We start from the raw sequence: 72,089 nt of genomic DNA, 5'->3' as shown, positions 1-72,089 counted from the left end.
ACAGGTTAAAGCTCTAAAAATGCATGCAGTGTTTTAATGTAAAAAATACTGTATAGTATTTACCAGATGTAATCATCTAATTAACATGAACTTTAATTAAAATAGAAAAACCTTTCCTTTGTTTCCTACAATTAAAATTAAATGCAAACAACAAAACATACAGACATATTTTACAACTTTCAGCTTAATATATATCAAGTTTAATTCATAACACCCTATTAATTTATTATAAAGAGTTACCAACACATTTATAAATGTGAACAAGCCAATCTAGGATAATAAGCATGAATACATTAAATGACCAGATGAAAGTAACATCTTGTTGCATTGATAGTCTATTGACATAATGAAACACATCAGCCATATAGAATGATAACGTGCACTATATAAACTGAAATATTGGCTCATTTACAATAAATTTCAATTTTTAACTCTTTTGGAAAATGGTCATTTATATCGATACAAAGGAAATGAAATAGGAAAACGTGACTGCAACTGTGTTTGGAAATTGGTTGTATTTGTATTGTTTGAGCATGTGCTCTAAATTACTTTCCGTTTGTAAACTAATTTAATTTGGTGTTTGACTTACAGAATTTTTATATACTTTTATATTGCGTTATCAATCACAGAATCAAGATTTTCATGAAATTTGTTGTGCTGAATGAATAGACTAAAATGTCCTCAGTATAGACTAGAAACTTCTATTTGTACGTGGCACCAGCATCAATTGCATTGCTTATACTTGGCAGGGTCTGCTGAATAATTGATTGCCCTTTGCTTCTGCACAATGATATCATTATTCACTTCATGCATTGTTCCTACAAGTGTCACTGCGGCTATTAAACCAGCCACAAAGCTAACTGGACTGCAGTTAGGCCTAGTCCTAGTGTTTTATCTAAACTGCAGAGTAAAACCACAGATGTTAGGTTGTTGGGGAGATAAATAAGAATGCAATTTAGGGCTGAAATTTCTTGAAACAATACAGAAAACTCTAGTTTCTTAAAAAAAAACATTCAGGGTTGATTCAGGATTGTCCTCCACACAAAACATGCATGCACAATTAAATAAGTCCCAGTGATTCTTTCTCAAACTCATTATATTACCCGTCTTCAGTATTTCTGCATTCTATCTTATTACGGAAAAATAATTATAGTTGTGTTGACCGCACATTTTAACATTGTGAAACATATTGAGACTGAGCACACCAAAACAGTTGGGACAATGCATTCAGAATGCATAGTGGATTCCCAAGAGAGCTTTTACAGTATGTGGCCCTTCCAATATTATTGATCAAGGCTAACCATTTATTGCAGCTCAGAATATTTCTTCATATTAATGCATAATGAATCAAAACCTGTCACTATTTACTTCTTTAATTGCTTCTGTCTATCCATGAAAGTGATTGACACTACACATTAGCTACAGTACACATTATTCTGTTTTTCAAGAAAATTAAGAAAGATACACATACAGCATATACTACTGTATATGCAGGTTATGCATATATAATAAACATATTTAAACTTTCACTACATAAGCTGCTGATAGCGGTCTCTTTGCCCTAACAAGGCACTCCCAGAACTTGCGAGCTCAATTTGAAAGAAAGAAGAAACATTATAAACTTTGGCAACTGTTGAAATTCAGAAGTATGCAAATTGTAATTCCTACATCCATTTACTGGATCAAATTGGCGAAGTTCTAATTTAACCTCTGTCAACATGCACATCATTTGAATTTTCTACTGTAGTGTGACTTCATTTTATGGTTAGAGAACAGGCACTTAATTCCTCTGCTACAATGGTGGCTTTGGATTTCAGCAAAATCAATAACAGCAACTAACGTTATGAGAGATCACATTGTATGCAGCACTGTCAGCCTCAACTATTTATAGTGTCTGATGCTCTGTGAACCGTGAAATTAATAAATAGCATGGTTCGTAATTGCCTAGAAACCAAATGCTGTGCAAACTGAAGTATGAAATCAGCACCATCAAATATGGTTTCTAATAAGTTGTCATATTATTGTCATTGACCTCCTGCAATTAAAAATCCTCAAATGGAGAGGGTAGGTAATGCATGTACTTAAAATGTTTTATTTTATTTTTATTCAATGCAGAGCCCTGTCAAACAGGTGTTTTAACCTTAAAAGTCACTGGAAGCTACTGTTACTTTAGAATAATACTGCCCACTCCACACAAGCTTTTTTTAATTCCCAGTTCATTATAACTAAATTTACTGTACCATATATATTTTTTAATTATCTAAAGCCCACATGCACAATTGCACTTAAATGTAATGGTACATAAAGTGGTATTACAGAATACTGAATGTTATTGAATTTTACATTACAATTTTACTGTACAAGAATCTATAGGATGTTTGTCCAACATTTGTAGAATGAGAATCTCTTTGCATTATTTATTGAAAAGCTTTGACAAGTTTTTTTAAAAATTTACGGCATTCAAAATGTTTGTGAAATGCTACTGTATATTATATTGGAAATACACGGCTGCATTGGGACAAGTATAATTTAATACCAGCCTAAAAAGTAAAAAGGAAAGAAAAATATCCCAAAATATTTTTTCCTTATAATTTGAGAGCATGGGACTAACCTCTGTGTGTTCCATAGCATTCAGCACAAAATACTCCCATACATGCAGGCCAATTCTTCACAGAAGTAAATAAAATACAGATATACAGTAAGAAAGTCCAAATTAAACATATTCTTGTCTATGTTGAGGTTGTATGTGGAGTTTGGTGAGTGTTCCAGTTTCCACCAGAAGAGATACAGGATAAAAGGGAGTCAGGTTTGGTTAAGTACTCTGAATGGGCACCCTAGGATTACCCCCACTAAGTTAGTCAGTTGATCAGCCTCTATCCTTTTATCTGATCATGATCAGAGAGATCTTAATGCTTCCATCCCTAACACCTTGTTCTATTTTGACAGGCAGATACTACAGAGAATGATCAAGTCCGAAACTGCAGATAACTGCATGTGCGCAACTATATTTGAAACTTTGCATTTCTCTGAAGTATCCTAATAAAAGAATGATTGCGATATCAGGGTACAACACGCACATTGTAAGTCTTACATCACAGGTTCATTAATAAAATAATACAATTTAAATAAAACATGCCAAACAAGCCACAAGAGAGTTGCTATTTAACTTACAGTATAATACTCAAACTTATACTAATGAGTCCTTCTGAAGGACTGCTGAAAGCCTGTCTTGGTATGACATTCATGTTTGAAGAAAGGGTTAAACTAGCTTTGCTTTTGGAGCTCCAGTAAAATCCAGGAGGCAGAAATAGTTTTAAGATGGTTTAGATATTTTAACAAATGTTCCCATTTCACACACAAGGTGGCCAAACAGTTAGGATGGGCTCACAGACATTCCATTAAAATCAATACAGAGAAGAGTTTGAAAATGTATTCAGGCTGTTTGAGTGGGCTGTGTTCTTCCAGATGGGAGGTGGAGCTGTGGCAGGTGGCTTGTATCCCTTGATCTCATCACTCAGTCCCAAAAAAATAGAAAGACAAAAAAGGCAAACACTGGAGGACATAAACTCACACAAGTATGATGTATAAGTGGGTCAAGTTTAGCACACAAAAAAGTTATTTCTGTACTTTCATATATGTAGCTAAACAGATCAGTGTCTAGAGCCAGTAATCAATAAAAACATATAAAGGAAAAGGCTGAGACTGAATTCATGCTTGTTCTTAAGGTATCTCTGTTAAATTTCACATGTAGACTAACCAGAAATGCACTGTAGCCTTATACTAACTTGACATGTGTTTCAGTTTGACACCCTCTGTAAATGCTAACACTTTCCAAGTACAATAGTTTTACCATTAGAATGACAGAAAACACCATTTCTAACTGAAAATTAACCACCATGTTTTTTCTAGTAGCCATTCTACACATGAGGAGTTGTGTAACATAATAATTCGCAAATGTCACTCGGTGATGAGACTTAGCATAGTTTAACATACTGTACTTAAAAAACATATCTATATGGATAGTTCAATAATTTAATTAAATGAAACAAGTCTGCTTAAGACTGAGCCATTTTTTTCCTAAAGACATTATTTTAGAGGTGTGATAGTAGCTCTTGGTTAGATTGAATTTACTCAAATAACAAGCAGAAAACCTCCAACTGGAGAGCAATTGCAGGTAAATGATTGGGAGAGAAAGGCTGAGTGTTACGCTTTAATAAAGAGGTCAAAAGATCATACCGTTAGAAAATAAGCAGTGAGGGAAACAACTTGGCAAAAAGTCAAGCAGGTGTGTATTTTATTTTTATTTGTAGAGGGAGTTACATACATGAAATACAGTAAGTCGCATAATAATCATAATCAACTGAAGACTGAAATGCAATTTAAGCTGACGCAAAATTATTAAGAGTATCTAGATTTTAGTAAACAAAGGCATTTCACATTATGAAAGAAAATAATGTGGGTTGTTTTCCAAGACTCCTTACTGTATACATAAATATTCCAAAACCACATACTGTACAGTACATACAGTATGGTAAGAAATAGTGAAGAACTTGGATATTAGATATTATATTTTATTAAGACGAAGCATTATATAAGCAGAAGGGGTGGGTGGTTTGTGTCATTGTATGGCACATGCTTGTTGTGCAGGTTGAGATTCATTGCTGGTTCAAGCCTAGACTATTTAATTGTGACCACAATTCCCCAGACAGCAGTGCACAAGTGCATAGGAGTAGCTGGGTTTGCATACAGTCGGCTTGAGATAACCAGGTGATCTTCAGCTTGCTTTTCAACAGAGACTTCTATGACTTACCTGGCATCTGTGAACTTGCAGTGCTGCCAATGAAAGATGCAAAGCATCTCCAATAAATGTCAACTCTTCTGTAATACACAATGGAGCTTGCAGCATGTCAAATAGTACTTGTATCTAGCTAGAAATGAAATAGTTGTAGCATAAATGTTTGATGTCAAGGACCGAATCTTGAATTTAAGGATAGATTAGTAAAGAACCAAGGTGAATTAGGACTTAAAATCTTTAAGGGATTAAAAAGATAAATATACAGATTCATATTTTTGTATTTCTGAGTAGACATCTGACAATCTCTTATTCTTTCCATCGTGCAGTCAGATCAAAGGGCATTTGGACTTTTTTTTTGCACAGCAAAGATATAGGAGAATCTTCAAAGGATTTGTTCTATTTAAAATGTAGGTCTTTCATTCCAATACCTGGAAATAGTATTCATAATGTTTTCACCGTTCCTCTCTTGGATTTTAGCAAAACATAAAGCAGAAATGTCCATTAAAAGTATAACATTGAAATATATTGAATGTCACCAATATATTCAGGCTTTTAATTTTTAAAATTACATTTTACCAGTAATGGTCGTAAAGGTTTAATGGTTGTTCCATGAAAAAAGCAGTGTTATCTAGTGTTGCTTTAAATACAAAGTACTGTACATGGTTTTGTTTAAGAACCCCAGAGATAAACTACAGACTGCCATGTTGGTCCATCAGATGTACTTTATGGTTATACTGTAAAACCTGCCTCATCAAGTTCCTATGTCTTGTTTTCCACTTAGCAAAAAACGTCAGACGTGAAAGTACATTTCACAAAAAATCAATGGAAACTTGCTGTTCAGTCTCCAGACACAAGATCACAAATGTTGTATTCTTGATACAAAGCAGCCTCTGCTGGCTTTCTTTAGTAACAGCATGCAGTATAGGGCTTTTTTTCAGGTGAAGTTTTAAAGCCTCTGATAAAAGTAAAAGATTAAAATAATTCTCAATACATTTTAATGTAACTGAAAGGTATCACACTTTTTTTAACCTAAAAGGCACAGATTACATTTCATATACATATCAGATACATGTTGTGATCAGTTTGATACTAAAAACTATGACATTACATAATGTCTTTTGCAGTTACTACTCCTACATTCAGTGGATTTATGTATTCGTGTTTTGCTGATTTTTTTTGTTAAAATGTAATATTTGTGTCTATTTGTACATGTTTATATTTATATAAAGTATTTTCCTTTTTTTCTTCTTACAAGCCTTACAAAAATAATTGTGCTGATCAATACACAAAGGTAAAATATTAAACTTTAATTTTCAGCGCTCGTTAACTTCTAATGTATCATTAAATAAACCACAGCACACAAAACAGTGAGAAAGGCCCATTCAGCTGGTTTTCTCTGACTGTTGTCCTTTTGGACAGCAATTTGCCAAGCCTCAAGAAACCGTTGCTCTCTACAGATCTCCCACCCCACTTAAGAAGAACACTGCAAGTCAGATCTGCTTCTAGAACCAGCTTAAACCTCCTGTGGGTTAATCGTCTCATTTTTTGTATGTACTTGAACATGTCAACAACTGCTTCACTCCACCAAATGTTATCCTTCACACAAGTCATACAAGGGCAATTTCATCTAGTGCAACATTGTGGAACATCAGCTTTTACCTTTTCCACACAGATTAGGTTTTCCCACTGTAAAATTTGATCAAACTGCTGAAAGAAAGTTTGGACTTTCTCATATACTGTACTGTACAGTATATAAAATGTTCCTATTGCCATGACAGCTTAAACTTGTATCATATGATTGTGAATTGCAGACGTGCAATTTGAAGACCGTCTACAGCATCAAAGTTAAAACACTGTGGGAAGCATCCATCCATTAGACAGAACCTATGAAGGGTCCTATGGAGACTCACAGTAAGCTGAAACCTATCCCAGTAGATACAAGGCAGGAATATGCACTGAATAGTGCACCAGTCCGTAACTGGGCACCATAGGAAATAGACAAAGACAAATCTGTCTCTAGATTATAGTTCGTTGAGGTTGCATTAGCAAATATAGTCCTTCCACCTGAGGAATATTATTTTTTTACAAGATTCATTAACGGTAGTCTATTTTTGGCAAAATTACCTCTTCTCATTTGAGATTTTGTTAATGGAAACTTTTAACAGACTCAGTACAAACCATACACCCCTACTTTTAATGGAAGTTGGGAGTCTGACATTGTTGTGTGAAGAATATCTCAAAAGCTACATCTTCCTTCCGTACAACAGTTCATCATTTACTTGACAACCCCCTCTGGAAATGCACTTACTGTAAGAAATTAATGTATTTGAGTTAATATAATGTAGAGGTGTGAAAATGCCCTTTGGGTCTGCCTTCCCAATGATATTACAGTGAGCAAGCATGATTTTGGAAAAGTTGCTAAAGAAACTTCCTCACGTCTTCCTTTACAAATGAAAAAGCCACACAGACCTCAATTTACACTAGATGCATATTTCGTTTAACATAAAAATCTATGAAAAGCAAAGAAATTATGGAAAAAAGCTTTACAATTTAAAAAAGCTTTAAATTAAATTTCCTAAGTGTACTTATAATTTTCCAGTATTTTTAAAGCTAAAACCACAATAAGTAGTTCACAAAAGTTCAGACATGTTTTATTAATTTACCAAATACAAAATACCCACAACCTTTGACCCCTTAAAACATGTCTCAGTAATTCATTAATGAATAACTTATGCTCACCGGTACTCCACATACATGACCACCACTTTATCACTTTTGATTTCTATGGTAAGTATTTCATTACACATTTCACTTATTATACAATATACTGTCTCAGGAATTGTCTTAGGAAATTACCAACATATTTCAAATTAGAATTGTCTCACAGAACCTTCCTCACACCAGCCCTAAACAATTCTAAACATATTTTTTTCTTCTATTTAGTACTATTGCACTAGCATGACATACAACAGTGATGTGAGTAGGGAGAAAGTCAAACACCACTGTGCTTTAATACAGTGCTGACAGAAAGAATGATTTGCTCAATTATGCATTCAGCTGCTAAGTGTAGCAGTTTTGTATATTTAAACTTCAACATGCTGGTATCCAAAATAACAAGAAAGATGTCTTCTGTACAAATAAATCACGTCACTGGGTGTTTTTTTCTTCACAAACCAACATTTGTCAAAAAAAACAAACAACAGTGTGTAGTTCTTTGGCCTCATTAAAGCGCAACAATTATTAAAGCAACAGCTAGGCCACGTACATTGAAAGCACACACCTTGTCTGAAATTTACACCTTGATTCATCAAGGTTGTTATGAAAACTAAATCATAGCATATGCAATACCAGAAAATTTTTAAATTCTGTGCCACCACTGCTCTGTAAATACAGTCATTCCTCAGTTTACAACACCCAGTTTCTCAACAGTGAAGCTAGTAAATATACTGTATACCCATTTTTCACCTTATGAACAACATATTTTGACACAATGAATGAAACCCCTTCATAGGCAGTGATCTTACCATACATAGCGGAATACAAGCTGGGGCTGTGATTCTTGGAATACCAGCCCAGCTTCATCAAGCTTGGTCAAGCTGTGCATGCGCTCATATTACACATTATAATATTCAATTACATTTTATAATAGAATTATTTTATTTTAATATCACACATTATCTGTACAATCAATATCCATCACGGGTGTGAAACTTTTGGAAAAGTTTTGGGGTGGTGCGGAGAAAGCAAAGAAAACATGAAAAGCAATAATTTTACTGTTTTTCAAAAATCTGAATAACTAATCATACAGTAGTTACTATGATTTAACGAATTGTTTGGTTTGTTTTATTTGTTTTTCAGGTTTGTTAGAATGTCAATGGGTTACAGTATTTTGAGGCTAAAACAAAGCTAATACTAATTAGTATATACTAATATGTCCTGTACTAATGTACTGTATGGACAGTGCTCCTGGTTGATCATATACTGCACAAGTCAGAAGATTTAACATAGGATCCTATGGAAATTGTTTTTTTTTAACTTACAATTTTTCAGATCACTTAAGTTTTCAATATGAGTTAAGTTCATAGAGGAGTAGCTGTATTTATGCAATTTAGTTCTCAATACCATTTACAGAACTTTACCATCTGTAACAAAGGTACAGTAAGTCCGATCAGTTCCTAGTTCAGTTTTCCATCACCTCTTTTAAAAATTACAGTGAAATTTTCCAGTCTGGGAGTATAGCTCTAATCCTTAGTATAAACCTAAAGCTTAGCTAGATGTCAATGAATAACATACCTCTGTTCCTTATGTAATACTAAGAAAACACCATTACTTTTAGCCCAAGCCCCTGCTGTAACCCACTACTGATGGAGCTCCTTCTATTATAAAAATAACTTGCTTGAATTATTCATTTAGCATTCATTTCAGCATAGCAAATATTTTTATACTATTCTATTGATAATCACCTACTAGTTCATAAACTACTTTCTATTTTTTACAAGTCTGAATGTTCACTTCCTTTAGATTTGTTTTCCCTGATTTCTCCTTTAAACAATTTTGGGTCCTTTTTTTTTACTTTAATCCCTTCTGATGAATTTGCTTTCAGGCTTTAACATTATGTATTTGATCTGTAACCATTCTTCCTCTATTGGTTCTTAATCCGTCTGATAATAGTTCATCGCTTGTAGGCTCTGCTTCACTCATTCATAGTCTTTTTTCAACTGTGTTTTAAATGTCCTAATTCTAAATTCATTTTTTAGCTCAAAAGTTATCTTATTATAATCTCAATTTCCCAGTAGATCTATAACATCAACTCCCTTGAAAATTATACAGTATCTAGGTTGTTTGGAAAAGGTGGGTCAATAAAAGGCTCTGACAAAGGTGCCTTCACAAATGAGATACAGAGGCAATGCATTTAATCTTCTCTATTCCCCATTCCCTGACAGTATCCCAGTTTGTTTGTGGAAAAGTTTAATCCCCCACTAATATACAGCTAATATACATTCAACCTTTGCTATGGATCTTCCTGATCTTGGTATACCACATGCTACTTGTACAGTACCTGTGCCAGGATTACTGTATCTACTCTGTAGAATACACCTATTGTTAAGCTCTTTCTTGACTGTGTGTACTGTACTTTCTTGCTTCAGTTACTGTATATAGCTTGCTGTTTTATATATATATAAAATCCCACCTCTTCGGTCCTACATGTACATGACTTTCTTGAAAAAAATTGTAACTATTAATGTTCTACTAACCCTCATCCTCATCCTCCCCTTGCCATTTTTCATTTATTCCTATTATGTCATAGTTAGCAAATATATATATATAAATATCTTCATTTTTTCCTTATGCATCAGGTATTTAAGCATATGCATTTTAGAATGTCCTTTAGTAAGCTCCATAGTTCACTATTTTAAATACTCCACAGCTGTTCTCCTCTCAGAATTTCTTAATTCCCAGTACCCCTGGCTCCGGTTTAATATGCTACAGGTCCCATTTATTCCAGAAGGATCCCAAATGCCCCATACACTCAAACCCCTCATCTCGCACTAGTCATTTTGCCATGTTGTAAATCTCCATATTTCATCTCTCTTCCCTGGACTTACATGTGGCACCAGTAGAATTTCTAATAAGATCACCAGAGACATTTGGCTGCCATGCTTACAAGCTAAATCCTTCAATTTGTCTTGCAGAATCATCATCCTACCTTTTCCTATGTCATTTGTTCCAACAAGGACCATGACAAAATGTCCACTCACTCAGGGAGGCCTGCAACCTGAACACCAGGCTGCCAACTCACCATACAACACTCTTGATCATTTGTCCTCACTAAAGTCTAAAACTGTCCAATGCATTTTATCATTTGTCGATATGACTCCTTTTACTTTTAACGTCTTAAAAAAGCGCATGCATGGCATGCCCAAACCTTTTATAAAATTATACTTACTGCAACAACTGAAATAATGTTAACAAATATGCTTTTATGCAAATATGTTCTGTAAATTCACGCTGCTCCTGCTTGGGGAAACACACCTTATATTTCACAAATAGAAATTCATATGTAGATGATCTACATTGGAAATGTCAAACATTTAGCCACATTGCTATAATAGAGCTAGCTACTATAATTTTCTAAAATTTTAAAATCAAGAAATCTGCTGGAAAATACACATGGTAACTAGGATGTAATGGAACATTACTATAATATATTACTATTTTATATATATATACAGTATATGCAGTACTATTTAACTACGATGCTCCCCACATAAGATCACCCAGGCCTCCCATTCTGAAACACCTTTGATGCATTCCTTCCCTGTATCAGGAATGCAGTCTCTGAATAATTCATTTAAATCAATCCATACATCTGTCACAAGTCAATACAAAACCATTTTTGTCTGGCTAAATTGGGAATTTGCATAAATGTATAGCACATACAAAGCAGATCTTATAATATCTATCCACAGGAGTAGTTTAAGAAACAATCAGATCCCTGAATTTATAAAGGAACAGTGCACAAATTCAACATCAGAAGTAGTCTGATAAGATAGGAAATATTTAAAGTTAGAACATTTACAGAGCATTAACAGAATGGACAATTTTGTAGCCATTTAACAAGAACATGTACAGTAGACAATCTTTTAAAACTTTTCTTAAAAATTACTATTTGCATAAATAAAAACCTGTAAACAAACACTGAAATGTAATACTTTCTGTAATTAAGAGGAAAACAGGTGCTGTAAGAAGATTTCTGCTTAATGTCATTAATTTGATGTGGATTTTAACTTAAACACTACCAACAAGTCTTTGGTTGAACCTAAGTCTTCATGTGCTTGTTAATACAGTTTCTTCAGAGATTATTTTAGTATTAAGTATCTCTAAAATGAAAATGTGGTGACTTTGTCATTAGCATAATTTCCCTCTAGCAAATACCAACAGCCACTTTCAGATCATCAGCAAATACATAGCTAGGCATTCATTTTTCCCCCTTTTTTAAGAGAAGAATTATTCATATACAGTACATTCATACAGGTGAAATATAATTTAAATTCCACCAGGAGAAAAATTAACTGAGGAAATTGTCATACCTAATTAATCAGTATGGAAGAATTGGATGAAGCATGCATTATAGCAATAATGGCTTCCAAGTATCACAGATTTGGATGCACATAGCTTTGTTTTGCTTGACTTTACAAATATTTACTATAACATGCAGTCAGAAAAGCATTACCGATATATGCATAAACAGAGATACAGAAAGTGTCAGTGTAATTTAAAGAAACAGCTTGTACATTTTATATTCTCCCTTTATTTGTTTTTGAAATCACTATAGAATTGAGCGGTCCTGTGTCTCCTGATGCTGATATACAATATCATATTTTAACAGAGAAAAGAACTCAGAAAGGTAGGGAAATGTTACTATATACAGAGATATGTTGGCAGAGTAGGTTTCTTGCACTTTAATGGCAATTTAAAAAAAATACTGCACAGGTCCTTCTACACTTTGTGACATCTTGAGATGTGATACCCATTGTTAGTTCAATCCTTCTGTTTTTCCATGCTTTAAGTGGGGGAAAACCTGTCAAAAACCCTAAACTAAATAATTACTGATGGATTATTTCAGGATCTGAGTCTTCATCTTCATCTTGTTTTCCACTTTTTCCTGAATCTAATATGTTCATATCTGTATCTGCATTGTGTTTTATAGCTCTGTGGCTAAGAAGATACAGTATTCAGAAGAAGAGGTGTAGTACAAAATCACTGCATCAATTGTGTGCTAGTTAGAATACAGAGTTCTTACTAAATACCCTATAGAAGTGAAACACTTTTTCAAGTCATCAAGGTCACCTGGAATTTGTATCTCAAAGTTACAAAATGACCCACAGTGTGTGTCAGATCTTCTGAACTCTACAATCTGATGTAACATCTATTGTTTGGGGATGTCCACTGCTTTAACTGACCAGTTACACTGGCCCCACAAAATACGAATTTCACTCTCAATTTAAATTAACATTTTCAACACAAATGTGTGTTGTTCAACACCATGTAATATACCTTAAAATGCAATTAAATTTAAGAATATTGATTTCCTTGTAAGATGCAGTATAAATAACATCATACACAAAGAATTGAAACGATACAGGGGCAGTGATTTATGGGTTCAGCTGTGCATACATGAGCATAAATCATTCAGTGGTTGGATCTCATTGACTTATGAGTCTCCTGTGCTTGAAAAATAATTGCTGTCTCTATGTCATCCACTTGTCCAGCACACACTGTACCAAAAGTAGCATACATTTAGCAAGCTTAGTAGAAGGTTTTTTGTTGAGTGTGTTCAATTTTATGGTCTCCAAAAACTGGCTGGAAGTATTAGTACTACTATCATTTCACTGAAGTTTTATTTTTAAAAGATTTGCATCAGTGTGGGGGAAATGGAGTTTTCAAAAATTGTTTTCAATATCTACTGCACACATCCTTGTTTATTCCTCCTTAGGCACTGGAGCTATCTTACTAACAAACAGTACTTTTGCTTTCTCTTCAGTTTTCTGAACATACAGACTGCTTTGGAAAACAATTCAAATTCTATTTAACATTTAACCATTTTTTTTAATATTGTAGTATACCAACACATGCACAACTTATGTTAATTAGGAATGTAAATTTGAAAACTAAAAGCAGTCCAGACCTGTTGACTGCTGTATCATCTGAATTTGAAGGCACTTGGAAGCTTAGAAACAGGAAACATGTTATACTGTGTGTATTGTCTTTTTTCTGCTTCCTTACCTTATATTGAGCTGTGAAGTGGGTTTATAAAACATCGGTTCAGATCCATGATAACCATTGCATACAATTAGGTTGTAGCTTCCAAAAATCTATGAAATTCAGGTGTTTTCCAATTACTTTTACTCAGGCTTCCTGTGGTTTTACAAAACAGTAACATTTTGTAGCTTTTTTCAGAGTATTGTATTCAAATTTACCTTCTCAGAAGTCTGAGAAAATATCCAATCAGCACACATTCTGTTTTGCAAGAAGATGGGAATTTAGGTTTCTTTGCTTCACAGAACATCTACTGAATTAAGCATATTACAATTTACTATTTAGATTTAATGTTCACAAATGCAATCAACATGAAAATGTTCAGAATTTAAAAAGAATCATGCATTGCTTCAATGTTTTGTGGTATTTGTTGTATCAGTATTAATAGCTTTTGTTCTTTTTGGTCTGTCTAAATATTACAGTCCAGTGACTGTACTGTATTCCACCACATATACTGCTTATTTTTCACAATATTGCTAGAAACAGTAATTAAAGTGAAGTACACACTACATACTACAGTATAGTTGTTTCACAAAAGTAGACAAACAATCACCTGGAATAGAATAATCTGTGTTATGGAAGCACATTTATTTATTTTAATCCAAAGTACCAAAAGAAATATTACTTGGCTGGAATAATAACTAATTAGAGGTTTCCAACATTTTTGAATGTTTGCTACAGTATCGCACTTCAGGGCTAACATTGTTGACCATAAACGTACACTCACACCTCCCTGTAAAAGACCTGTTCCTTTTACATTGTGACACCAAAGAATAAAGACTAAATATTAAATTAAATATTTGCCAGATATTCTTAATAAAGATTATCTTGTTCCTCAGTCTTTTAAGACACTCATCTGCAGCCATATTTCACTTTTATGAGGTGAGTCAGTAATATTCAAGCTCTTAACCCAATCCAAAAAAGGCTGCACTTGACTGCTGGAGATTCACAGGTAAGTGACAGAGTCTTGACACAATCTAGAGATATACTGTAGTACAATATACTGTATAATATTAATACTGACAAGGCATCTCTACTGGCATAACTAAAAACCATGGTTCAAAATGCGATATAAGCAAACAATACAGTACGTGCAGTTCTTTAAGGAATAAATCAATATACACATACTGTACATTTAGACATCTCACATCTTTGTACTGTAAAGCTTTGTCAAACATTTATGTTACGTCTTTTTAAAAGAGCAGCATAAGTACTGAAGCAATTGATCATTGTCTAAACACTATTATAACTGTCTTAATGAATGAATATGTGTAATTTAAGTATGTTTTATAGGCAAGAAGATTTTGTCAGAGTAACAATAAACACACTGACATGTTAAAGGTTCAGACTAAGTAATGAGCAGACCATCACTATTCAAGAAAACAAAGCATAAAGAAGCTGGCGTAAGACCTACAGCACTGTTCAACAAAACCACCTGAGACGTGACACGTAACATTGAGAACTAAAATGAAACTTGGTTTCCAAGGGTGGAAAAAATGCCCCCTCAACATGTGTTGATGCCATTATATCATCATGATGCCATCAATATACTGTACAGCACAATGACAAAGACGAATACTGCGTTTAAAGCAATCTTTGAAGACTCAAAGAAACAATTGGAATTTGGAGGTTAACACAACCCAGTTCCATTTGCCTAAATAAGGAAGAAGTCAATCAGACTCAGCTTTGTGTACTTCATACAGCATTTTGGATGGCATAACCAGTTTGAGACATTGACATGAATCATGGTGTCATGTTTGGAACACATCTTAATCAAGATGTTTATGCATTAGCTGCTGCACTCTCGCCAAATTGAGGTGACATTAATGGTCGGATACCTGCACTCTTCTAAACATTCAATGTCATTTCTAAGACTGCCTGTATACAGTATTTATGTAAAAACAGATTAAAGTACTTTTTAACAACATTGAAGTTGACATGTTATATAATCAATTTTGCCAAGGCATTATTTTAAAATACTATTATATGAGACCTAGCAAGTAAACTAATTTCATATGGATTACATTACTTCTGAATTCAAAGTGTCACAGAGTAAAACCTTATTAATTTACTTTAGAAAAAATATCACAGAACAAAAGGCCAATAAAATTTGTTTACCACTATATTTTGGAAAAAAAATGTTTAGAAACAAGGACACTAACATTCTATTTAATTTCCTTCATCCAACCATTCTAAGATTATTTACTCTGCAACCTTAGAGTTGTAAAACCTAATAATTTTTCCTCATACCTTTGAAAACATCAACTGTACAAAACTACAACAATTGGTACTGAAAAACAAAACACTCAACCCATGGGTAATATGTTGTATAAATACAATTCATGTGAGTTCATATACAGTAAATGTGTTTTTCAGGTAAAGAAACAGAGTTTCAATAACTACATAACAATAGGTTGTACTTTCTCTAAGCATGAAAGTCATAGACAGAAACATCAATATTGCTCTAAATTCAGTTCTGAGATTGTTCAAAAAGAAAATACAGTGTAGCTTAATATTACATTACAAAGGCCCAGAAAATCTTGAAACAACAGAAAATAAAATTAATCTATACCATTATGAATTTAATGAATGAATTATGAAAGTCAAATAATATCAATGCAGTTGCCTTATGTTTTGTAGAGGCATTGAGGAGTTAACCACTTAAACCTTAACCACTTAACTGGGTATTTTCTTTTTCAAAAATAAAAAGTAATACAGCTTTTTTGAATCCTGAAATGGAGTCCCTGGAAACACCCAAATGACTTGATTTTCATGACAGTAACTCACTGAAAAGGGTGAGACACACTCCATTGCATTAGCAGTCATGTCTAGCAAATGACAAACTGGAATTCTGATAGATCCATAATAAATTACAACAACTATCTGATGTCAAACAGATCCATTCTGTATTTCAGAGGTATGAAAATTTCAGGACACCATAGCTACTGCACACAATCTCCGGTTGTTAGATTCTAATTAATATTAATCAATATTATAAAACTAGAAATAAAGCCTCAGAGTAGCCATTTATAAGATAATTATTTTGAATACCAGCATGAAGAGTGCCATTTTGAATCCAGGCTATTCTGTTTGTCAACTGTTGCTTATGACTGACTGTAAAGGTTGAGCAGAATGGAGTCAGAGGTGGAACCAGAAATTTACTTAATTCCCTTATCCCATCTTGACCTCATCTCTCATCTTTTTGCACTTTCAAGCTCTGGCTGACATCAGATCTCTTCCTTTAAGCACAGGAAAAAAAAACAAGATAAAAAAACACCTTCATAATGATTTCATAGGATGCAAGTGTGGTTTTCATTGATCCCATGCCAGTGCACATATGGTAACAATTGTCTATAACAGATCAAGAAATAAGCAAATCTAAAAACGAAAAGAATTTCCCTTTCATATTGACTCAGTACACAATAACATCAAAAACGTACCATCCACTTATTATTCACTTTTATTATAATTAATAACCTTTTTCCTGTGGTAAAGAGAACAACATACTACTGAAGGCATGCATTAAAGATTGCCGTGTCTGCTTTCTTGATGTAAGAGAATAAAAGTTTGGCTGAAAAGAGAGAGATGTGTGTAGAAGCCTTTTTTCAGTTTAGAGTACAGGAGGTACTCTATTTCTTTAAAATAATCAGCATTAACAAGACCATTCCAAGTGACCTTTATGTAAATCAATCTTTCTTTCAAGCAAAAAAAAAACTTGTTAGAGAACTATCGACAATGATTCAGACAAACAGCATATACTGTAGTTATGCAATATACCAATATCAGCTTCAGAAATCACATTAACTGAATACAAAATTAGACGTATACTTTTCTTTAAAAAGTTGTCTGCCCAGCATCGTTTAAATTGTTATGCTTGGGGTTCTCTCTGTCTAAATCAAATAAAACAGCTGGACTAGAGAATTAATGACAAGGATTTCAATCAATAATGTGCAGCTAATTTTTAAAAAGATTCGGACAGTTTAATCAATACCTTATGATAGTACAGCGAGACATACAGGTATTTCATATTTCAAGTTGTTTCTATCAAAACCAAATAATATTAATAAATAATAAGACTGTTTTAATAACATTTTGGATCAATAATTTAGAACTTTGTATTATGCAAATACACTTACAAAAAATGTGTAAATTGTAGGTGCCATCAGATATAGTGTTCATTTACACGTGATGATTCGCATTTAAAGATATTTTGAAATGCCTATATCCTTTCTGTCTACTGTATATCAAGTACTTACATGTATGAATGAAAATAATTTATATCAATATGGAATAGCTATGTAATGAGCCAACAGGTAGTTCAGAAAACATACTGTACTACAAACTTTGAGTTTTTTCCGTATTGTAAAGGGCTAGTCTGCTTATGTAGGTCATTTTTATTTTGTTAAACATTTAAAATTATGAAGATGACTTTCTTTCCATCTAGTACCCAACTGACTTGATACTTTTTTATACTGTAATGAGTTGTTTTACATTAAGAATATTTATGCAATAACATTCCTTGGAACATACTGTACAAATGAATGATTTAAAATTAATGTTTGATGTTTCCTGAGCAGAGGTTCTATGTTCAATTTCCCTTGCTTGAATCAATATTAATATCATAGTCCTGGATATCAATAAGTGTTTTTTTTTCTTTTCCACGAGTGACCATGAAAGAGATATCTAGCTAACCAAGTGCATCTAAAACAGCATTTCAAAGGGATCTGATACCCTGAAGCATTTGGCTGAATCAATTAGGAATTCTATACACATATAGAGTTTACCTAGCTTTCTCTTTGATGGATAAGGAAAGTGCTCTGCTGCATTTATACAGCAGCGATCTGGCTGGTACTCTATTTGGCATATGGATCTCGGGGGTAAATTTCTTTGAAAACGTGTTTATGTTGGGTGGAAACTATTCCAAAAAAAGCATGCTCAATAATGTGCCATATACAATTAACAGCTTGTTAAAAACAAAAAGCCTTTTGTTTTTCTTTTACTTTATCACCACAGTTGCAAAAATAGGAATCAAGTTGGTCACTAATAGCTGCCCATATTGGCTGTAATACATAGAAAAGAATAGCAAGAGGAAGGAAAATTAGACAAGTTAACAGTGAATTTTGAAACAGTTTCTAAACATTGACATTTTTTCTCCACAATAGCTGATTCTAATGAAACTGTTCCATATTTAAGAAGAAACTAAATAAAAAAGTATAACGAAAAAAGTTTCTTCATAATATTGGAAGAACCATGCTTTGAATAGCTTAAAAGAACCTTTTGCACAGTTCAGATTTTTTGCAGACTTTGAGTGGAAATAAATAACAAATTACCTTTCACTCAAAAGTCAATAAGTTCAGATAATATACAATTCTTTTGATCCTTTGCACTGACAATGTTTTATGTTTGAAGGCCACTGCAGATTTTTTTTCAAAATGTTTTCAGTTTTTGTCACTGAAATCATGCTTTGTTATCTGAAGCTCAAGAACTTGCAGGTAAGGAAGGCCTCGAAAAAGCAGCTGCAGAAAGGTGACAAATATTTGAAAGCAATGTAAAAATGTTAACCACGTAGGAGTACTACAAGGACTGCAGAGAAAAGTGTAGACACCTGTCAACTCACTGAGATGTTGTACATGACAAGCTTACTACATGTTGTAACAAGTCAAAACCAAAGGCAATGCCAGTTTCTGATATTCCCCCTATATTAAAGAATATTCATACAAATTCTCAAACTGTTACATTCTTGAATAGATTATTGAGCATTGAATTAGAAGAAATCTATTATTGTATCTTCAATTGCATACAATTTAAAACTACAAATTAAATGAAAACAAACATGAATAATTATTACTTTGTAAATTAAGCTATAAATTAATTGTTCTTCTGTAATTAAGAAACATCTACATGCACCAATAAAGCTTACTGCACCTTGGTTGAAATTAAATTGCCTTAATCTTACAGGTGCAAGAAAAACAAAGCGAATTCATGCATCACCACAGACCAGCAATCTGAAATCCTGCTCATGAAGAGAAACCTGCCTTTCATTTCCATTGCAGACAAGCTCTGTATTACTTAACAGTAATAAACAGATTCTGTTTAATAACGGGTGATGGAAAAACAAAATACTTCCACACTGCTGATTTTGAGTTTGACAAGTCTAGAATTACAGCACTAGGAGAAGGATAGTAGAAGCCAGGTATCATAGAATATTCATTCCAACAAAATGAAAATGTTACACTTGTTTCTTTTACAGCCACCTCCTCTTAACCTACTGTAAAAATTCAGTTTTAACACAAAACAGAACACAGCTATTCCTATAAACATCAGTAAACTGGAAACTGATCTGATTTTGTAGAGCTCATTCTTAATATTTGTGGCACAAAAGTAATCTTTATGTAACCTAATATGTGTTCAATCTGTATTCACACAGAGCACCAGAAACTGATGGTCTGTTTAGGCACTGACACATTATAAGTGGAAGAAACATGGGCATTGATAATGTCACCATAGACCAAGAGTCAGGGTAGCAGTCTTCTTGTTTCTGTTTCTGCCAATCTCTCAATTATTCCTCTGGACCAGCTATTTGGCATAACTGCTATTCTCTCTGAATCTACTCTACTAACCACTTATCTACTAACCTACAAGTTACCTACAAATCTTCAGTGTCAAAGGTCAGAGGCCCTATCAAATGTTTTCCAAACAATTTTCAAAGCCTTTAAGGTACTTTTTTTTTAAAAGTCCAAAGAATGAGTCCAAAGAATTAAAAAAAATGCCTAAGGGGTTGGACAGGTAATCCATTTATTAAACTTATCTTAGGAGAAAAAAGGCTCAATTTCCCTTAATGAGAGAATCTTTCCAGTTTATGCAGGCGTTTCTTCACCAACAGTATTTTTAGAGGCAGGGCAAGCTCATAGCACACTTTTATGGACTCTGAACACAGGCATTGATTGAAAAAAACTGTGCCTAGTGAAACCACGAAACTACACATTTGGCCCCCTTTTTTTCCATGGTCAACTAAAATGTTGTTCATCTCACACCCTTAAAAGGCCAATAAAAGACATCCTCTATGAGCTTGACCCATACTTTGTCACAGTTAAAAGATGCAATAAAGGGTTGTTCTGTATTTTATCTGCCTAACTTGGGTAACCAGAGGCATTATAGGTCAACAGTCCTGAATGTATTCCCACCTTTCTATACTGTACACTGACAGAGGGAAAGGACTAAATACGTAAAGGTGTGTTCTAGGGCAATGACAAACAAGGACAAAGTAAACGATCTACTTGGGATAAAAAAGGAAAAATGCATTATATAATATTCTTTATGAAAATTTTATGAGCTTTTGTCACAAAAATACTTTATTTTAAATAAAATGGAAAATAAACAATAGTGTGAGAGCAATTTATTGTGTTTCAGTAAGAATCACTTGCTCTACGCAAGACACTTATAAAGTCGCAGAGTAGAATTTACTGTATCTACATGTAAATGAATAGCTGTGGCCATCTGTCCAGAACATAACTCCCCATATTGTTTTAGTTATCAGATGGAAGAAAACAAGCGATACAATGCTGGTTTTATAAAATCAATCACCTATTCATGATTCAACTGAATTTACATTAGACCCCCAGGGATATATGCAATGCTAAAAATTCATTTTCTAATGAGGTAACATACTGTACTATAGTTTGGTTTCAGCCTCAATGGTTTCAGCTTCATACAGTTGGCTGTTTTCAAAATTTTACAAAAAACGGTCCCACAAATATGAAAACTTTGGATTTAGCAAAGTTGATTGTAACTAACACCACACAAGGTTTACCAAATTGTTGACAATGTACCACTGAATTTAGAAAATCTTACTCTCGTGAACTGAAGACAAACCATTTGCTTATTTTTTATGTTATTTTCTCATACACCAAAACATGCTAGGTCACAAAACTCAGAAGAAATGGAATCTGAAAAGAAAGCATTATTCAGCTGGGGAAGAGGAAGCAATTCTATTTTTTTACATGTATACTAAGGGTGTCTCATGAAAAAAACAGTTACAATGGAATGTTTTTGATGAGAATTAATAAAGTTTAATTGTTAACTAGATTTAATAGTTTTAAAAATATGAACCACTTGCAGACCTTTGATTCAATAGTAATAAATTGAGAATTTTATTTTAAATTAGTTTTTTTTTCACATCTCTTCATGTAATCCTATAGTACAAGACAAAAGACTTAAAGCTAATTAAACCAAGTGACAGACTGGGAACAATGTATATGACTGAAGAACCTGTTGCTTTCCAGCTACAAAAGTCACTTCATTATGCTTAATTAAAACGTTTACCAAACGTTATCAAACAAACAAATGTTAATGTCCCTTCAAATGAAATGTTGGCACACATTCTAAGCTGAGAAGCTTCCTAGCTTTTTTAGAAGAAATTAAGTTATATTTTGTTATGTTTTGTTATCCCCATTATGCCATGAAACCCCAAATTAAATCCTTCTTTATTATCTTCTTTGTTTTATTTGAATAGCATTAATTAGTCCTGATGTTTCTGTAATGATAAAGAAATTCTCATTAACACTGATGAAAGCTTTTTGTTGTTCCTATATTCAAAGGAGGCATTATTGTATGTTAATTATTGTCATATTTTAAACTGGAAAAATGACTATGGTTTATGAAGTGCTTTAAGTGTGTCTGTCTATACAATATGCTTCATTTACACTTGCATTTTTTAAATTACTAATACTATAAATATTATGTTATAAAAAGCTTTCTTTATAATGGTATTACATTATTTGAATTAATGGTCAATTCATAAATTCAGATGCATGAAAAAGGCAGTCTGGTTTAATTCATGGGCAATATTAACTAAGGCTCCCAACTTTGTTAAGCCCAAATCCAGGACAGGGAACCATCGGAACCAGAGTTTGTGCTACAGCCCTGCTGCACGTACTGTTGAATGAGGATGACTCCTCATAGTAGTAGTGGGTAATTTAGATATTACATTTTTAAAAAAGCTATTTTTACAATTTTTTAAGTATTCAAGTCCAGTCAATTCCAAATGGATAAAGTTGGCCCATGAGATGGTAGAGCCACTCCCTTCCTTGACCAGTATTTTTAGGATATGTCACCATAGGCCTCTTCTTAAACTTGAATTCTGATCCCTGCTTTCTAAAAAGGATGACTTCTGACTAGTAAAATAATGGGAAAATTGTCCGAGGACATATCTTTTTTTTCTATGCGAATGCTGTGACAATGCAGATGTTGTTGTTGTTGGCAGTTACAGTATGTCACCCTGCAACCCACTGAAGCTCAGCAGGTGTGAGCCTGGCCAGTACCTGCATGGGAGACCTCCTGGGAAAGCTAAGGCTGCTGCTGGAAGAGGTGTTAATGAGACCAGTAGGGGGTGCACCCCTGCAGTCTGTGTGGGTCATAATGCCCCACTACACGGGATACTGTACTGTAAAAATGGCTGTTATTTGGATGAGACATAAAACCTGATTCTCTGTGCTCATTAATAAAGCCAAAGCAATTCTTGAAAAGATTAGGGGTATTACCCGGTGTCCTGGCCAAATTTTCTCCTGGCCTTTATCAGTAATGGCCTCTTAATAATCCCCATCTATGAAATGTCTTCAATACTCTGTTCTTCTCCCCACTGATAACTGATGTGTACTGGATGATGATGAGCATGCTGTACATCATTCAGGTGTGTGCTACACATTGGTGGTGGTGGAGGGAAACCCCCATCACCTGTAAAGCACTTTGAGTGGAATATCCAGAAAGTGGGAGGATATTATTACTCTGCACTTTTTTTGAGAAGAGACATATTTTTCAGTTCTCATTCTCTTGTGAAAAGCTATTTTAGATTCACAAATCCATTCTCTAGGTCTGCTAGTTTGGGTCAGTGCCTTCTGTTAATTGGGATGTGCAGTTGGCTTGGCAAGTACTGCGTGAATTTTTTATAGGCAGGTAAAAATGGCAGAAAATGAAATTTCAAGTACCAGACCTTTGAAAAAAGGTGTGTTCATTCACACCACATATGCACTATATTTTGTTAGCTTCCACTGACAGCCAGCCAGTTAACATCCTCCAGTTACTTTCATATACTGTAAACGCATGTACTTTATTTGAAGTAGAAACAGCTTTCCCTGTTTCATAACCTCTATTGCTGTATCACACTGATAATCCCCCAAAACTCTGACAGCTCTGTGTGCTTGCTCCTATTTATTCTCAGTGAAACAATCGCTGCAGTCAGATGTAAGGATAAATGTGGCCATTTTACTGGTCTCATACAGTAAATGTTTCTGCAGTTTACAAATAAACTGACGTTTACATATTTGCATTACTGTGAAAATATTAAGCCTGCATTTTGGGCTATGTATATTTATCATTGTAAAAACACAGTAATATTGGTGTCAAGATTTTATATAATGTAAATTTAAGAATCAACAGGTTATTTAGCCAAAACGGTGCTCATAAGCTTAAACAACAAGATCTTTTAACATCTAAAAAATCTAGTATTTGAAATATACAGTACACAGTACCACCAAAAAAGGACTTCAGACCATGAGTAGCTGAAGGATACACAACAGCAGAAATCATACAGTAAGTATTTGAGGAGTTGTAAATCACAAAAGTATCATACAAATTTAATGAGTTCAAGATCTGCTCAGGTGTGGCACAGCAGAAAAACACAAGGGTATGCATCTATAATTAACAAACTACCCACCATGAATGTTTTGGAGCCAAGAAAACCCCTGTCTCCTTCTTACCTTTATACTTTCTTCCTAATTGATCCTCAAGCTGCCAGATTTATTTTCTGCTTGGCTGTTTAGGAACTTAATTTAACGCACAGGCAAATACACCTTTGTTGTCAGTGTTTCTGTTTACTGATACATGTAAAGGTATAAATAAATTACAGTGCTGACTATTTGCGACTCATTGATGGAATTTCTGTCAGTTTCATTTTACAGTACATCTAGTAGTTCAGGAACTTATCATGAATGGAAAATATGTGTATGACAAGTGGAGTGAAGCTATAATTAAATGTGACACTTTTTACATTATTATGTATCTTTGCACATACTGCAAATCTAAAATGATTAGAATATTAATTTATATATTTTACAATGCACAGCTGTGTTCATTTTAGTGCTTCAAAGGCAAACTAAATGAGCATTTTTCAATACTTCTAGACGTACCATAATCATTTTTCCCTTAACACTGTATTGGTAAGGAAAAGGGACATAATATATCCAGTCTAATGAAAAATACACTTTCTGCAGGTTCATATACAGCACATCAACAAGCTAAACACAGGATAATGATGTGCCCAAGTGCAACTCTTTGACAATTTTTGAATAAAAATATTATATGGAGTTGGTGGATTGGGAAAGAATAAAAATGGTCTATAAAAGTATTATAAATAATATTACTTTTCTTTTTCTATTTTTTCAACTTGTCGCCACAGTGTTTTACTACATTGCATAAAATGCACTGCACAAAGAGGATACCATGGTTCTATATGAAAAGGATTTCTTTAATTTTTTTGTGGAATGTATCATATTGCCTAGTGCAGTAAACCACAGTGAAGACATGTTGAAAAAAAACATGGTAAACTAAAGCAAATTTATGCCGAATCCTCCAAAGTAAGGTTATACCAAAATAAAATTACAAGGAAACTTACTTAGGCAAACATTCCACTCCATTTACCATGGTTTGGTAAATTCTCTAATTAGACATGCAATTGTCCCATATTACTTTGTTTTAGCTTAAGCTGTATAAACTGTGACTGAAAGAAGCTGAAAGGCATAATGTAAAAAACACATACTATTTGATTTTCATCTTTTTAATTAAATTATACATCCCTCCTGTACTCAGTTCTAGAAAAATAACAAAAATATTTATGATAATACACAGATGTAAATAAAACACAGGGATCAATTTTATTATCTTTTGAGCTACTGTGATAGAAAGCTAAGAATGAGTGGTTTTCTCATTAAGTTAGAAAACCTTTAATTATATTCCCTCTTCCTGAGCTATTCTCACCAAGGAAGGCTATAGAAAAGGTTTACAATCAAGACCACATTTTATATTATGCATTTATATTTCTTAACCAGGCCTATGTGAATTCTTAATGGTTTAAAAATACAATTAACATTTTTTAATTGTATTTACCACTCAGATTTACTGTTTTATAAGAGATCCACTTTGACACAGAAACCAGGAACATTTTCTTTCTCTATCTGGTTAAAAGAAATTGAACATAATCTTCAAAGCTATAATTTACAACAAGTTATGAAATGTCAAAAAGTGGATCTACAACTGGCATTAAATAGCTCAAATAGTATCTGGATGTTTAAAGGAAATCTTCAAGTGGAAAATTCCTGTTATCCATTGTATATTGTCAATAGACCAAGAAATCACCAAATAGTTTAAATCCACCTACATTTTTTTCTCAGTTCACTCTTGTCACATTTTTTAAAAAGCAGCAGAACTCAGTTTTTCTTTATTTAATAAAACATTTTTTTATTTTTATTATTAGTTTGGTATCCAAGAAAAATTAATCTAGGTGAAATTAACCTTAATTTTAGTTAACTTTTCTTACACAATGACATTAGGAGAAATGCATCTGTAGCATTTTATATTTCTTTAACATCACTCCACTTTGGAATAAGATAGTTTATGACTGATCTTTAATAGAGCTTGCAGTAAATAGGGTTGAGGCTGGAACTTCTGTGAGTTTTTGGAAAGGCAAAAGTGAGGGTGTCACATACTGTAGTTATAAAATCTCCAGTCAAGTCAGGATAAGTCTCTCCCTCAAACTCACTGAGCAACTGATCATTACCGAACTTGTTATGCTGCTAATTATACCCTTATTAATGAATGTAATTAAACAATTTCTGACTAATTAGATTTTCAGTCAACCATATGGTGTTGCCAGAGGCAAGTGTCACAGACAGAAGCCCTAGTGACTCCCTTCAGATTGTGAGCAAGAGACCATCCCATTATCCACTGCAGTCTTCTTGAGATTTTATTGCTGCCAGCACCTCAGTTCATTTTCAATGATTTCCCTATTGCACATAGTATTTGCTTGAAGAGGCTAGCAGTACAATACTGTTCCAGGAAATGTCAAACATATGTATCACTATCTACTCTCATTACTATAATATACAGTTACACTGACATCATGTGTTTAACAGGAGTCACCCTACGGTTGAAATATGCTTTTTTCCAAGCCAAAATGTTTATAATTATATATATTCAATGAGCATCATCAACATAAAGTTAAAAAAATAAAAAAAACTGATCATTTATCCCTTTGATCAAATTTAAAATCAATAACTACAAACCAAATAGGTATTGGCCAACAACTTACAGTATACATAAGATTTAAATATAAATGTACAACATCTGTCTTATTGACATAAAACTGTAGCTACCCTCAATTATTAACAAGTGGAATTGTAATCATTTAAAACTTCATTAAAGCTCATAAAAATGCAGAAGGCATTTCAAAGCTGCTAAATGAATTAAATGATCAACCGCCCATTTATTGAGCAAGTCTTTCATAGCAACACAAATTACTCTCCAGAGGAAAAAAAGGCTTTCTAATAGTATTTATAAGTGGAACAGGACAGTAATTCAATTGACTCTGAACTAGTAGGAGGAACATAATATGATTTTCAAGCAAGGATGCTGTCACAGACTTGAATTCCTCTTTATTTTGAACTGTAAACACAAGGCTCTTCTAAAATTAGACCTAACAGTCAATGACTTAGAATTGACAGTGCTATACAGAACATTATAAAAGTCAGGGAGCATCAGTGGTGAGTAGCAGTCCTTCTTCCAAAAGTTCATATTATTCTTGTTATTAATCTAAGAAATACACAAAATACATTATGTATTTTCTCAGAGTAACATTAACTAGATTACAGGACTGTCATGCATGATATTATAACACCAAATAACCGAGCCAAGGATAGCTTTACCTCTAGTGTACAGAAACAGGAAACAATATACAATACAAAGGAGAAAAGAACATTACAAAATAAGCAAACGTACTGTATGAGAGTAGAGTAGAGTAGAATAGTTTATTGCCATACTGTATGTACACGTACTGTATATTGGAATTCTTAATCGTGCTGATCTCTTGGGACATACACAGTACAACAGACAACACCACACAATGTAGACAATAGGAACAATAAATATGTTGTGGAAAAATAAATAAATATGCTCTATAGAAGTGAGACCAAAAAATGGTTGACTATGTAAAAGAAGTGTAGTGCAGATGTGTATTAAGGCACGACAGTTAGCTGTTGAGGATGCTTACTGCAGTGGGATAGAAGCTGTTCTTTAGTCTAGCGGTCCTTGCTTCAAGTGTGTTATCACTTGCCAGAGGGGACGGGGGAGTTTGTAGCTGGGATGGTTGGGATCCTGAATTATGGATTGGGCTTTATTGCGACAGCGGGTGGTGTGGAGCTCACCAAGTGATGGTAACTCACATCCTATAATCCTCTGTGCTGTTGCCACAACCCATTGTAGTGCATCTTTTTCATGCGCAGTAGTATTGCTGTACTACACAGTGATGCCACTAGTGAGGACAATTTATATGGTGCTGAGGTGAAAGTTCATAAGGAAGTTCATGAGTGAAATATATATTAAAGACATTTAAAATGATTAAGGACAAAGGACAAAATGCAAATAATTATTCATTTTCTCAAGGCTCTGCCTTCTGTGATGGACGGTGGGAAAGATCCAGACATGAGAACCCTACAGTAGTTCTTTGGGATCCATCTGGAAGGGCTGTACAGTATATACTGTACAGTACGCGCTTTAGGCTGAATTCATTATCATTTGATCAAAACAGACACGGTTACATTTCTGAATGTGGAATTTTTCAACAGATGCATTCAAAGAGCAGGAATGACCAGCAATTACAGTACGAGGGTGGCAAAGATGCACAGAAAATATTTTGCATCCCAGAAATCAGAATTTATGCCTGACATTTTTAAAACTGAGTAAAATGAACCTCTGATGTCAGGAAGCCTTGTTGTCCTTGTTATAGTTCTACATTTGCCAGTCTGTTATTTACTCATGCACTTGACTCCATGAAGAATATATTGCTGAAACAAAATGAAGCAGTGCAGTAAGAGGAACCACCTGCCTGTTACTTATTTTCACTGTGAATGTGAGAGTAGCTCATATGAAGAGGCGTGTGGAATTTATTTGTGCTCAAGGGAATCAATGAGCACAAGGACAAAGGGACGTTGTGGCACGCCAAGCGGCCCCTCATCTGGTATGCAGAGAAGGAAACTCCAAACACACCTAGCTCAGAGACTGCAGGGTTGATTACCCCAGCTTTAAGTAATAAAAATCTGCAGGGAAATCAAGGGAGAGTATTACAGGGAAAAAAAGCACCCTGTTTTATTTTCATTATGTTTAAAAATCTATCTGTTGGTAGAATACTGCAAGTCAAAAGCATGAAAGAAAAAAAAACATGTCCATGTTCAGTTATAACAAATACTGTATTTACTATAGCATGTGAAGTCTCTCTTTAATACCTTGGGTGTGAGCTCCCAAAGGTACCATTTTTACTAGTCCTACACTGTTTTGGTGTTAACCTGAAAAAAATGCTTAACTTCACCCAGAGTCATTAAAAACTAAGGTCTCTTAGTACGTTTTCCTGCATTTTTTCCTTCCATAATCCCAGAGTTAAACAAATAAAACAGGCACGTTGAAACCTTCAGTTAGCATAACTATGTTTCATATCATCTCACAGTTCATCACTTCATCTTTACCCAAATATATCACAGTGTGGAATATATATTGTACTCTCACCATCCTGCCACACTCTGTTCTACAGTATTTCTACTTTGCCACCTCTCGTCTAACTCTCCTGCCACACCATTATACCAAACTGAAAACTGAAAAGAGATTCAATCTTACATGACACATGTAAGCTGATACATGAGCGAGAACCACTCTCAATGGCCAACAAAACTGTTGAACATCATAAATAATCCTACTGCATGAAGTATTTCCATAATTAAAAACATAACCACATAAATTGCAGGCTTCAGTTTCACTAGAAATGCTTACCTGTAATTATCTGTTGCTATGTTACCCTTGCCAGTTTTTCATAAGGTTACTCTTTAGAAAAGAAGAGAGAAATATTCTAAATCTCTGAACTGGAACCACTGCCAGTTTTCTATGTGAAACAGATGATGAGGATTAAATAATTGAACTGTAATATTCTAGCATGCCTTCCATGATCAAAATGGAGCTTTATGTAAAAATTTTGAGCCATAAGTGCGGAGTCAAGATTTGCTTTGTAAATCCCCCTTGAGCACAAAGGTGAGATATAGTATGTTTAATGAAAGGAAGATCATGGAGGAATCGACACATTACCAGTTGAAAGAAAACAAATGTACTTGAAAACTGTAGCTAATAAGGCACAGATAAATTAAAAATGAACCAAAGCAATAAAGCACAACAGCAGAGCACTTTTTTGGAATGACAAGTGGGTAGCTTTTTCCTTAGACAGTTGGATTTATATCTTCCTGAATCTTTACAACAAGCATTATCATTTGTCTAATAGTATATGGGTCTTGATACTTATCACTGCTAAAATTATCTGGGGATTACAGAATGCTTTCTGAAAGTAATGAGCTTGACCTTACTAAGAACTCCCAATATGAAATGTATTTTTGCAATCACACAACATGACCAAGAAGAACAATAAATATGCATTTTTTCTTTTCATCCTTCTTCCTTCTTTCATCCAGTCCTTTGCTTTGTTATTATACAGTACATTAATTCTACTTTCTAAATTGAATACAGGAGTAAAACAACTAAATCCCTATTGCATTGTCTTGTTTAATTTTTCTTTTTTGTAATTAAAACCACTGAAATTCTATGAACAATTCTTGTATTCTCACAATGCAGTGTTTATATTTTTCATCACAAATACTCTATTAGCAGCAATAAATAAAGGATATGCTATTAGAATATACTCTAGCTGGTATGAACCAACCAGTCACCTGAGCTGGAACTGTGCCCCAAGTAACACTCTCAAAGTGATGGAGCACAACTGGTCAGGCTCCACTAGGATTGGCTGGGCTGTTTTAAAACTAGGGTATCTCCAACTCTTCGTGCATTAGCAACCCCTCTGGCTTACTGTGTCCCTGTTAGTGCATCTGCCTCCCTCCATCCAATTCCTAATGCTCCTGCAGGCACTGAAAGACTTGCTTCATAAGATATAGCAGATGGTAAAAGTGCATATTCCTCTCTCCTGTGCTGGTACAAGAGAAAGTGAATTTGAGATGATTAACAACACACAATCATCAATTAGGAAAGGTATAATAAGAAAAATAATGATTCCGGTTTTTTTTTCTTACGACTAATACCAGCTACCAAATGCAGTGTTACCATGGAAGCAGGTTTGGAAACAGCAGGTCATATTGTTTTGCAATGCTTGGTAACAATGTGTTTGCTACTCTAAGGAAAGCTACAATATGCAATTTTGCTGCCACAAATATATTAAAACTTTCAATTGCTGTTACCGTAATAGAGAAGCTATTTTGCAAGGGAACCTTTTTTAGAATATCTAGGCCACTGCACCTGGTTCCATGGTTACAACATAATAAAAATATGGATCTCTCAGTTAAAATGTCATCGTTAAATTATGTACTGTACATACAGTACTGTCTCGAGACGCGGGAGGGATCGGCGCAAATAGCCAAATACGCATATAACCAAATCCACTCCTACAGCACACCGTCGCATAAATACTACTTTATGCACTGTATGGTTAAAAGACATACTGCAAGTAACTCTCTGTTTTACGACAATTAAAGTACCAATGCATTGGCTTTAAGTTAATTTAAATAAAATCAATCAACAAAAAGAAATTACAGTAATTACAAACTAATTGTAATACATTAAAATAAACATGAATCCCGCCTCTGCGCCCAGCCTGATCTTTCTCTCCCCTTCCTCTGTGATTATTACGCTCCACTGTAAAGAGAGGGGGAAAAAACTGACAGTGAGCCTGTATAGTTGTCTCCAGCTTTTGCCCTGTTATGTCCCCACAGCGCCTACACAACCGGGAGTGTCCGCTAAATCATAAGAACAAGACCACGGTGAGATGCGGAGGTTGTGTAGTGCGTACTTGTGCAGGCTCACTCACTAGCTACTGTAGATTCGTCCCGTGACCCCAACTGTTGCGCAGCTAATTTGAAAGTTGGGGTTAAGAACCTATACAGTAGTTCAGTTTCATTCCGATATAGTCTTGTTTCACCCAAGACCCCCTCATCCAGACCGAATGACAAATAAGCAAATGCGCGAATGTAACTGTAAATTCGAAGACATCTAGACCCTACAGTACGTAAACTCACGATAGTTTGTGATGCTAAATGCTTTGTCACTTTGTAACTCTAAAATGTATGACTAAATTAAACACAAAACGAAGGTAATGGTTTGTAAATTCAGTTCTAAAGCTATGAAAAGAACCTTATTTTTGGAGTCTTAACAAATGTTTTCTACATTTCTGTTTTGTTATTATTCTCTACTCAAATTTCTATCACTTACTGTAGCAATCACAGTTGCACACATTGTAGGCATTCTGAAACACATTGACAGTGCATTGTTGCTTATATTTTCCAATGCAATCCTAATCATTCTCTCAAGCACTGCTATGATGCTTATGCTGCATCACAACCCTTTCAGTAACAGCCCATCCTGGGAAGCTGAGGGTACAAACTGGGATGTACCCTGAATGGGATGGCAGTTTATTGCAAGGCACAAACTTGCACACACTCACACCAGGGCCAGTTTTACAGAACACTAATTAACCTACCAGTATGTCTTAGGACTGTGGGATCACCCGGTGGAAACCCTCATAAAGACAGGGAGACCCTCCAAACATATAGCATATAGCATCTCGGGAACTGCACCCAGAACCCCAGTGCTGTGAGGCAGCAATGTTAACCATTGTTTCTGTATTTTTTCCTTTTAAGATCATCTTCATGTTTTCAATCAGTTTATGCTTATTAGGGTTAAGAAAAATTAACCACTCATCTTCCTGTGTTGTATTACATAAAGTTAAAGAATGTCTGTAAAGCAGAGGTTTATACTGTATGTTTCTTCTTCTTGAATTTCACTTAAATGCGACCGCATGATTTTGAAAGCCATTGTGTATACACGTTTCTACAGTTTTTATGCTTCAGTAGCTGTGTGAGATGGTTTGATTATATTGTTTTTCTTATTAAGCAATTAGCCAGAGACTTATCTTTCAGTAGTGGAAAACAATTCTTCCTAAGAAAAATCAGATACATTAGAACTGACCAGTCATGCCTACAGACAACTAACACAGAAACATGGTCAGTAATTAATGTGAATTGGGTAGATAACATGAAAAGCTGAAAAGCTAAAGGAACTGTTCATGATCTCCATCTCTCATTCCAATTTTTGTGACTTTACACATTTATTGATTACTAGTCTGAACCTGACTTGCTGCCATATGTATTGATCCAAGTATAAACCATAGGATGTAAAGAATAAGAACAATAAACCAACTATACATAATTAATAAACTGCAAATTGCTTTAATAATCAACAAACAACAAAAAGTCTAGAAAAAAAACAGAGATTACAAATGAGAGGAGGTCCTTTGGCTCATACAGCTTATTTATGTTTTAGTAGCTAGTTGATCCAAGTGCCTTGTTTGTGGATTTTTTTAAAGAAGCCAGGGTAACAGTTTCAGCAACACTGCTGGGTAACTTGTTTCTGACTCTGAAACCCCTTAATGCAAAAATGTGCCTTGCTCTCAGTTAAGAAATGGATTATACTTTCTTTCCATTTGTGTCTCACTTTTGTTTCTAAGGAAGCCAATACGGTTACCATGTCGATGCCTCTAATTATGTGGAATACCTGAATAAGAGCCCTTCATTGTCTTTTGAGCACTTTAAGAGAAGTGATACGTTTTTTCTATTACTGTATGTTGACTAAGAAGTAGTCTTAAATATCCTTTGTACTGTAGCTTGTACAGTGTTTACTCATCCTTCTTTTGGTAATTTGATCATTGACAGCAGACTTGACTAATCTGCTAACAATACCAGAATCTACATATGATTGAAATGAGGTATCTAAAATAAACTTAATCAAAAGCCTGCAGAAAATCTAAAGGTGACATACAGAATCTTTCTGACAATTAGTTAAAATAAACATCACAAAATCTGTATTGCTCTCAAAATTGTTATTGTTGCTTCTGTTGTTGTTCTTACTGATGCTTAGTTGTAGTTACTGTTGTAGTTGTAGCACTGGTGCCCTACACTGTCATTTGTTTGTAAGGCACTCCAATTAAAGACCTCAGAGAAACGTACAACTGAAAATGGAACAGTATGAAGTGACTGCAAAAATGCACTTAACAAATATTTAAATGTTAAGAGTCTTTTAAAACCAGTGGCAGAGCAAACATGTTTATACTTACTGTACATTTCTAACTTTGACAGCAGGTTTCTGGTCTCTGTATCATAACGGATTGATCATGAACCGTGGATGCAACAGATACTGTACTGTATATCATCAAACCTAGTGTTTGTGTGTGTGAATTTTGGTCAGTGTTGTGTGCACAGAATTATAATGTTCAGTCATGGCCTTCTCAAGAGGGAAACATTAAAAACAGTGATGGCTAAAAAGGTAAGCTGCTACCAAGTTCAAGCAAAAAGTGTTCTACTGACAGCAGGTTAGAGCATATCACAGCACAACTCTGACATTTTTGCACTAAATTGCATGTCTCAATGGTTGGTTTAATTCTTTGTACAAAAACACTTGTGAGTAAACGGTTTTTCATTATTTCTATAGAATAACAAAATACTGCAGATTTCTGTGGATACAGATTAAACATTCAGTTTTTGCTATTTCTGAAAGTCTATTACTTATACATCACAAGCAGAAAGATGATGTAGCCATAGGGAAAAACGATCTAAAAAATAACTCCACACAGCTGTTGTAACATTAATGTTTTTTAAAATATTTTATTAAGTAACCGTTACTGAACAGCAACACTTATAAGATCCAGACCAAGACTGAAACATGGCAGCAACTTCACTAATGCAGACAAAAATACAAAAATGCAAACAAAAATGGGACATCATATAAGTAAATTATGGTACTTACAGTATATTTACAGTAATTTGCATTTTTGCTGCAATGTCGTACTGACTACACAAAGTATATATGTTGCTGCTTACAGTCCAATTTAACTCTTGATAATATTTCATTGCTGGCTGTAGCATAATTCTTTGTGATTGCAACAAATATTAAAAAGAACTGTAATGTATTTAATTTTCACAACACATACTATATACTGTATTAAAGGTAATTAAAATGATTTTTAATTTACTGAATGTGTTTTTTGAGGGTAAAAGTAAAAAAACAAGAATTCATTTAACACAAACAACTAGAACTTCAAAATGCTTCTGATTCTCATTAGACTGCTCCAGATAGCAAAAACCTCCCAAGGCATTGTTGTAAAAATCTTTAAATGCATCAACCTAATTAACAGTGAAGAAAATGCCATAATTAACATCTTACATATTTAGTACAAAAGAACATTGACCTTAACACACATCTCACATGCATCTGCCATCAGAACCAATTTCTTGAGTTTAACTGTTTTAATCTGTGTACTCAAAGACAGGAAATGAGATCATTCATCTATTGTCAAAAAGACACTTCCAGGTTGGAGTCAAGGCAACACAGAGCCTAGCCCTAAGCATGCAGCCCAAGATGGTGCTACAAAATGGATTGGATCATGTCCATTGCAGGGAACACACACAAAACAATATAGAGACAACTCTTTGGTAAGCAGGAGATATCAAGACCAAAAACAAAACATATGTGAACATGAGGAGAAGACACAAAATGTATATAGATGGAGCATTACTATATTATGGATTCTAATTTAAAACTAAACACCTGTCAAACACTTGTCCTGTAATGCCACATATTTTGGAAACAAAGTAATGCAGACTACAGTACATTTCAAACAGAATTTTCCAAATACAGACTAGTCAGGGAAAACATTTTAACCAAATAAATTAAATCTTCCCCTCAGTTGTACTTAAATATCTTTTGCTTGCCCATTTAGTATTTTAATTCAATAGCAGTAACGCTAGTTCACACAATTTACAAACATACCTATTTCCATGTAGTCGGTAGTACATATGTGCTCTTTGACACATGCTTGATGAATGGTCTTACCGTAGGTCACGCCCGATGAATAATATCTTGGCTTTAGAATTCATAGTAAATGGACTAAGAAGTAATAATAAAGATAAATTGCTTGGGTTCATATGCTTCATGCTTGTGCAGGCAATAATTTAGTGTTCCACGCCATATGCTGAAATTTCATTGTCATTTTAATGAATAAACAGCTCTGATTATGGGAAAATTATGTTAATAAAGTTTTCCGAATTACACTCACAGCTATCCTTTTTCCAACCTCAGGCGTAGATGGCATAACCCTTGCCTCAATGGGAAAGTGAGATGTGTTTCACAAAATGCCTATCTCCCCTTTTATTCTGATGTAATTGGGTTCAGTGAAACATGGGTGACAGAGACAGAAAAGATGGAAGAAGTAGAAATGGAGTGCTCTAAATTGCAAAAACTAAACCTACTCTATATGAATAAATGGTTTGAGAATATAAATGGACCAGTCTTATAAAAAACGGCATAGTGTTAGGAGTATGTTACAGTTAAATTCAAATAGCAGGCTAAGTCAGATTTGATTTAATTAAATTAGTCTTGATATTAGTGCTTATTGAAGTCACAAATCTATATGCAAAGGAATAAATTATTATTATGGGAGATTTCAATTCTCCTTACATAGTTTGGGAACATCCATCAGACATCTTGGGTGCTGAAACAGAATTGGCAGACACGGCTAACAAATTAGTTCAAGTAGGTAGCTGCATCAGCATACATAGGCTACAAAGGAATCCATAAAAGTTTAGTCCACGCTAAAAAGAGAAGAAAAGAAACACAATGTTTCGGCTGTGGAGCCTTGTTCTGCTGTGAAGAAGAGGATCCCGAAGAAGGTTCCACAGCCGAAATGTTGCATTTCTTTTCTTCTCTTTTCAGCATGGAATAAACCTTTATTTGTTCCATGGCTAACAAATGCTTTCTTATTCAGTTTCTCGGAGCATCTATTCACATAGCGTTGCAAATAAATTAAGGTAGAGTGAGGAAAACAGAGGGGAGAGAACCATTAGGCAATTAAGATTAAGATTATATTGTATGACTTGAAGTACTGTAGGTGTTTTGAACTGGACTGGTACAGATTAAAAAATGTCTACAATTTCAAATAGGTGACTATAAATAATCAGTAAGGTTTTAATACAGCAGTGTGGAATAAGATACTGTAGATATGGAATTAGTAGAAAAATATACTGTATGGCAACTACATAAAGATATTTACATTAATGCAGCAATAAATTAATCCCATGAGTGAGGAAAACAGAGGGGAGAGAACCATTAGGCAATTAAGATTAAGATTATATTGTATGACTTGAAGTACTGTAGGTGTTTTGAACTGGACTGGTACAGATTAAAAAATGTCTACAATTTCAAATAGGTGACTATAAATAATCAGTAAGGTTTTAATACAGCAGTGTGGAATAAGATACTGTAGATATGGAATTAGTAGAAAAATATACTGTATGGCAACTACATAAAGATATTTACATTAATGCAGCAATAAATTAATCCCATGAATAAGTAAATTAATACAAAAGCACTTTGTAAAATTATAAAAAATAATAGCATTCAGTTAAAGAAGGGGATTATGATACTTTGCAAGCATAGATAAAATGACATTAGAAAGGCCAAGAGAAAATGTCAGTGTGGAGGTTAAATTAAACACTATAATTTGCTTTCAGTATTTTCAGCTAAAGAAAAAGGATTAACTAAGAATTCTTGGAGGTAAAATTGGGAAACATGTAGATATAGAAAGGAAAATGGCTAATACAGTAAATAAAAATTTTACTCAGGTGTTCCAAGAAAGAAATAGACAACATGCCTCAGGGTAAGCAAAGACAAAGTTCTACAGTATATTAAATAGGACTAGCATCATGGAGACAGAAGCATTGAAGGTATTACAAGCATTTAAGATAAACAAATCTCCGGGGCCTGATGATATTATATGAATTCTACTTAAGGAAACAAGACATGATATTCATATACTATTAATAAAATTCTTCCAACAGTCACTCAGAAAATGGGTAATACCTACTGACTGGAAAATTGCTAAAATAGTACCCATCCATAAAAAGGCAACAAAGCGGAATCAGGTAATTATTGACCAATAAGTCTTACTTTTATTACATATCAGGTTATGGAAACGATAGTTTGAGTTAAATTCAACAAGGATTAAGAAAAGTTAGGTCTTGCTTAACTAACGTGTCCTAGTTTATTGAACAAGCAGCAGCTGTAATGAATTCAAACAGAGAATATGGTATGACCAATTTAAATGACCAGAAGCTTTTGTCTACAAGGTTCCTCATAAAACTGTAATTATTAAATTACAATCAGCAGGCATTCAAAGTAAAGCATGTATTTTGACTGATACAGGGTTAATAGAAAACACAGAAAAAGGATAAGGAATAAATGCTCAGACCAGGGTGGCAAAATTAGTGTGGGTGTGAATGTGTTTCAGGGTGTATTCTGCCTTCTTATTGTTGCTTGTCAGGATAGGCTCCACCCCCCCCCCCCCTTCCCCTGACACCCTGGTTATAAAATGAATTGAACACAGAACACAGTTTGAGATTAAAGGGAAATACATTTGAAACTAAGCACAGGAGACATTGCTTCTCAGGGTTGTGAGAGTCAAGCTGTTCCAGCCCACTAGCCATGTTGTAGAATCTGGCTTTTTAAAAAATATCTGTATGAGGTCCTAGGATCAACTAGCTACAAGCAACCAAAACAAAATAAATTCAGAAAGGGCCTCCTCTCATTTGTAAACCTTCTTATGCTCTTATTCCTCTAAATTTGAGTTGCGCTGCGACCAATGAGTCTTTCAGCTGCTGCAGGCGTTATTAATTTACATATGTGAATAATACAAAGAATTTTAAAAATCTTAAAGTAAAAATAATCCCTTTATTTTGGTTAACAATACAAGGAAAAGGTTTTACAAGGCATACAGTATGAGTTACAATGAGCTGTGATACAGTGCGTTATTACTTACTCGATGATCCAGAGATAAACTAATTATGTTAAAGATTTCCACTTCACACTAGAAATTTAAAAAACTGAATTAAATAATTTCCCATTACAGCACAGTACTGCACATTTTAAAACTGTTTCTGTTAAAGTGTTGTTACTAGTCTTACTAGTCCAAGGCTCTATTAAAATAAATAATATATATATATATATTATAAGGCCCTGTAAAATGCATTTGTCTGTTTACTGTAGCTACTGTATAGGGTATAGTCCATCATGCACAATGTCAGAAATATAATTGTTTTTAACTACTGAATCAATATTGGAGGATAAATCTTGCACAATTAAACTGAAACTACACTTTATTCATACTTTATATAAAGGAAAAACAGAAAGTTGTTATCTTACTAACCTGAGAAACATCTTCACTTTCACTCTCAAGATTTTTTAGCTGTAAAATGTATCCTCTTTGACTTGAACACTTCTGAACAAAGACAACCAAGTATGATGTACTGTATGGATTAAGTTACAAAAATTCAAATTTGGCAATTAATGAAATGTGGCAAACGGTATTTTTCATGTTCAATAACAGATAAAAAAAAACGAGGTGCTTCAAAAAATTCACAAGTAAATCGTATAGTATTCATGATCTCCAAGGCTTTCACATATCTCATCATAAAGAGACATCTTGTTGTCTGTTTTATTTACAAGTATCAAACAGCACCTTCTTTCCCAGTTATTTTATCTGCTACTGTTAAAATCTAAATTCTGTCAAAAAAATAATAACCCAAGTTTTGCCCTGAGGATAATCTAACATCTTTTTGTAACCCCACCAAACCCTACCTACAGGCAGAACTGCTTTTCATCTAAGTCTTTACTTTGAACTTAATGAGAGAAGCAAGAAATGAAGCTGGAAGCAGACAAAAAGTGTAAATACTGGATAAATCATAAAAACAGCTATTAAGATGTTTGGCTTAAAGTGAGATTGATGAGCAACTTCCTGATACAGGCCTTTCATGACAACCCATACCAAAAATAAGCAATTAAAAAAATCCCAGGGGAAAACATACTGTAGCCATGTTAAGTGTGGAAACTTCTGTAAGAGAAGTTGGATATTAAATAGAACAACAAATTTGTTTCTAGATATTACAGAAACATAGTAAGCCAATAGCTCTAAAGATATGAAAATGAAATTATCAAGTGATTATTCAAAACAAATGAGAAAAAAGAATAAAACAGCATTTCACTAAACTTTTTGACGGACTTGGCAAGACAGCAGTTTGACAATAATGACAGAAGGGCTACAGAAGGAAAAAAAATCATCATATCGCAAATTCATTTATGAATGGTTTAAATTACCCTAATCACTCCCCTCCCCAACAGCCTTTGCTACACTGTGGCTGTTTAGTTATTTAAAAAAGTGTTTGGGGAAATAAGTCCTGTGAATCTTAATACTGGAATAATTGCATGCATACCATTTAGGCATTTTTACAATGAGCTCCTAAACATTTGTTCTCATTAGGATGCAAATCATCTGATTTGATAATCCCACAAGAGAGTAAGTCTACTTTTGATTTAAAAAGCACAATACTATTAAAATTTACACGAAAGAACACCAAATACGAAGGCTGTGCCTCTTTGGAACAACATTTAACAAGGTGGAGTGAAGCCATAATGCTAAAATTGTTTGAAAAATACACACATTTTTCTAAGTGAAGGTATTTAATTGAAATTTAACAATAATGAATGCCCTGGGAATGTATCAGGGCAGCTGAAGACAATTTGTTCTTTTTGCTAAAAGAAACTGTAGCCGACTTAATGCAACTGAGTAATGTATACAATGTAATTACTTAGCATATACAGTATAAAGAAGAATGAAAATGAATGGATTATACGTGCATACTGTACTGTGTATGCACACATGCAGAAACATGAGGTACACAATTATGTGGATAACTGTACAGTTCATTCTTTTTGAGAAAAACAGATTTTTATGTCACCATTATTTCTTTGAATGGAAGTTTAAATCATGGAGTTACATTATTGTAACTGCATGAATTAAAAGTTCTTTCCAGCTAACAGATTACTTTATTTCTTATTTTTACACCTTCTTACAGTACCATGTTATTCTCTCCAAAGTGAGGACTCAGTTTATGAAGGTAAGCATCTCAATGGTGTCTATCAAGCTCATGCAAAAAAACACAAGTAAAACACAAGTGCTTCTGTTAGCTCTTCCACTGGTCATTGAGCAATGAACCAAGCCTGCTAAGATTATTTTGACAAGCTCAATACCATCAGACAAAGAAACTTTTAAAGGTGAGACAGCTGAATTACATCCTGTTCAAGGGGGTGTTACATGTTTCGGGCTGTGGTCCTGACAGAATAAGTTGGAAACTCAAAGAAAAGAAAAACTAGGTCACTTTGTCATCACTCTTCCCCTTCAGAAAGCAATGTTCATGTGAGGAAGCAGAGTATTTCAAGCTTGATCAGGATCTCAGGAATGAAATAAATGACAGGCAAATCCATTATTCAAACCAACTGTTTACTTCAGCCGTGGCAAAAGCTGCTTTCAATAGCTGTTGTGTGGTCTAAAAGCAGACTTTACCGACTTAGGTGACCTCTACACAAAAAAAAGATTTAACTCTTTGTCTGCAGAAATTAATCAAAATAGTGGGTTGGTTCTCCAATTCTATTTCAAGCATCAAAATCAACTTGTAGTGCTGATTTTCATCACCAAATCACAAGCCTGCCCTTCTTAAAACATTTAACGCGAATCCTAACTACTTGTGTGTTTTGGGTATTGTTGAAGATACTACTTTAAATTCTTGTACAGACTTGTCAAGACCCTTGTCTCTAAAAAAATTACAAGTAAATTATTTATTCAGAATTATTTATTCATAATGAAACCCGTTCCAACAAAACATCCATTGTAGTTGTAGTCTCAATGCACTCTATCTTTTGTGTACCATTTAAATAACAGGAAAATGTGGGTATACATACTAATTTATATTTATTTGTGAGCTGCTCAAGACGATTCTGTAAGTCAAACTGAAGCAAACAGAAGTTAAGAAAGTGCCACTGAAAAAAGATTACATATGTTAGATTTATGATAATATAATTTTTTTCAAGCAATGTTAAAAAAATAAATTGCATGCTAAGGTTTATGCTCAATATCTTAAAAAAATAAAACAGGTAGGTGTTCATTGAAACATATTTTCTTATATAAGCTGGGCTTCCTGATCTAAAATTAAAACCTACAAAAAAGGTTTTGCATTCAACTGTCCTGTACACACAGAAAAAAAAATGATACAGTATATTATGTTCACTGAAATTGTGATATTAAAATGAAAAAACACAATGACAATAAGCCGACATTTTAATGACAAACTAGTAGTTAAACATAATTATAAGTACTGGTTTAATAGGAGGTTGTGCTTTTGATTGGCTCTAGAACTACAGTTGTACAGAGATTAGACTGACAATTTTGTTGAGCCACAAATTGCCAGTTTGAGCCTGGGCCATTTACAGTATGAGCTGATGGTGATTGGGATTAACCACTGTAAAAGGTTGTTTCTAATTGGCTAAGCTTCACCAGGGTTGACTGAGCTCTTAGGACATTCCTTAACAAAGGAGTGGTAACAGAAAAACCATGGTCACCAGAAGTCTGAGATTCAGTCCTACCTGTAGGTACAGTGAGCAAAAGACCAGCCTCGACTGAACAAAGCCTACAGGAGGGAGTGTAAACATGGAAGAGTTCAGAGATGTACTGTATGATGGAGCTAGATTATTTAAAGCCTTAAAAGTCAATAACTATTTTTAACTGAATACATGGCTTTATACTATAGGCAACCAATGTGTAAGAATGATATGCTGCCAAGGTCTGGTGTGAATTGGAAGTTTAACTGCAGAGTTTTGGACATATTGAAACTTACTATGAAGAGTGCTAGGGAGCCCATACAGTAAAGAGTTACAGAAATCAAGCCTCGATGTTATAAAATACATGAATCAGGATCTCGTCTGGATATTGATAGAAATTGCCTACTGTTTATAGAAGTAGCAAGTAATTAGAATGTGTTGAAACCTCAATTAATAACGACAGTACATTTTCCAACTCCAAACTCACCATGCCTTACTCAATAGTGTTCCATAACATTAAACATCCGGTTCAGTAAATTCCTGCAATCTAATCTAAAGTTTGACAGCACTTATGGATACAGGACTGCCTCTGCTGATGCACTTCATTGTTGCAATCTGTACAGAAATCATTAATGTACCTCAGGTGCATAACGAGAAGGCCATTTTCTGAGTTAATTAGGATTTCGATGAAGGCCTTGTTTATGATACTTAAAGTAAACCCAACCTTTGAAAGTGTTAAAACACCACAAATATCATTAGCAGTTTGAAATACCATGAATGTGAACAGCATCCAACTTACTTATGTGTAAAATTAACAATCTTTTAGTCTGTGTTCCGCAGGACAATCTGACATCTGTGACTTCAACTTGCTCCCAGCATGGTGTCTGCTTATCACCACCTCAGTTTTGTTTTCTGTTCCCTTATCCCCCATAACTTCTTTCCTATCAGGGCTTAACCTTCATGGCTCATTCACTAAGGCAGTTTTCCCTCAAAAAATGTTAAATTTCAAACCCTGAAGAGTGTATTTCTTTTATGTCAACTTGTTTAAAACTTAAGTGAAATTACAAGTTAAATAATGAACAGTAAAATGATACATTATGTGCTATACGAATAAAAAAGACTAGCACACGATGTTAAAACTCACTTTTACAGTTTATGGGTCTTCTTATTTGTTGCCTTAGATGAGATTACAAGCTTTCTTTATTAACCTCCCCACAAAGCTAGTTACTGTGCTCTCAGAAACTACAATCATTACAGGACTGAAGTGCACACCTGCGACTCTTAATTTATTTTTGTTGTAATTATTTTGCTTATCCCTTTCCAAAGCTCTCAACACCTCCCAAATATAACCCACAAGTCATCCTGACAAGAGAACAACATCAAAATACGTATACAGACAACCAAATACATTATATTTTAGGAAATAAATGAAACATCTGTTTATTAAAATCTTACCCACAAAATTACAGGAACCTGCCCCCTATGGCATCCTGAAGGCTTCGGATAATTTGTAATGGAAGTGTTCATTTTTGCAGTGATCTTATTCAAACACAAATCGCCCCCAAATGTCATCCTCTGCTTAATGTAATCCTGCAGGTCTCAATGGTTGTCTTCATCAGTGATTGGAGTTGGCAGGAATTTTAGGGTTATCTGATTGAAATATCATCCTGAGCAATTTTTCAAACTGGGCACAGTTGTTGCACCTGTGTTCCAAATGACACTGGGCCTAATCAGGGCACTGAGTAATTAATGGCATTATAACAAGGGAGCAGAATTCACAGCATGGGATTTGCTTCTACAAAGCAATCATCTAGCCAACAAAGTCATTTGAAAACAAATAGCTTTATCCCCATGTCTAATTCTGGAAATAACACAGTACCATTTCATACATTTATTTGCATGTATTTTGATTTCATAATAAAGCACCCTAAATCACATACTGTAGCATGCAACAAAGGTGAGAAAGAAAGAACAATTTAATGGCATGTGAAAGATCTGTTTTAGTTCATTTCTGCTGTAATAAATGGCAAATGTTAGTGTACTACTGAGTCATTATATTTGCTTTAAAAACATCTAAATTTAAAGTAAATATTAATGATAAAAACTGAGTTATTACTAATAGAGTTGCTGGCATCTGTAGTACCCACATAGCATTAGGATGATGAACATGATGCTGACGGTTGACATTTATCAATGATTCTATAAACAGAAGGAAGGTTATTCCAGTACTGGAACAACATAGAGCCATCTCCACTTGAAAATGTCTGCAACTAATACCTACCATAATCTATTTTTTCATCCCTGTATATCAGCTGCAAGAAAATTACATAAACATCTCCAGTCTTCTGTCTTTTACAGTATGTAATTTTTCATCATTGGCTCACTATAAGGTTATAAAAACGCATATCCTTGAAGGCTTTAATTTCTAAGATCAAAGATTCCAGTTTCCTTAACCTGTTCATAATTACCCAATTTCAGAATTGTTATTAATTTAATCTTCTCTTCAGTTCTGCTACAATATATTACACCATTGCTACTAAAGAAATATTATATAGATTTTACCTGTTATTTTAGCTAATAGATTATACAAGTAAAGCCGAAAGACTACACTACATTTAATTTTACCTTGAGGAAGGAATTGCCTGCTTAGTGTGTTTTAATTTGTTGGAATAGCAAATTAATGAAATGCGATACTTGGTTGAAAAAGTACAAATTAAACCAGTGTATAATTGATTGTTTAAGCAATGTAATATGAAGATGGTTAGGATTGCAACATTAACTCTTTTACGCTAAATGATCCTTGATAAAATTCTATTAAATACTATATTCCACTTGGTAGCAGTTGTTGTACTATTTTTTTTATGAACTGTTAATAATTTACTCATGCAAAGCTTTCAGTCTATTTATCTGAAATCTATGAAAGTAAAACAGTATCCAAACTACAAAACAAACTACATTTATGTCAGAAAAACGTGACCCTACTTGGCAATTAAAAAGACAATCAAATTTGTTTACTTTACCTATAAAGCAATCTTAACTGTAATATGGTCATGTGACTAACTTTTTTAAGGTATCCCTTGTGAAAGAGCAGAAGACAGGGACATTCAACAAAGTCAGGAGCTGAAACAAATGATGAAATGTGCTTTGCTACGCACACCCTCCCATCCCCCTCCTAAAACAAAAAGACTAAATCAAGTGTTTATTGAGAAAAAATAAACAGATAAAACATCTGAAAAGCTTGATTGCTTTTGCTGTTGTTGTTTTAATTATTCACGTGAGGTCAATTAAAAAGCCAAATCAAATACTAAAATGTGATGCAGTGTATCTGTCCATTGAGATCTTAGCACAAAACAACCTAGGCCATGAGGGCATATACAGTAAGCTATAGGAACAGTTGGTAGGGCACAGAATTTGGTTTGAATATGGAACTGCCTCCTGAGCACCTCAGATATCACATTTTAATGACATTATTCATCCAGAAAGCTGAGCTCCTGAAAGCGCTCCCATTGACATCAGTTGCCATGGTATTGTGTGGTACAAGCAATGATTTTGGCCTCGTTTACTTCCAAGCATAACCCACAAACAAAATGTGAGCATTGAAAACAACCAAGAAATTTCTTTTCATGCTTTTGCTGTGTTTGGTTGTTATTTTAAGCTGGCAATTGATTTTTCTCTCCCTCTCTTTTTATTTGAAGTAGTCAGGTGTTTGTTCTTTTCCATTTCTTGCTTACCCATTGTCACATTCAGTTGAAGAAAGGAAAAACAGTCAATGCGCCAGGCCAGACAAAGTCAGCAAGCTGAACATATTTTTTAATCAGTGAAAAAGCATTACCAGCACAGCTCATGTGGCACACATACTGTACAGTATAGTGCCTTTCAAATGTACTGATACTTCCTTTAAAATAGGAAAAATAACATCAAATAACAGAAGGATTCAAATATTGTAAAATGTTTTGTGGCTGAAATATTCTAAAAAACAAAGGGATTACAGTTATTCACATCCTATTATTAGCATTTTATACACTAAACCACTCTCTGGTAGATACAGTATTACACTCTGGTAGATTATACTCACTCCTATAGTGTTCTGGAAACAACTCATTTTTTATTTACTTTACATATTTTTCTACAAATATACATATTTTGATATGAAACATTATTTGATAAAAGAACACTTGGACAAGCCTCACATCATTTAAATATATATTGTGAATATTATAGCAAAGACAATGATCGGGCCTTTATTGGAAATCTTGTACCAAAATTTTAGTTTCACTATAGAAAACATCCTTCCTCACAAAATATCAAGAAGAATGACATTTTAAACATTATATACTATATATTCTGATTCACAATTCATTCACTTATTACTGGCTTGACCTTGTATGCTTTTTTGAAGAACAAATTTCATACCACAATGAAAGGTTCGTACAATCTTATTTGTTCTGCTTTGAGACCCCTTGCACATTTTATCAAAAGGAATTAAAATTTTAAATTGCTGTCCTGAAATGTACAACATCCACACAAGCTTCCTACAGTAGCCCCATTTTTATTCACAGTAGAGATGGTACAGAATACTGAGCAGTCTGAACGAGTTAATATTTTTGTTCTTTCCATACATACAGCTGAAGGAGTTTTTAGAAACATTCCAAGTTCCAAGGTTCTCCAGATACTGTAAATAAATAATAGTAGCCAGCATTCTACATATTTTAATGCGACTGCCTTCTCTTTTGTCAGTGATAAATATCGGGTTACATATTGTAACCCAGCCCTGCAAAGTTTGCACTTTTGTGTGTTTTGGAAAAAGGATCATAAATATGGGCAGCAAAGTGGTACAGTACTTAGAATTGCTGCCTTGCAGTGCTGAGATTCTGGGTTCAGTAGAAGCTGGGGTTCTACTGGTATGGAGTTTGTGTCCCTGTATGTGTGTAGGTTTCCTCTGGGAGAAAAACAGCGCTCCCACTGTCCACAAACTGGTCCAAAAACGTGTAGGTCAATTCTCTTCAGGGAAAATTAGCCCTGGTGTGAGTACAGTATGTGTTTGTGTCTGTGTCCTGTGATGGACTGACCTCCCATCTAGGGTGTATCCTGCCTAGCGCCTGCCGCTTGCCACAATAGGCTCTAGCTCCCCTGTGATCCTGAATTGGAAGAAGTGGTTAGAAAATGAATGAATGAGTCGATGTTACTGAACTTTAAAGATGGTATGCAGAATAGGGATAGGTCTTTTGATTACCTTTGCTTACACTGATTACAGTAAAAAGCATTTTTCAGGTTTTTTAGGATATGCATCTTGGTGTGTATGCACATGTGTCACAAACCTTGCCATGACAAAATCTAAGATGTAAAAGCATCAGTAAAAACAGAGGAACTACAATCAGAATGAAATCAAAACTAAAGAAAAGCAGTAATTGACCACTTAAAATACCATCTAAAAAGGCAATACTGACAAAAACCATTGTGCCGAACAACAATCTATAAAACTGGAATTGCTTTTTATTTCCCTCCTGTGAAGGATCCTAGTATATGATGGTCTGCACTCTAAAAATCAATAACTATTAGATAGAAGCATGGTGAAGTATTTCATTAACACAGAACTCTATTTTTAAAGCACTGCAGAAATTTGTGGTGTTGTAAAAATATGTTGCATGTCTATTAATTCAGAAATTCTATAAATTAAGATGTATATACTTAATATCAAGATCACGGTTTTCAAAACAGAAATAAGAATTACAGCAGGTCACAGTTTAGAGTCTCTAATTGCAATTTTCAGAGGGGAAATGCACCATTATCACCTGATGAAGCATGAATAATTTAAATTAATATATCAAGTTAAATAAATCAAGCAGTAAAATAATTTAGTGACCTTTCTTTTTTATTTTTGGCCTCTTTTTAAAACTGTACTGTGTCTGCTAAACCATGCTTTTTCTTTCAGTAACTTACCAGATTCTTTTATAAAACTTGACAGTGTTATTTAAAATCGGATGTTTTTAGATTTTTTCTTCTCTCTTTCTGGCTATGAGTTCCAGCTGCTAAACTGCTTGCAAAGCATTTGTCAGCTATACTGTCTAGCACTGGAATTGACTTTGCTATTTACAAGACAATTACTATAAATAAAAATCTTCAAGGGGATTATTTCACATATACATGATGCAACTCTGAAGTCTAGTCTTGGAACTTGTATATAGTATGTACAGTAATCCAGGGTGGTTGGGTAGAATGGATACACACAGAAGCACAATGGCTAGCTTCTGGGGGACCAATTGCCTGTCCACCATCTCCATTTACAGCCCTGTCTCTTTCAAAAGCCATTGCTGAAAGTCACTGATGAATGAGTTGGCTCAACACAACCAGCTCCCAACAGTGCCAAAGTGAAGACATTCGAGCACAGGTCACAGGTCAAAAAGAAACATTTTTTTTCTTAAAACTTTTTTCAAGGTAGCAGTGCCCTGTCACACAGAGTAAAAATGATGCAACACATCACACAGTTGTCCATTTTGTTCCTACTGTAGTTCATCCTCACATCTCATCAAGATGTCTGTAGAGTGTTATGCCTTTAGAACATCACTCCTTCGTATTACCAATTTTAATGTATCCTAAAGAAATTACTTCTGGCCCAATAACCAGTGTTATTTTTTGCACATCTGTTTAATATCACACGGGTGTAATACATTTTTTGGTTCTGAATGCTGAAAGACCAAAAGAGATACATTTAAATGTACAGTAAATGTCAAGGGGGGAGTGAGCTCAGAGACATACTGTACTGTATCTTAAAAGTTTTAAATATACAGTTACATTTTACAAGTAGCCAAACATTTAAATGCAAGAGTAGATGCAGAAGACAAAAAGGCATTAACTTATTAGTGTTATTTTGTAATGCTTAGATAAAATTGTATACTGTAAATAAGAGTTTAAAAGCAATTAAAACACAAATTGCAGAATGTTTTGCGGTATGAAAAACAATGTTCATATTAACCCTGTTGCTAAGCAAACAATAACCTAATCTCATCACTGCTGAGTTTCTATGGATGTTTTATTAACCTTATATAGAAAATCAGTGAGGTAATTTAATGACTCCACAATACCTACTGTGTCACATTTTCATTAAGTATCACCGACTACTTTATACTACACAACAGATCTCACCAACGACAATGACAGGTCTACAAGGTTTTAAAAGATTTTATAAATTCATAAAAATCATAAATGATTCTGTAAGTCCCGAGTCTTCTTTATATCCCATCGTCTCTTCTTCATTTCTAATATAAATTACAAAATAAAGCAAACACAAGAAGAAGGTTCAGCACCCAAAACATTGTATTCTTCTTATTTGTTCTTCTTATTGCTTTTTTATTTGTTCCTTTGCCACCAACGCACAATGGTGCAGTCTCCCACTCAATGTTAAATATCAGTTATGAAAACACCCAGTTAAACCATAACAAAAGCCTATCCTTTATTTCCTTAACCGGATTGTTTATATTTTAGCACAAAAATGTAATAATTAATTTGGTGAAAATATACGCCTGGCTTTAATTACAGTTTAAAAATTAGATCAACAGCACATTCTAGTTCACCGAAGTGTGAAATAAGCAGCAATTGTTCTTGTGTGCCCATGCTCCAGCTCTCTCACAACAGTTCAGATTAATTGTTTATTATCTTCAAGCTTTAGTTAACGCTATGCTTTTGGGAGAATAATATATCTTTATGCCTTAATAATATGCAGTTTATAGATACATTATACTGTAAATATGAAAAAGTTTAAAATGTTTTGGATTCATTTGAACTTTCAAGAGGAATACAGATAAATGATACTGATAGAAGATTTTGTTTTCATTTCTGAGGCAGTATAAACCAGATGGTGTAGATTTGTTAAGATAATGTAACAATATTTTTCCATAGCCTAAAACAATTACTAGACTACTTAAAATATGAAGAAAAGCAGATTTAGAATGTTTAACGGGTTCTTTATTGTGGATAAATTTAACCCTCATTATCAAGTCACATTACCAATGGCAAAATCAAATACAGAAAATACTTAAATGGTATTTTATGAAAAGTTAATCATCAACTAACAACAACTGGCAATGCAGAGATATCCCAACTTTAACTTTAACAGGCCACATGGATGAAAAGACAGACATTTTCAATCTATAGACTTATTATAAAATACTGTGTGCTGCACATTGCGTGTGTGCCACAAACCGCCAATAGAGAAACACAACTCAGGCCACAAAAGTTATTGCATCAAGGGAACACGTGGCAGGTTTCATGTCTTGGGAGACAAAGGCAGGTCTGGAAAAGGGGGATATCTTTGTCCATGATAACCATGTAACTAAGAGCTACAGGGAGTGGACTATGTAGGAAGAGTAGTAATCTGCAAATCACGTGTGTCTACAAGCAGTAGTGACATGAATGGAAGGACGGAACCACTGAAATTTGGAAGTTCAGTTCGTCTGAAGTGTGATGTGATCAGATGTGTCATGTTTCAATAAATGAAGTGTTCATTTCTGCATTGTTTTAGCAAAGAGCAGCTTAATGTGACAGTGGGAAAAATTGACTATAAAAACCTTTGTGAGATCTGATGTTACGCTTCTTTAAAAAAAACTTTTTGAAGTGTTACCTAATTCCTGTTATACTACAGTATGTGCAGGAACTACAAAGATGTTTTTTATCATGTTTGTTCTTCCATATGTATTTGTATGTATTTCTTTCATACCATTGCGTTCAATGCAATGAACATAATGCCGTATACATAGCAATCATTCATAGAACGTGTACTGAGGTACTGTCCAGTCTAGAAATATTTGTAATTTATACAAAATACATTTGTGAAAAGTATTTTCACCCCTGTTTATCAAAGACCTGCCAATCACACCTCTACCTTTGCCATTCAACTCAATCAGACTTACTGTACCTGTTCGTGTTCTTCTCTACCACTGCAAAACTGCCATCTTCTGTGGTAGAGAAGATCGGTGAGTTGGATTGAGTTGAATGGATAGTAATCGGTGTGGGTTTGATTGGCAGGTCTCATCTTGATGAATAGAGGTGAATACAATCTTAAAACTATTTGATCCGCTTTTATGAAATGCATTTCCTCAAATCTGACCATGAGATGTACTTCTAGAAAAAGATGAAGAAAATGGTATCAATCTAAATGCAAATATATGTATTTGCTGATAAAGGCAACATCGTTGGAAGAGTAATTTATTGAAAAACTGAAAACCGGAATGCCAAATATTTTTAAAGGAAATTGTATGCTACAATAATCCTAAAATATAACTTCAAGATATTTGAAATATGGTCAGATTTCTGAGTTAAAAATTAAATGTAATGGAAAAAGACTTGAAAACGGCTTCAAGGAAAATTATAAGACTGATACTACCCAATTACAATGTTTCCTTATTGTTTAGGAGAGACATGTACAGTATATCTTATCTTGAGCCATTATTCACTGAAGATTCCAAATTTCTAATGCATTAATATGCTTAATATAAATAAAAAAAGACTTTACAATAAACCTTTCAATTCCAGTATGACAGGGAGCATGCAATTACAAAGATAACTGGAAAAAGAATTATTACTTTACTATACATTAAAATATTTTATAAGACAAGATAGCCCAGATTTCACCGTAGCTAATGTCTTTAAATGTGTTGTCTTTCAGCTACAAGCTCAGGTTTCCAGAATCTATACAGCTTTACAAAAAAGTCAATGTTATACTGAAAGCAAGTTCGATTCAGATCATTTGTGTTTCGTGGAGTTAATCACAACATGGTTTCATCCTTTTGCCAACCCTTAATTCTCATTTAATTCTAGCCTATCTTGAATGATGATATTATAATTACTGTGCATTACCATCAGTACCAGATGTAAAGTGGTTCTAGGCAAAATTGTGTTAACCATTTGTCTCAGAATCCAAGAATTCATAGAATACTTGAATAAAAGCCTTAAAGTAATTAAGACTCTGTATAAATATCCGTTCAAAATGGTATGAATTCAATTCACACGAGAAAAGAAGAATATATGGCTAAGTTTCAAATAATAAACATAGCCTGTCTGTGAAAGGCATTGCCTGAAGAACAAAATTTCAGCTTTACGAATCAGTAGATTTGTCCAGAGTTACCAGCAAACTGGATATTAAAGGAGAGACCATGTCCTGGAAATTGCAGTGGGTCTTCAGACTGGCCAAGGACCTTCACATCTATCTGATCCATCTGAGTAACTGTTTACAAACTATGCTGCATTGTACAGTGTACAGTGCAAAATAGATTAAATGATAAAATAACCCACATATCGGGGTGGCACTGTGGCATAGTAGTTAGCATTGCTGCCTCACACACTGAACCCAAGGACCTTTGGTTCATTTCTGTATCTGGGGTGTTTTCTGTGTGGAGTTTGTATGTTCACCCCTTGTTCATATGGGTTTCCTCCAGGTGCTCCAGTCTTCTGCCACAGTCCAAAAACAAACCAGCAGATTAACTGGTGTCTTGGAAAATTATATTTGTATTTGTATCTCTGTCTTTGTCTGTACGTGCCCTACAATGGACTGGCATCCCATCCACGGTGTACCCTGCCTTGCGCCCTTTGTTTTCTGAGGCTCAGGCTCCTCTGTGACTCTAAATTCAATGAAGCAGTTAGAAACTAGATAGATGGATGGATAGCCTACATATTAACAGTTGTGAGACTAAATCACTGTCTGCTGTGGTCCAAAGAGCAGGTGCAGTGGTGGCAGTGATATTAGTGTAGTGTTTCACTCAGCAAAGAATGTCATTTTTCCTCTTGACAGGCCTGATGGAAGACAGTGCGCATAGAGATGTCATGATGATTATTAAGCTTTTAATGTGTTCAAGGAATCTCCTTTAAAAGACAAACACATCTGGTGCAGATAGAGGGCAATATATCGAGAAAGTCACTGAGTCAACATTTTTTTTTCCATTCCTGTAAGCCAGTCTGTAAGTGCCTGTTTTTTAACCGGATAATGCAAGGCCACATTGTGCTCAATTACAACAGTATGACTTCAAGAAAAATAATGTTAATATCTTGAAACCTGTGGGACCAACCAACAAAGCCATCAATAGCCGATGACTGGAACAAGCCAAATTTGACTGGCTGGCTACAACTGCTCAACAATAGTAACAATTGTTCTATAGCAGTCTGTCGGGAGGCAGATCTGGTGTACAGTATGTATCAGGGCTCTCTGTGTTAATCTGGTGTACAGTACATATGTCTTTGAATCATATTTCTAGTTGAATTTTCTATGATTTACAGATGTATTTTAAAATATTCTATTATATTAATTAGACCAGAGAATTGTATTTGAGTGAATATTGTGAAATGTGAGTAAATTCCCACTGTATTTCCAAAAGCCATCTTTATTTTGCCACCAGATGCAGCCTGACGTATTTAAAGTCAAGGTACAAAACTGAGTGGACACGACACATTAAGATGACGAAATGCATGGCTTGAAAGCATGGAACAAATACCTTTTGCATCACAGTCACACTGGTATACAATACTCTTCTCCATTTTTAGAACCAAACTATACAGTATATGAAACTAATAAACTACATTTTCCATTTAGGTATTAGAGAAGAATGATAAATTAAACTGATAAAATTGATTATACTGTACATAGGTTTAATAGATAAACTGCAATTCAAAATGTAATTACATTACATTGGAGCATGGGAATGCTTTCATTTTAACAACTCATCAAAACAGGCACAGTACTGTCTTTCATTTAATCAACTATTGCACAAACAAGAGAGCAGAAACCCAAAATGCTAAAGCTCAGCCTTCACCTGAGCTACACAATTTTTTGTGAGTTTTGTGAGCTATAGGCATTTGTTATATTCATGTTTCCTTTGACAGCTTCCAATTTTCTTTAAGCAGGAAACTCCCCAAAATGTGACAGCCTTTAATGAATAACATCATCATCTCCTTACCAGTGCTCTTTCAATCACTTTAATTAATATGCAAATTTTGCTAAGCAACCTTAATGCATTTATGAAATTCGAAAAACAAGGGAAGAGTAATGAATTGCTATGTAATATAAATTTATAACAACAAGAAAATCATAAATAATAAATAGATACAATAAGTCTACAAGTCTCACAGGGCCTAGTGCAATTCATTTTTTTACTTTGAAAAAGCATTTTGGGAAAAAGTATTTAAGCAAATAAATATGATTTTGTATTTATTCAGATTAAAATAGCAAACTATGAATTATATTTTCTTGCAAGAAATGCATTAGAACTACACAGAGAGTATAATGTATCCTAATCTGGAGCATGGGAATGCTTTCATGTATATTTTTGTAACAAATGTGTAGTATTTATTGTATTGTTATTATTATTGTTATGACAGAATTACATTCCATTTGCATGTAATAAAGACACATAGAACGTGAAATAAATGGAATACAAAAAGAAGAAAAAAGACAAAATATATTATTTTTTTACTACGGAATGTCATATAAATAAGCATATCCATACAATGTATAATCATACAATAATATGAATAATTGTTTATACTGAATAATACAATATAAACAGTGTTTATTTGGAATTGGCCACTTTGCTATAATGTTTACAGCATTGGTCCAGAGTTTTTTAAAATCCAGTTTACTTGAAGTACTGAGTACTTTGACTATTTTGAGCTTTGTCTTAACCCAAAGGGTAAACCAAGGAGGGCTGATACAGTATCTTTCTAATTTACCAAGATAACTTTTTTGGCAACAACTAAAGAGGATAAACTTTGTTCTATTTGAAAAAGGTGTCAGTTTACACTCAGAAAAGTCACCAATTAAAATCTTTTTGGTGGATAAACTGCAAGTGTAAAATCAAAACTAAAATATACAGTTATTATCTGTATTAATTTGTAAGAACAAAACGTAATATTTCTATAGTAATATCAAACATAAAATGGAACTTTGGAGTAAACTACCCTAACTGTTTATGGTAGGATGTAAATGATCAAAATAAGCATTTTTAAAACGTTTTTCCTACCTGTCGAATATGCTCCTTCACCATGCTCTGCACATTTATCAACTTTTTAGTACTCCAGGAATTCTGAGGCTATTTCCGCTTGGAATACATGTGCCCTTAAAGTTCTTGCAATATCTTGGGAGAGTAGAGGCCTGGTTCCAGGCTGAAACTTTGGGAATTCTTCAACATATGTATTTGGGAAGGTCAACAGTATTATTAAACTTCACCTCAGTGTTGAAGAGGCTAGCCTGGGATTGCCTAACCCTGTATGGAGCAAATTACCTTTTTAGTTTTAACAATTTTTCAGTCAGCCACTTCTGTCACCCAACTAGAAGCAGAACTACAGTAGCTCCATACCCTTAAAGAGACACCAATGCATAAAACACTGCTTCTCTTAAGAAGAATCAATTTTTCAATAATTCCTCCTATCTTAATAATATTTTAAATAATAATAATGTCTGAAACATGTTGGAGCTTTAACAGTATTAAGTATTTAACTGTTACTGTATACTGTGACACTGCAGTTTGTAAGTGAAATAAAATCCCAAACTTATAACAAAATGCTCATATTCAATTTAAGACACTTCTCAGATCTTGTAAGCTTTCAAATATCTATCGAAGGTGGGATGGAATGAGAAGCAGCAGGTGTGTGGGCCACCAAGTCCAGGATTAGGAACCAGGGTGTCACAGGGTGGGGTTTGGCCAGAAATGAGGTTCTACACAGTTGGCGACTTACTGTAATAGCAAATTAGGGCTTTGCGTCAAGGAAACAGCTCAAGAAATGTTCCTCAATTCCAAATTAAATATGTATTTCAAACATTTTTATGTGATCTTCTGAAACTTACAAAAAAAGACTCTACATTTAAAAATGAAATAAACTCCACTTGAAAACCTTCTACTATATCAAACACTTAAATTGAAGCCCGTATCTGTATTACATCAATTCATCAGACAAATAACTGGGAATAATTAAGTTATGGAGTTTCAATACACTATAGATGAGCATTATACTGTATTTCTTAAATATTGCGTCACTACATGCAGAACAGTAATGCCAGATAACATTTCTTTTACATTTTAGATACTGATATAAAACCATATAAATTATATACAATCTTCATAAGAGACAACAATAGAAAGAAGATTTGCATACAATAACGTGTTTTGGCATGTTTGCATTTACTGTAAGTGTGTACATCTGACAATCCTTATATTGCTTTTTACTTTTAAAATCCTTTTGTTATTTTGGGATGCACATTTTAAACCCATCTATTCATATTCTAATGACATTCAAATTCCATGACGTCTTTAAATTCATTATGAATTTAAATAGATAGCTGTGTCTTTCATTAACAGAACTTAAGAATGCTAATACTGCAAAATCTTATTAAATATTTGTGTCTAATTACAAAGTAAATTAAAGACTTAAAATGTTTTTATAGCTTATTTTATAACTGATAATAAATATTAGAACCAAAATTTAAAGAACATGATTAAGAATGTCATTTTTTATATCGCAGTGCATATACAAAACTTATCTCCCAGTTCTCACAGTGCTTCACTGCAGGAACTGAAGAAAGACTTTTACATTTCACCACCTGGATAATCAGCATGGAGGGCGCAATAGACATACAGTACACTCACCACATTACCATACATTTACTGTTAAATACATTAATATGTATGTTTCCTTTGCAATTTAAGAAGATAAATATACATTATATTAGAAAATTATATCACAATGCACCTTGAATTTTTATTTGTCATGTTTTTGGTTTCATAGGATAAGCCAATGAAACCAAAGACCGCTTTAACTCTGAAGAAGGGGATTTATCCTATGAATATGCTATCCTGTATTTATTCTATGATAATGGGGTATTGCCTGAAAAAGCAAAAACCCATCTTACAGTATGTTAAACCAATTATCTGATTAGAAACATGGAGTATACAGTGTGTGATATTACTTATAGATGTCACTATGTTGCTTTGTGGCAGTTTTACACATTATTTACACTAAAATTAGTGAATTACACTAAATACAATACCATAACACAATATTAAAGGACACATGAAAATATCTTGAATCCACTGTTTTAATCAGTATTGATCTGCTACACTTTAACCAGTACCAGTTTTGTTTTCCTATAAATGATAAAACAGGTTGGCTCCTAAAAACTACCATGTCAAATGTACTGTAGGAGTGCTAAGAAATTGCCACACCCTAAATGTAATGCAGCCTGGCCCAAGTATGGAGCTCCTGGTGAATGTGAAGACACCATTCTGCTCTCACTGCTTGGTCTAACAGTTGAGTAGCCTTGGTTCACCTGTGTAAAGTGACGTGACAAGCTAAGACAGGGTAGACAGAGTGGGGCAGATAGTAAAGCTATAACGATTATAATGGTGAAGGGTTCTGTTTAGTATATCTAATGTTTTTCGACCTATTCCTCTAAATAAAGACCTTGTTTTGGATCTACTGTATGACTGCTTGTGTACTGTACTCCCACACCCTGCCTGGCTTCGGCATTGTCATGTGCATAAACTGTATACATTCACAGAGCAATCAACTTAGAATAGCAGATAATATTGCAAAGGACAGTTTGAAACATTTATCTCAGGCAAGCAGAACAGATTCACTGACAGCATCAACCTTACTTTGACATCTACACATTACCAGGAGAACCAAAAGGCATTTCAAATCATCAAGCATTGACACCTGAAAACATTCAGTTGACAACTGGGCTAGACATGAATATTGTGCCTAAACACCCATCTACATACATTATGTTACAGTAACTTAACCATGAGTGCTTTATAGCCATCAATAAGGTCCATGGTGATAGTCTTTGACTCCTAGCTTGACAGATATTCATTCATATTCATTTTTTTCTTCACATTGGTTAGATGAGACATTACCTGTTCTGCTGAAGAAGGAAGGATGCACAATCAGAGATTATATTTTCAGGACAAGCCACTTATTCCACAGCATTTATTCTGATACCTTAATGGGTGTTTTTTTGACAACCTATTCCAGATGAGAGCTATCTGCCATGTGTTTATTAGAAGAGGACTGATATTTAAGGTGACCTGGTCCAGATGCATTATCAACGTGTAATTACTGTGGCTCAGGGAACAGGACAGGATAACAGAATACTGAGACACATCCATCACAATTTCAACAGAAAAGCCGCAGTAAAACTGAAAATATATTGTATAACTTGTGCCATACGCATGTAGTAACACACTCTTTTTTCATTTATATAACTAGCTTGTGTTAAAAACATAAGAACAGTCACAAAGGTGCCAAAAATCTGCCTGTCTAGCCCATTTTGTAGCTGATGAACTGATTTGAGGTTTTTATCCAGCAGTTTCTTGAAAAATACAGGGTGCTCCTGCAATAACAAGCTTCAACATACTGACTGGGTAGCTTGTTCCATAGTCCAATAGTGGTGAATTACTTATACCACACTGAAAACCACACAAGTACATAATATACAAATACACTCAACAAGGATTTTTGGTGCACTTCATGTTTTTTTAATTCAACTGATTTATTTCAAGTAAACAATTTTTTAGCTTTGCATTTAAATTATAGTGAAGTGTTCTGAAGAGGGGAGAGCTGTCTGTGTTCCACTTGGCGAAAGATAATATTTCTTGATTAAGCGCACTCTATGAGGACAATATTGCCCCTTACAAAAATCTAATTCGTTCATTAGGTTCTTCAGTAGATACCAACTGAAACCTCTTGTTGTGAGCACAAACTTAATGCATGAATGAAAACTAGCCCCATGTCTCTATCGAAGTAAATACAATATCAAAATTGTTACGCACATAATTTCTATTAAGCTGCGAAGCAGAACACAAATAAAATAAATTCTAGTGCAAGATTATTTTGCCTGCTATACCCAAATCTTGGTTTAGTTCTTAGAAAACATTTAGTACATTTTCATACATTCTTAAAGTAAAATAAATTAAATTATGTTTTATAGCATTGAATGATAGAATGGTTTACAAGTATTTTTAATAAATAAATACAATACTAAAAAAATATTTCCTATATGAATCCATAATTATTAAATTATTATAATTATTAAATATTAATAATTAGGATAAAAAACGGGTAATGACAAATGCCTCCATTGCTTGAGTCTATATCATATTTCAAAATGTGTGCCTAAATAATAATTTGAGTTCATGCTTGCTTTTTTTTAGAAGAAGGATGTTTCTAAACAGTGTGCCTCTGATATTTAATGGAAGGGATAGAATCCAAAGCTCCCTTCACTCCATCTTCCTAACATTGATGATTGGCAGAGCAAAGCGAATGTGTGCTGGAAAATGTTAACACACAGGGCAGGAAAGAGAAGTGTCTTTGTGAATTAACGGATATTCATCTATGCACCATGATGAAAAAGAAGAGCAACTCATCTGTGACAGGGACAGCAACTTGACAAGGTCCTTAATGAGCACAGGTAGGTTATACTTGAGTGATCCCACAGTAAGCTATCTCCCTATGAAATCCTGATAAATATTCTATGGCAATGACTCGGTTGTAATAGAGCATGCTAGGAGTATACTGTAATGTAAGCATTAAACCTCATCACACCTTTCATAGCCAAATTATACATACTATATACTGTATCTATATTTTCAGGACTGTTTTGGTGTTTATTGCTTTCCTCAACCATAGTAATACTTCTAATACATTTGAAAATTATATATCATCTAATATCAAGAATATTTAGGTTTGAATAGTTATGAATGGTTAAAAACTACATAGGTAAATTTATACAGTAAGTCACATAGAGTTTTATTCATTTTAATGGGTTTAATTAAATTTACACAGACACTCACATTAAATGTACTTTTCCCTTAAAATCAGTATTCAGCCACAACTGTCAAAAATATTTACAGTAACATGGTAAGGATTTCAGATGTGCACAACCCTAGTACTTTTGCAAAACATCATAACCAAGACACCAAATCTTAATTGGAACAGCCTCTGTCAGCAGTACTGTATAAAAAGGGAGAGATGGACAAAAATGTAATATGTTTAAAATGCATGGTATAGGCTCGAAGAAGAGCAATAAAAAATAAAGAATGGGTCTTTAGTTCTCTTTATTTCTTATAAAAAGAGATAATTAAGAATAATTAGTGTGCTCTATCACCAAAATAAATCAATTGTCTCTTAAATTATATTTACCGCAAACAAAACTATATGCAGAGAATACTGAACGGTACAAAACACTGAAGCAAATAAGCCTTTACGTTTTTTTCTTGAATGTCCAAGGGCTGCATATAATCACTTTATGGCAACAAAGCAAGAGAAAGGGAAAACAACTAGTGTAAAACACTGAATGTGAGCTCCAGTACAGGGGACGCACTGAAATGATACAGTATCTTTCATATGATATAAATATCATTAAACGTGCTTAAACAAAGGTGATTAAATCTAAATGGTATGTTGTTTTAAAGCATTAGAAATGCTTTCATTAAATTCTTATTTATAATGCATATATCTGTAGTTAAAGATAGGAAATACATAACCAGTCCTATTTGTTCTTACAACTGACTGTTTCATCCACAGTATGGATGATGAAAGCTGGGGACTGGTTCCTGAGTTAGTATTTAAACTGAAAAGCAATAAACACATGGAAAAAAAAAAGAATACAATCACACCAATAAATAAGCATGCTGAAAAATAACAGGTTACTGCCATTGAAATAAAAATAACAAAAATATAGAGATATTACCCTCTTTCAAGCTGCTGCCACATTCCTGGTGTTTCAACCAAATTTCAGAAGCAAGCCACAATCACACATTCTGCAATTAATATTAATAGCTTCTTTGATGGCCTTTACTGTGACAAAATGGTAGAGAAGGTGGTCAGGCAACAGTGACTGAAGTAATAAGACTTCTGTAAAATTTGTATTTTGGAACCTCAGAGAGAAAAAATCCCATAGGAGCCACCCTAAGAGGTAATAGCAAGACAGCCAGCTCCTAGAGCTCATTAGCAGTCACAAGCTTCACAAATAAAGTGTCCAGCTACAATGTCAACTAGGATCCACATTGAATAATAACTCTCCTTTCTTGCCTCTTCTATACTTGTCCAGATATTCTAACTTTTGTCAAGTAAACCTGCACAAAGAAGACATATATGGGTGTAAACCCTTTGACCTTTTTTTAATTAAAATGCTTATGTTTTTTAAAGGAAATTAAACCAAAAAGAATCAAATCCATTAACTGCATTGATAGCTCATCAATACTTTAGATTTCTTCTCCATACATCTTCATTCTTCCTGTCATTCCCTTAGTATTTGCTAAAAGTGTTTCTTTTTTCATCAGTGACTGGAACTTACTGATATCTGAAAAGAAAGCTATTCAGGATGTTGAATGTACTAATTTACTGTACGTGTAAGTGCTCTGTGCAAAAATAATGTCAATTTCATTTTTAAAAGAAATGCAGGAAATGTCCAGGGCAAATGTAAATTCTCAAAAAGACAGATACTGTACATTACATTACTAAGTCTTTCATTATTCTGGTACTTCTTTTAAAATTACCATTCATTTGTAACAAGAGTTGAAAATGTAATCATTGTATTAAAATAACATGAAGAATATAAAGAAACCAAAATGAAAAGCATTGACAAATTTCTATGTGAATAGATTCAAGTAAATGATTAAGTGACTTCAATGGGGGGTAGGGTTATTTCCATCAATTGAAGAATTGGTTCTTTAAAAGCCCCTAATTATTTTCTTTTAGAAAGGTCCATTAAATAACCTGAAAATGAATGCGAAGAAAATTTCCTGTTGAAATGTTCCATTCACTCTTCAGTGACTAAAGCCCTGCTCCAATTTCAGTGAAAGGAGAAAACAGAAACATCAAAAGAAATCACTTCTCCTATGTTTTAAGCAAATGTACTGTACTGTTTGTCCTAATTCATAGAATGCTTTGCAGTGATAGCATAGATGCATTGATAAAAGTGCATTTTAGTATTGGTTACAATACAAATGATTTTTTCTAGTTCACTGTAAGGTGAAAGATGATTATTCATTGTATGGTATGTAATATGATAGTTTGACATACTATAAAGAAGCTCAGTAGTCTCTTGAACCAGATACTGAGTGATGAAAATGATGATGACGATGAAAGTCAGGCAAGAAGACAGTAATGGTGAAATGCACATGTTGAACAAGCAGAACAAAGCTAAAAGTATTCATATAGGTAACTAAAAAATAATAAAATTTAGAGAAGGATAACACCAAATGTATGCCTGTTTTATGATTTGTTCAAAGCCATTCAATTCCAAGTTTATACTGTATGTTGAAAAGTACTGCACTACTGTTTTCCTAGATCTAATCCAAACATATCCTCCTCCTCACGATTAACCTTATATTTCATTTCATTGAGCTTTGTGAAATTTGTAAACATATTTCTAAAACATTTCTGTGGAACTCATATAACCACACCATGTTAACTATTAAAGCCTATTATTGGTATAATTACTTTTTCATAGCCATATCATTTTTAATAAATTGAGATTAATATCTCATTCTAATATTATACATAATATAATGCATTAAATATTTTGGTAACTGCCAGATAGCCCAAGCTAATTTTGTTCTTCATCTGAACAACAGGGACTTCAAACAAAGATGAAGTGAAAAGTGGTTCTGCAGACTTTGCATTAGTGTATGGCAATAGTTACGCCATGTCAGGTCTGGATGAAGGCAACTTGAGAACAGAGAACTCCCTCAGTGCATAATTCTGTGTTTTACAATCAGAGTCAGAACACAGAGAACTTTCATGTGGTTCTGGGGCTCATGAAAACAAACCATAGTGATTTTAAAAAGTGTACAAATCTCTAGCTACTGTAGAGGAAACAGAGTAACAAAGCAATACAGTACTCTATCCTACACATTTGATCTTGGTTTTGTTTTCCCTAGCATATAGCCTTCAACCAATGGCTACAAAAAACTCCTAGTTGGTGAATGCAAAAATAAATAAAATGATAACTACAATACCTGGCTTATTTGTTTTCTCATTACTGGATGTGACGGGGAAAATCCCAACAGCATTTTATGTGCAAAAACATCTCTCTTTCTGATCGCATTAGTGATTCATATCACCAAAAATGTTTATCTTCTTTATTAAATTAAACACTCTATTGCTTGCTTAATTGTTTATGAAAGATTTTAAAGCCAATTGCATAATCATTCTTTATTGTTATAAGATTTTACACTCTCATTAGAAGCACATTCATTTGTTTCCTCTGTTAGAGCGAGCCATGGGGATGGAATGGTGCCAACTCACAAGAATAAGTATATGCTTCATACTAATATTCTGTCAGATCTTGGCCCATTCTATGCTATGAAAGAAAGACAAAGGCACATTCTATCTTGAAAGAAATAAACAATAATAGATTGAATGGTAGCTGACAGAAAGCTGAACATAGATGTGTGTTTACCCACTTTGGAACAAAACTAGATTCTTCTAAACCAGCATGTCTTCTATCAAGCTAAGACATCCTTGGAACCAACACAATTGCAGTTCTATTAGTTACTTATTTACACCCTGTAGTTATGATTGTGGCACAAATACTAATTCTTCCTTACAGTTCTCATTAAATTCAGTACCCTGATGTTTGGGAAAAGCTATTTACCTTGTCCCTGTAATGCCAACTTCAATCATAATAACAAAGACATTTATCTGTACTATATTTTATTTCTTTATGGTTAAATAATTTGTCACTATTTGCAAGAAAAATAAATATGTACAGTAGGCCTATAATTGCTTAGTACTGATGTTAATTAGACTTTCTAAAAATTGAATTAAATGTCGATCCATGTCTATTTTGGGGCACACACAGTATAATCTTGCACTCTTTGTTTCTAAAGGTTTGTGATATATACTTCACTTAGTCTGCTAAAAATATATCAGAAATAATACTTTCTTCAAAGAAAGGACACGGTTATGTGATACACATAATAAATTAATATTATGGTAAAAAATTATAATAAAGCTGAATTTCATTTTGACTTAGAACTTGACAGTAGTGTATGACATTTTCGCTTTCCTGTTATTTTAAATCTCGTTCTGCATGATTCAAAGCAAATTTATACACTTAAAGTATCATCTTCTTTGCTAACTAAAAACACTTCTCATTGCTGACTGTGAGGAGATGTACAGGGACAGTTAATTAGTGTCACACATAGCTAAACAGTCCATTGGAAAGAGTCAAGATCTTTAAATGGTATACCTCTAATATACTTTTCCACTTCACGTTATTTCTATTAGATCTGCAAAGCCTTTCTGGAGTATTTTGCCATTGTGTGATGTTAATTTACTTCACTTGCACGTTTCATAACCAGCAGATCCAGAAGGTAATTTCAGAAACTATTATTGTTGGATAGACAGTCTTCACCAAGAAACTTGGTGATAACCTCTCTTTCCATACTCTCAGCACATATATTCCCTGTTACACTTATACCTACAGCTACCAGACGTGTCCTTTCTACTATGTACTGTACAGTTTGGCCACTTAAAACCAAAATACAAAACCATTCCAGTTACCTTCTACAGTATTTTCACTGCTTCACATCACCTCTCTCATACAACCCCAAGCATCATCATTACCCACCCCCTTCCCATTCTTTTCACTCAGTGTCCGCTGGTAACTTTGAACGTGTTTACACCAGCACAAACCTTGCAGAGGTTTTATTTGCAGAGGTATTATTCCCAAATGCCCCTAACTTGTCTTCTCAAAAGCCAATGATTCCTATAAAGACAGATATAGTATGATTCATATACAGACTATATATTCCTATACAGACAGAATGATACCTTTTGAAAATGCATTCAGGATACATTCCAGAACATGGAAAAAACATTACATTCTCAGAAGGCTGTGAAAGCCTAAAAGCCAAATGTCGCCAAATAATGTTGTCTCCCGTAATCTGATTCTGACAAATCAAAACAGAAAACAGGTCAATTTTAGGGAAAATACAGAAACAAATAATGTTTAATTTTTATATTGATATAAATATTGTCTTTTGTGTCAGTCAGCAGTTAAAACCTTCTTCATAAAAGAAGGAAAATAAATGTTTCTCTCACACAGTCCTTTTTTCTTCCTCTTACACAACAAGCACAGGATGGTGTTATCATGTGGTAGCCTGACCTCATCAGTACCGGGATGGAAGAACTTTAAGGAAAGGCCTGCTGCTGTAGGTGGTGTGGTTGTACCAGTAGGTGGTACTCATCAGTCTACACCAGAAATACCAAACAGGACCACAGTATGATTGCTAAAAATTATTTCTGTAAACATTTAATTATTACAGTAAAGACATAAAGATTATTATTTGTCAAGAAGTATGGAGTGTTTGTTTACTACACCTTAAGATATACATATACAAACATCACCACATTGACATGTCTGTAGCTTAACACCAGCACATCTCTAGATTGCAAAAGGCACCTGCTCAGGTTCCTTGCTCTTTTTAGGCAAGAGTTAATATGTTGTTCCAGTACACAAGGTATAAAAAACCCTACAAGAATAATTCTAGAATCCAAGAATGAAAGCTCGTCAGTTCTTCTTTCTCCTCACTCAGTTACTTCCTACACCTACAGTACTAATTCACGTCCTCAAACCGCATGAGGTGTTTCACCTTTCTTCAAACATCAGGACTGCACCTGCTCCTCAGAACGTGCTTATTCACACTGCCCCTGCAACTCCTAGGCCAGGCAGCCCATGAATTGTTATCACCATCAGTGTTTTGCTAGACACCACTCAATAAAGCGATCAGAATTTACTTTGGCTGAACTTTTTATATGAACACACAGCACTGTCATCTTCTGTAATCATTTATGTTGATTCCTTTGAGTACCGGTATCTCCTTGTTCTATAATTCTCTTTCACTGTTTAACTAATGGCATACAGAATAGATGATATATCCTATATTTTATTAAATTGCTTTACTTACTGAACTGTGTAACTTGTTTTATATACCATATCAAATTTATATGTAATATTTATTTGAAGTCCCCTTCCATAAAGGTGACAGACACAAGGCGATCAAAGAAAAAACATCTTCAAAGGTAACAAGTAAGAAACAAAAGGCATTATCAAGGTATTTTTACATTGAGGAGAAAAGGAAAAAGAAACTCAGAATGCACCGTTCTAAACTACAAAGTCTATTTTCACTTCAAATGCCAAAGTCCAAAGGCCATTCTCCCCAGAAGAAATGTTTTCAAACTGTAGTTCTTTAAAGGTTCTGGAAGACTGAAATACAATACACCTAAAGTGAATTGGAAATTACATCTTTAAAAACAAGGCTGTTTTAGTACTTCTAAAAGTTTCTAGATGAATAGCTCTGAAAAAAAGACATTCATTGATGCCTCAGTATTGCTCTTGAGGGGCTTGCCCACTTCTCTTTAATGGCTAGTTCAGTCTGCACATCTGTCAATCACTGTTCTCATCATTAGATTTCCTATAAAAGGTGAATCCACAGTTGGGAGATTAGCTCAACAGCAGAATTACAGAATTCTTGCAACTTGGTTCTAGCAACAGCTTTGTACTCACCTGAGCACCTCATTTCATACGGACATCTCCTCTGCCAGCATGCCTAAAGTAGCCATCATTGGATATGTGTTTTTCCTTTACGTATACATTAATTGGTAACGCTTTATTTGAATGTTGCTACATAATGGCTTCATAATGCCATTATGAAACACAATCAAGTTACAATCACATACATAATGCTTTACACGAAGATGTGTAAATGACATAATGTGTGCAAAAGTGTTCCTGACATTTTTTTTTAGCATCGAATCGTAGCAAGCAGTAGAAATGATGTTAGAACAAATGTCATGACCACTTAGGCACACATTATGTAATTCGTGCATGTCCCTATAAAATATTATGTATATGATCACAATGTCTTGTGTGGCAGTTATGAAGGGATTATTAAGCCATTATGCAACAACATTCAGATAAAGCATTACCCATTAAATGTTGTGCATTTATAAGTGACATTTAATGTTGTCACTTAGTGATGTCTACTTAACAGCAGATCGTTCTGACATATTATAGCTCCTGTATTTATGAAATTTACTTTCTTCTATGAGCAATGAGATCTTTATAATGCTGTTTTTTATATACATACTCTGTATGTGTATATATAAAACACATACAGAGTATATAAATTACATTACATTTATTTAAAGTATAGTTAAGCAGCACTAAACCTCACCCTAAACTACAATGGGGCAAGACAGAGGCAAGCTAGGATTAAAAAAGGAAATGGGAAACAGGTGAAAACGGGATGGATACAAGGAGTATGGCTTCCATAGTGGCATGTCACAAAATCTGGAAAATGCTGAGCAATGTTACACTGCTTAAGGGTTAAAGTTTAGGTCTAATCCAATGCTTTTTTCTAAATATAACGAACACACTTTTCTTTTTAACCAACAGAGCTTGTTTGCTTTTCTTACTTTGTCATGGCATCACAATCACTTAGCCAGGTGTGTCCAATGAGTTATTACAGGACATCTCTTTGTCTGATATCTATAGTGTGGTTATTGAGTTAAGTAGTTATTATAATATTATACTGTTATACTATTAACTATATATACTAGCAATAGTACAATAGTTAATAGTATAATGGTTTAGTAGTATAATGTGTATAATAGCAGTATAATAGTTAAGGTTACTTTGAAGCTACTTTGCACACTTTCTCTCGGTTTTAGTGCTTCAGCATCGCTGGACCTATGAGCCACTTAATGATCCCCTTTAATGTCAATTAATTATGTTTAGCAAACATAACTGGTAGATTCTAAAATGGAAGATGGGTGCTCTTCCTACAGTTCATAGAAATCCCTACAGAGAATTATTATTTTCTTTTCCCAGGTCTATCCAAAGCAATAATGGTGGCAGCAGATATCTGAAGGCTCAAACTAATTACAGTATGTCAGCTTTTTAGTTTTCAGTATTACCTTGTGGAAAGAATGACACATCCAATCTGGGAGGGGTAAGAAGTTGATATGTAATGGCTTCAGACAGCCTGACAGAAACTTTAGAATACTGTTTTAGATCTGTGCTTCTTCCATGTTCATAGACTTAGATCTCTATGTTGATTTCTGTTTATCCCTAGCAACTTAAGAGTAGTTATAATTCATATTTTAAGCTATTTAGAAATAACAGATTTTTGCAGGGAATATGGATTTGTTAATCAACAGATACTGTACATTTAGGCTCACTCCAACATTTTCAATCTTTCAACAAGCAAAAAACAATCCAATCATCATCTTGCAAAAAATTTAATTTAATAAGTCACTACGAACATAGCATACATTCATTGATACAGTAAACCATAATTATGACAATTATAAAACAAGTGTAAACGTTTGTTTCAATGATTGTTCACATAATAAGTTATGGTGAAATATGTTCTGTATGTTCCAAGTACACATGTATACTGTAGTACTGTATGTTGTTTTAAAAGTTTAACTCGCCATTGCAACTGCAGACTGTTACAATAACATGTTCTAAGATCTTGACACTGCTTAGAAAGTTATTAAAAACTATTATATTAAATCTACTGATAAAATAAATCTCCATCTAACTTCATCCATATACTTTTCACAGAAAAGATTGTGAAAGAAGTTATTTACATTGCTTATTATTATAGTACACAATCACTCGTCTTAAACAAGTCTGTTTTTAAATCTAATAGATCACATAAAGTAGACATATTGGCAGTTCCCATGTAACAATATTGCTTGTGTGTCAGCCAGTTAGAAAAGTAAAACCAATAGATCAGAACAGAACCACAGAGAATGCATTATGCTGTCACATATTTTAAAAATGAAGAGCAATTCATCATATTCTTATTATTGTGAAACCTTGGGTTAATAATTAGTCATCGACAACCTGAAGTTTAAACCTGAGCCCTTCATGAAACACTCACAGGGTCAGACTATTTATCATGCACCCAGTTCATTTCAATTCAGACACAGAAAACTGCCTTGGAGTCTCTCTGATGTTATTATGGGTCAGCTTATCATCTTCAATAAAACACCTATAAACCACCAGCTATCAATGTCCACCTGCACATAAGGTACAGGTAATATGCTTCTTATTTGCAGATTTTTCAATGAATAATATTATTACTTGTAATTTAGTAATACTAATTACTAAATGTATTTTAATACAAGGTTGTGAAAACAGAAATTATCCTTTTACTGAATAAACAATTATGACCTTTTTTTGGAGGATGTGATTTCTTTATCTAAATATTGTTAAATACTGTTTCTTACATTCATTTCATTTTATTCAAATTACATATTACTATACATAAAAGTATAGTAATATAACTTTACAATCACAAACCTATCATCTCTTATTAACTTTATATTGATTTATTGTAGATGTCTGTCTCTGACATCACTTTGAATCACATTATAGTCTACATTGACATGAATTATTTATTAAAAGACATTTCAAATTGTGACCCAGATTTTTACTTACATACAGATGCGTGTTACTTGTTTTGATTTGAAAAGCTGTTGTGAGAACTTGAAAGATGAGACAATTCAAAACTTTGGTGCAAAATTTCATAGAAATAAAGATCAAGGCAGAAAAATAATTACTTGAGGCAATGTAGGAAGTAACATCATGAATTACTGATTTTGGAGATACTAGATTACTTAACCACAAGTTTACATATTTTTCTAATATATTCTCAAGTGGGATACATCATTGATACATTCCATCAATTTGGACAGAAGGAAATGGAAAATTGAAACCCCATGTAATACAAAGATTCAATGATGTTATTTCGATGTTTGGATCTCTATAAAATCATTACTCTTTCTACAAATGCAACTGAAATTACTTCTTACAAAATTTGTTTTTATGTACTGCAAGCAGTTCAAAATAATAACTCATAACTCAGAATTACACAGAATGACCAGATTTTATGATGTTTATATTCTATCATTAACTAGACAGGAGTATTAAAATCCAGTGATTTCACATACTGTAGGTGTATTGGAAATCTGAATATAAGAACTTTAGTTTACAGTATAAATTTAAATCCAAATTAATGTAAATTGAATACAATGTTAATTGCATCTTATAACATTCCAGAGTCCATCCATTCAAACCTGCAGTACCCAGTATAACCCTAAACAAAACTAAATTAAAATTAAGACCCTTGATGTCTCCTTGAGAAAGATTAACTTGATTATTAAGAAGCAGACATCCAGAAACTAGGCCAGGCTATTCGGTCAAATTGAGTAGGTGGGCAAGGAGAAAACTTTAAGGATGCTGCCATGAGGCCAGCAGTGACTTTGAAAGAGTTACAGAGTTTTTTGGCTGAGATGGATGAAATTGTCCATGAATCAAAAATATCCAGTGTATTCCGTAAAAGGGGGGCTGTATGAAACAAATCTTATGGAGATAAAGATTGCAACAAAGCAACAACATAATACAGCAAACATCTGGCAAAACATTTTGTGGTCTGACACAACAAAATTGGAACTTTTAGGTCTAAATAAAAGGAGTTTAATCTGAGACATACCCCACATAATTCATCACTCAGTCATACCTTATATGTTATAGTTCTGCTTCTCATCAATAGGAATTTGGAGCTTCTCAAGATTGGCTGGAACAAAGAAGGACCACTAGCATATCTCATAGAAAAAATTCCTTTAGACCTAAAGCTGGGACAACATTTTCTGAAGATCCTTTCAGTAGGACAACGATCCAAAGCACAAGGACACAGCTACACTAGAAGAAAGTGAATGTCCTTGAGTGGCCCAGTCAAAGTCCTGATTTTAATCGAATTGAATCAATATAAAGACTTGAAAACGTATCCATAAGGGGCAACCAAGTAACTTGAGAAAGCTGCAGCAAATCTCAAAGGACAAAATGTGCACAAAGCCAGTGTGCAAAGTTAGTAGTTACCAAAGAAGGATGTAATTATTGTCAAAGGTATTTCCACCACATACTGACTACAGTACTTGAGTGTGAGTATTTATGCAATCAACATGTTTTATTTTTTCTCTTATAGTATCAGTTTTTGCTGATACTATAATGTATTTTCTTTTTAGAAGTATGGCATTCAGGTTTTGAATAAATAAAATTATTTAAATTATCATTTATATTAAATTGATAATACATTTTGTAATTTCACAAAATCAGGTAATATAAAAATGGTCTGAATACTTTTGGCACTGCATAATAGTGCCAAATCTGTTTTTTGGATAAAAAAGGAACAGAAGGTAACAAATGTGGCTTTAAGTGCCTTTGGGCAAACTACCTTCAATCGTACACAGGTAAAAATGGAAAAAAACACACAATCAGCCCAATAAACAAAACCCAAGAAGAACGAGCTGACCATATATCATAGAGGCACACTTTGTAACCACTTTCCTTGCCATTTGAGCATGTCACAGGGCACTGGAGAAACAAGGCAATTACTCAAAATTATTTGCATATTAAAAGCTAATAACATATTATAAAGTAAAATCTAGTTGCACTTTAATTGTGAAAGCAATGCATAATTTGCTGATTAATGTTTCATTCATCATTTTTCGCTGTGCTGTGTGAGCCGCCAAATAACAATATGTGTAATTAATCTCAGAAAATGATAAC

The sequence above is a fragment of the Atractosteus spatula genome, chromosome 14 (genome assembly GCF_055471065.1).
Source record: "Atractosteus spatula isolate fAtrSpa1 chromosome 14, fAtrSpa1.hap1, whole genome shotgun sequence".
Classification (NCBI taxonomy): domain Eukaryota; kingdom Metazoa; phylum Chordata; class Actinopteri; order Semionotiformes; family Lepisosteidae; genus Atractosteus; species Atractosteus spatula.
The sequence above is the reverse complement of the archived record's forward strand: the minus strand, read 5'-3'. Positions refer to the sequence as shown.